The sequence below is a fragment of the Nilaparvata lugens genome, chromosome 7 (genome assembly GCF_014356525.2).
Source record: "Nilaparvata lugens isolate BPH chromosome 7, ASM1435652v1, whole genome shotgun sequence".
NCBI lineage: Eukaryota > Metazoa > Arthropoda > Insecta > Hemiptera > Delphacidae > Nilaparvata > Nilaparvata lugens.
This window is the reverse complement of record NC_052510.1, coordinates 16,698,488-16,770,576: the sequence shown is the minus strand read 5'-3', so window position 1 is coordinate 16,770,576 and position 72,089 is coordinate 16,698,488. Positions and strand designations below refer to the sequence as shown.

General features: G+C 33.1%; 4 protein-coding genes across 11 annotated transcripts in view; 2 read left to right on the top strand and 2 right to left on the bottom strand.

Moving 5' to 3' along the window:
* Positions 1–17,761, bottom strand: part of LOC111054427 (NADPH:adrenodoxin oxidoreductase, mitochondrial) — an 18,183-nt gene extending 422 nt beyond the window's left edge. Inside the window, exons 1-9 of one of the 2 annotated variants that reach the window (XM_039432193.1) lie at positions 16,999–17,761; positions 16,362–16,461; positions 15,101–15,319; positions 7,853–8,068; positions 4,762–4,954; positions 3,783–3,970; positions 2,106–2,244; positions 1,774–1,947; positions 1–201 (exon numbers count right to left, since the gene is read on the bottom strand). The exon at positions 1–201 is cut by the window's left edge and continues 422 nt beyond it. In XM_039432193.1, coding sequence (XP_039288127.1) covers positions 74–201; positions 1,774–1,947; positions 2,106–2,244; positions 3,783–3,970; positions 4,762–4,954; positions 7,853–8,068; positions 15,101–15,319; positions 16,362–16,436 — 1,332 coding nt within the window. In that variant the 5' untranslated portion in view covers positions 16,437–16,461; positions 16,999–17,761 and the 3' untranslated portion in view covers positions 1–73. Of the gene's footprint in view, positions 202–1,773; positions 1,948–2,105; positions 2,245–3,782; positions 3,971–4,761; positions 4,955–7,852; positions 8,069–10,623; positions 10,918–15,100; positions 15,320–16,361; positions 16,462–16,998 lie in introns of those variants that run through there. The other variant, XM_039432194.1, reaches the window with a different exon arrangement.
* Positions 17,762–31,623: 13,862 nt separating this feature from the next.
* On the top strand, positions 31,624–56,281 carry LOC111051301. The gene is made up of 10 exons (XM_039432189.1): positions 31,624–31,942; positions 35,138–35,352; positions 37,833–43,073; positions 44,689–44,811; positions 46,657–46,766; positions 47,505–47,735; positions 50,774–50,935; positions 52,261–52,368; positions 53,292–53,467; positions 54,224–56,281. Exons 2-10 carry the CDS (start codon positions 35,175–35,177, stop codon positions 54,288–54,290), a joined length of 6,396 nt encoding a protein of 2,131 aa, XP_039288123.1. The 5' UTR covers positions 31,624–31,942; positions 35,138–35,174; the 3' UTR covers positions 54,291–56,281.
* A 462-nt stretch (positions 56,282–56,743) lies between these two features.
* Positions 56,744–66,749, bottom strand: LOC111051295 (MAPK/MAK/MRK overlapping kinase). 7 transcript variants are annotated; one of them, XM_022337773.2, is made up of 12 exons: positions 66,480–66,749; positions 65,672–65,786; positions 64,939–65,028; positions 64,023–64,103; positions 63,519–63,636; positions 62,152–62,330; positions 60,851–60,955; positions 60,188–60,364; positions 59,266–59,377; positions 58,524–58,667; positions 57,970–58,115; positions 56,744–57,379 (listed from the first exon to the last, which is right to left on the bottom strand). In XM_022337773.2, exons 1-12 carry the CDS (start codon positions 66,499–66,501, stop codon positions 57,193–57,195), a joined length of 1,476 nt encoding a protein of 491 aa, XP_022193465.2. In that variant the 5' UTR covers positions 66,502–66,749; the 3' UTR covers positions 56,744–57,192. The 7 variants fall into 7 exon arrangements, 4 of the variants coding, with proteins under 4 accessions (XP_022193465.2, XP_039288124.1, XP_022193466.2 ...); XR_002606101.2 differs by having other exon boundaries at positions 56,751–57,379; positions 57,970–58,128; positions 66,480–66,748; XR_005571748.1 differs by lacking the exon at positions 66,480–66,749 and adding an exon at positions 66,274–66,423 and having other exon boundaries at positions 56,751–57,379; positions 57,970–58,128.
* A 574-nt stretch (positions 66,750–67,323) lies between these two features.
* Positions 67,324–71,887, top strand: LOC111054429 (cytochrome c oxidase assembly factor 5). Its single transcript, XM_022341467.2, has 4 exons — positions 67,324–67,607; positions 69,413–69,508; positions 70,423–70,560; positions 71,789–71,887. The coding sequence occupies exons 1-3, from the start codon at positions 67,485–67,487 to the stop codon at positions 70,462–70,464; spliced, it is 261 nt and encodes an 86-aa protein (XP_022197159.1). The 5' UTR covers positions 67,324–67,484; the 3' UTR covers positions 70,465–70,560; positions 71,789–71,887.
* Positions 71,888–72,089: the final 202 nt, after the last annotated feature.

Genomic DNA, 72,089 nt, shown 5'->3' with positions numbered 1-72,089 from the left:
TCTGTCATATTTGTAAACAATAAAGTATATGGAATTTTATGCATAAAAAGTATGCTAGTGTTCCTACTGAAAATCATGAAACAATGTCTAACATTTCCTGAACACTTGTTACTTTCTCTCTCGGTTTTCCAACCTTTGATCCTCTCTCTTTCTCTACTGTATCAATTTTCTCCCAATCGCTGAAATCCGTTGTTTGTACTCCTGGAAATAACACATTAAATATATCAATTCTACATTGAACATACATTGTATCATAAATCATTATTGACCTGGAAATACAACCTAAACATGGTGTATTTGGAAAAATACTCTGGAAACTACTATATCCTATAAAATAGAATTAATAAAAAATTGAAAGGAAATGGTTTTGAATCAAGAGCATGTTTCTTCTTTCTGTATGTTTTGTAAGTGATTGAATGATTATATAATTGAAGACTAGGGCGTTGAATCTAATTACAAATAGATGATTATAGTTACTGAACTGATAATAATGCATCAAGCATTAATGCTAAAAACAAAACATCTTTGAAATTTGAAAATATAACAGGATGAATAAAATATTCATATGATATATGATAATAATGCATCAAGCATTAATGCTAAAAACAAAACATCTTTGAAATTCGAAAATATAACAGGATGAATAAAATATTCATGAACAAAATTTGACAATTAAAATAAAATTGATGTATCAATAAAGAATCGGTTTAGTTTCAAAAAAGGAAAAAAATTTGCTATTATTAAGTTACTTGATGTTGTTTCAAACCAATATATTTTTATCTATTTATTGAACAAAAAACAAGTTACAAAGATGTTACAAAGGTGTACCAATATTACAATATTATGATAATAATGCATCAAGCATTAATGCTAAAAACAAAACATCTTTGAAATTCGAAAATATAACAGGATGAATAAAATATTCATGAACAAAATTTGACAATTAAAATAAAATTGATGTATCAATAAAGAATCGGTTTAGTTTCAAAAAAGGAAAAAAAATTGCTATTATTAAGTTACTTGATGTTGTTTCAAACCAATATATTTTTATCTATTTATTGAACAAAAAACAAGTTACAAAGATGTTACAAAGGTGTACCAATATTACAATTTGTTTTCTGTCGGTTTTCTAGGACTGCAGAACAGATTTCAAATCGCCTCAGTATGCTGCATACGTCAGTATCAACTAACGTATATTAATTTAATTTCCAACTAAAAATTATTTTTTCATTAGCACACTACAGGAATACTACAGATAAGCGACTTAGAAAATTTGTATGGATATCAAATATATATATTTTTGGTAACTTTAAAATATTTCATCAATAAAATCACTTCACTTATATGGGCTACTTCATTCTAATTAATAATTTATTTCACAATGTATACGAAATTCATATAAAGTGAATGCAAATAATAATGAATCTGAATATTTATCAACAACTATAAAAACACATATTATTTTCGTATTCAAGAATATTGCTGTATAAAGTTTCAAATCCCGAAATTCCTGTTGAATCTCAATTAAGTTAAGATTATACGATCAATGTTATTCGTATCTCAATGTTATTCCATTAATGCAAATTATACAGGTATTTGTGCCTCAATGTTAAAATCGAATTGCGAAGACGGAAAGACACAACATTCAATAGTTTTGTTGTTTTCACTGTTTTATTCCATATCGAGACAAATTTAAAACATATTTATGTGTAATACTTTTGTTCTTTCATTTTCGGATTAGTTTTCTAAAATTTAATATGTTCACATTCTCACCTGTCTCATGGAGGGATTGTAATATCAATTCTGAACCAGGTTTACTCTGGCTTGTATCAATTATTTTCTCGTTAATGTCGTTGGCAACCTTCTCTCCAACGAGAAATGACTCGGCCATAGTTGTTAGTATAACACCGGTCGGACCATTTGCAAGCCATCCAGCACAATACAATCCTGCGAAAAAATGGGCAGCAATAAATTATAGGAATAAAAAAATCCCCGGAAGACAATTGAAGAGTTTCAATTATTATAAAAAAATGGAATTTTCAACAAGTTTTACAAAAATCGACAAATAAAATAAAATTAAAGCGGAAAAATGAAGAAATACTAACCTGGTTGCTGTAAAGCTACACAATTTTTTGTATCGAAAGGAACAGATTCATCAACTTGTCGACTACGGTATCCAATACTACGCAAAACCATTCCACAGTTTATACTTTCATATTCACCAGTTGGAACAGCGTGTTGACTCTAGAATAAACCAACAACACTCATATCAAAGGTAGGGGATTTGCGATTCTAAATTTCAATCATAGTGAAGAAGGCTGGAATAATTGGTAATTCATTTATTGATGTACAATAGCCTACATACACTTCTGGCAAAGGCAAAAATAACAGGCATTTGCCTAAAACTGCTTTGAACCTTAATTATTTAGAATAGATAGGCTAGAGGTTTTAGGTAGAAATGATCAGTTGAGTATTTCTACATAACCTCTAAGTCTAAACTGTGTGTAATGGTGGTTGATAATTTTTTTTGCATTCTCATAATTGACCGAGCGAAGTGAGGTCTCAGATTCAAGTAGACGGTTTTGCATTTCGCTTTATATTTATATGTTCGGCATTTACGGCGAAACGCAGCAATAGATTTTCATGGAATTTTACAGGTAAGCTATTTTTCTTTTTGAATTTCGCGTCGAAGTTTATACAAAATTTGTATTTTAAGGATAATTCGAGAGGAAAAGGATTCTCCTTGGAACGCCAACATTACCGTAAAAATCTGACTTTAGAATTATTCATCATAAATCAGCTGTCGAGTGGATTATTGATTGCATGCAATGGCGCATTCAATATTAATATCTCAATGTAACTTGGTAAAAAATCAGCTGTCGTGTGGAGTATCAATTGCATGCAATTGATTACTCGAACTAGCATAGTATTTTCTCCCGACTTTTCTCTGCTTTCAAATCTGTAAGCTTTTGATGATAGTAGCATAATTGTTTACAACAAATTATTAGCATGTTTATATTTTCCGCATTTACGGCGAATAGAATTCCGTAATATTCTTTCAAATCTGTAAGCTTTTGATGATAGTAGCATAATTGTTTACAACAAATTATTAGCATGTTTATATTTTCCGCATTTACGGCGAATAGAATTCCGTAATATTCGACAGGTATATTCCTTTTTAAATTTCGCGTCGACGTATAAAAAAGGTTTTTTGAAATTTTGAATTTTAAGGATAATACAAAAGGAAAAGGAGTCTCCTTCGAACGCCAATATTACCGTAAAAATCAGCCTATAGAACACTATTCATCATTAATCAGCTGTTGAGTGGATTATTAACTGCATGCAATGCAATTGATATCTCAATGTAACTTGGTAAAAAATCAGCTGTCGTGTGGAGTATCAATTGCATGCAATTGATTACTCGAACTAGCATAGTATTTTCTCCCGACTTTTCTCTGCTTTCAAATCGGTAAGCTTTTGATGATAGTAGCATAATTGTTTACAACAAATTATTAGCATTGTCGATACAACAACCCAAACAGCCATTAGTTGTTTACACACCGATATCTCGCCGACACGAGAGGACAGGACATAATTTACTCTGATGGGCAGTATTAGAGGATGCTAATTGGTTTATACTCGTAGCTGCGCGAGGTCTACTGTTTACAGGCTTACTAGTATAAATTCTATTAAATTATTTGAAACCTACAAATCTAATGAGCCTATTCAAATTTTGAACATAATGCTGGAATAGGAAGTGAATAAGATAGATTCCTTCTTACATTTATGTCAGATCCTTCAAGTTTGTTGACAGAGAGCTTGACACCAGACACACAGCTATCGCCAAGTATTTCAAGAGGTGATCTTAAGAATATTACTTTGAAAAGCTTGTCACAATCTACTGTAGTCAAATTATTGCGGCCTGTATCAGCTATCAGCTGCATTAAACGGACTCGTTGACGTTTTAGACCTATGAATCAAAGACATATTATAAGACTTTATAATATAAGTAATACAGCAATTTTCCATTTCAAGAGCTTTAAAATAAATTTAAATGATCAATTTATTATATTATGCCATCGAATTCAATTTGCTAAACAAGATAATGGAGTTTGTTTATAAAAGCACATTTTCGGATGCAGTAAAGACGAAGCTGATCACTAATCAAAACATTTAGAGAATTCATAGCCGAAAGCTAGAACAAAATTTGTATTGTTCATCAGAGTAACTTAGTTGAAGATGAACGAGTCAACAATATCAAGTAAAAGGATGATACAAACCAAATTCAAATCAACTAAATTTTAGTACAACGATTAACTTTTTACTTGCATTGATTAGGGATCATATTTTTTGAATTTGACTATTTTCTACTAAGTTTAATTTCAACATGTTGATTGCAATATTCAACTAGACAACAATATCAACATTTTATTATTTATCAAAATTTGGGAATAGAATAGTTTTGGGCTATGCCTGTTTTTCTTTCCCGATCATATTAATATGATTTGTATTTGTACCAACAAATAAATGAATATTCATGCCATACTGTAGATAATTCAATTTGACACATTACGTCATATGAACAGAATAATACCATAGAGAAAATATAACATAAGATGAGATAGTATGAGATGATAACATACAGAGATATAACATACTTTCGCTATCTCTTCTCTATGATAATACATTCCCAACGATGAGAATGTCAGTCATAAAACAATCAGGATAAAATAAAAAACAATAATAGATATCTATACCTACTAGGGATGACGCTTTCCAGTCCCACCAATTGCTCCGGTCTGAACAAAGTAGTGGCATTGGGCAACTTCACCATTTCCCTGAATTCTTTGATTGTGAATGCTACTTGCAGGGGACCTCTTCGTCCAACCAGATGAACCCGTTTCACTCGGCTTTTCGAAAGTATTTCCAATGCGTTTTCTGTTATATCTGACGTCTAAAACAGACAGTGGATAAGTAAATGACACAAATTCATTTTTTAAAACTGTCATAGTGACCAATGACATGTCAATTGATTTTATAAGAGTATAACTCTACACTTTAATAATTATAACACTTTATTGAAACATTTTACTTTTGTAAATTTATCAACAACTTTTTTCAGAGATAAAGAACTATTCTACAGTATAATGGCATACAATTTTTTGGGTGTAAATTTCAAACAGAAATTCTATATTTGGATTGTTTTTATGTGATAAATTACAATTTTGAACATTTGTAATGATGAAGATGATTTTGAAAAAAAATTTCTGTGAAAATTGAGTTTCAACCTTCTTTAACCTCAAAATTGTTCCAGCAATAAGATTTTTAACTTAATTATGTGTAACTTGAATAATGGCGGTCGGACAGACTTTTGTTCTCCTACATAACATCTTAAAGAATTTGGAAATATACAGTGTATATCTAGGCATTTGAGACTCATGAGCTATATAGGCTTTGTTGTGTATCTGCCATACACTTAATAAATAAATAAATAAATGACATGAAATAATAGCATCTGTTCATAGTATAGGGTATCTTGATCTGAAAGGACGGTATTATTTACACAAATATCAAGTTACAAAGCTCATGCATGATAATCAGTCTTATTGAAATCTTCATCAAATTTTGACATTTCTATTGACTATACAAAATAAGGTTTTGTAGAAATAAAATTATACAATCCTTATTATTATCATAGTAAAGGTAAATGAATTGTGTTCTGATAGAATTTATTTCTGTAGGTGAGTTGTTGAAAATTGAAATATTCTTCATTAGGCAGGGTTGGGACTTGGTTTGAAGGAGTAGAAAATTCAAGCTGAATGGCCTACCACCAATCACGTCCAATATAACATACCTCTGGTGAGGTCCACGTTATAATGGCAGTGGATAACAGCGTTATCCGATTAGGAGAACGTTATTAGGAGAACAGCGTTACCGATAGTCTACCTTAATGTATTATACGTCTACATTGTAAAAACGGATTTGGCAACGTTGCGAAAGAAGGGTAGCGATATCTGTTTTGTCGAATGATAGACAAGGATAGCAACACCAATGTTGATCGAATACTGCCATTATAACGTGGACCTCACTATAGTTTAAAATTATATACAATACCAGAATACAAACAGTATTTGAAGAGACTTATTCTTAGAGTACTCCTAATTGGTAGTATTTGATACTGTACAAATGCTACAATGAAACGTGAGTGAATAATACATTTTGCATTGAAAAGACATGTTGCAACAAAATAGTTCAAGGACACCCTCGCTATTTTCGAATATAGATTCATCTCAGTATAAAAATAACATCATTTGCGTTTAAAATATGAATAACCAATTGAAAATTACTATAGCGAGGTCCACGTTATAATGGCAGTGGATAACAGCGTTATCCGATTAGGAGAACGTTATTAGGAGAACAGCGTTACCGATAGTCTACCTTAATTATTATACGGCTACATTGTGAAAACGGATTTGGCAACGTTGCGAAAGAAGGGTAGCGATATCTGTTTTGTCGAATGATAGACAAGGATAGCAACACCAATGTTGATCGAATACTGCCATTATAACATGGACCTCACTATACTGTAGTTTAAAATTATATACAATACCAGAATACAAACAGTATTTGAAGAGACTTATTCTTAGAGTACTCCTAATTGGTAGTATTTGATACTGTACAAATGCTACAATGAAACGTGAGTGAATAATACATTTTGCATTGAAAAGACATGTTGCCAACAAAATAGTTCAAGGACACCCTCGCTATTCTCGAATATAGATTCATCTCGGTATAAAAATAACATAATTTGCGTTTAAAATATGAATAACCAATTGAAAATTACTATAGGTTCACATTATAATGGCAGTGTGGGATTGACAATACTGTTGCTGTCCTTTTCTATCATACAACAAAACAGATAGCGCTATCTCTCTTTAGCTTTGCAATGTTGTCTGTTTGCCAGGACGCTTTATTTTTACTTTTGTCAGTGACTGTACAAAAGTAAACAAACAATTCTCAGCCTCCATTTTTTTTCTTTATTCTATCAAAATACTTTAGTGCACAAGTCGTATAATTGATTTAAAATGTATTTTTAAAACAATGAAATAATTTTTAGACATTACCGTATGGGAAACACAAATTAAAATACCTGAAATGATTTTAAAAGTTGATAACTAACCATCCTAGACTTCATCCATGCTTCAGTTAGCCAACACGTATAGTTAGACCTACTCGTACCGGTATAAATAATATTGAAAGGTTATTTCAGAATTATTTCCATTAAATTTACTTATTTTAGATAGGATTTCTATTTTTCTATTATTTTTAAAATAAATTGAAATAGAATACCTACAAATAACTTAATTTCTGTTGTTTTGAAATCAGATTGGTGTATCACAGCTTTTTAAATTAGCCGCCATTTCAGGTTTGTATGAAAATAAAATCTGATCTCAGTTATGGAAGCAAATTGTTGAATCAAATAATGAAAAAATATATATTCATGATTAATTTGACATTAAATTGATTTTTTTATCAAAGAAATGATTAATTATTAGATCAAATTTAATGGGATGAATTGAGTAACAGCTGTGTACACTCAGTGGCAAAATGGAGAGACTTGGCAACGTTTTTCTATTTTTTCACTGCCATTATAACGTGGACCTCACTATAACAATTCGCGAATTTACAGCACAAAGAAACTGAAAATAATGATGACGTTCATCATAATGCTTTATATTCACATTTTTATTAATATTATTGTAGACAATATTCAATTGCATTTCACATGTATTTCATAGTAAAATATGTATTTTCTTATCAGATAGAACTTTTAAATTAGGCGCCTACTAACCTTGAGTACATCAACTGATTTGAGCAGAACACGAGACACATCGATGGCAACATTCCCCTGTCCGAGCACGACTACATCCTCACAGCTCAGGTCAGGCACAAGTCCCTGGTCTTCCGGCAGGCCATTGTACCAACCAACAAACGATCTGGCCGATATCACGTTCCGCAAACTCTCACCGGGTATGCCAAATTCCTTATCACTGTCAGCTCCGTAAGCCTGCAAAACAAGTTGAAAATCAATGCAAATTTGAAAACGCATCCTAATTCTTCCTTCTACATCCATGACCAGTTTACTGGTTGATGGCGTCAAAAAAGCAGGATAGCAGGTCAACAATACTGTCCTTGGGCGCATCAAAATATTCCTTCACTGAGTAGAATAAATTTCTTTCCAGCCAGATCTCAACTCGGTTTCTAAAAGCAATACCCTGCAGGTTCTTCACATTAACAGTATAGGCGCAGTGCAAAGGTAGGAAAGGAGTCCTTTCTCTTGTAAGTTGTGTAGCGTGGCAAGTCAATTTCAAGTATCCTTTTTATGATATGTGTATGAAGATCAGTTCATAAAAAGAACACATAGTCGAGATATTTCATCTGTAGAACAGCTGTTTTGACGACTTTTAAGAAATATCGAATTTCACAATATTTACACAAAAGAAAAAGTACTCTGAAAACAACTATACACATAATTATACAGAAGTCTGATCGTAGTTTCAAATATGTTGCCGCCAATCGTCATTATGTTATTCCCCTAAATCATTCTCGTTTAAGAATGAGGCTTATAGTTCAATGAGCAAGGAAAGTTGTGTGAGTGTACAACACCAGATTTTACTTTCCTTGCCCTACTACCATAGGTAAGGAAAGTATTGCTTTCCAAAAAAAATTAAGGTACCCTAGTTTCAAGTTTTCTATACGTTTCAAGGTCCCTGAGTTCAAAAACATGATTTTTGGGTATTAGTCTGTGTGTGTGTGTGTGTATGTGTGTGTGTGTGTGTGTGTGTGTATGTGTGTGTGTGTGTGTATGTCTGTGAACACGATAACTCCATTCCTAATTAACGATCGACTTGAAATTTTAAACTTAGGTCCTTATACCATGAGGACCGACAATAAGAAATTCAATAAAATTCAATTCAAGATGGCGGAAAAAATGGCGGATAATTACTAAAAAACCATGTTTATCACGTTTTTCTCGAAAATGGCTCTAACGATTTTCTTCAAATTTATATCATGGATAGCTTTTTATAAGCCCTATCAACTGGCATAAGTCTCATTTCAGGGAAAATTTCAGGAGCTCCGTAATATTCTTGAGAAAAATGGCGGATTATGACTAAAAAACCATGTTTTTCACGGTTTTCTCGAAAACGGCTCCAACGATTCTCTTCAAATTTATACCATGGATAGCTATTCTAAGCCCTATCAACTGGCATGAGTCTTATTTCTGGAAAAATTCCAGGAGCTCCGTAATATTCTTGAGAAAAATGGCGGATAATGACTAAAAAACCATGTTTTTCACGGTTTTCTCGAAAACGGCTCTAACGATCTTCTTCAATTTTTACCATGGATAGCTATTTATAAGCCCTATCAACTGGCATGAGTCTTATTTCTGGGAAAATTCAGGAGCTCCGTAATATTCTTGAGAAAAATGGCGGATAATGACTAAAAAACCATGTTTTTCACGGTTTTCTCGAAAACGGCTCTAACGATTTTCTTCAATTTTTACCATGGATAGCTATTTATAAGCCCTATCAACTGACATGAGTCTCATTTCTGGGAAAATTCCAGGAGCTCCGTAATATTCTTGAGAAAAATGGCGGATTATGACTAAAAAACCATGTTTTTCACGATTTTCTCAAAACGGCTCTAACGATTTTTTCAAATCCATACCCTGTAAAGTTATTTATTAGCTCTATCAACTGACATGAGTCTTTTTCCGGTACTAATGGGGGGTCCACCCATCCTTGAGAAATGGACTTTGTAACCTCCTCCTCGTACATGAGATAGGTACGTACACGGTTTTTACTTTTTCTTCTTCCATAAACCGTGGTTACGGTAGGTAGAGCAGTTATAAAAAAGAACACAGTCATAGTCAAGATATTTCATCTGTAGAACAGCTGTTTTGACGAATTTCAAAAAAATCATCGATTTCACAATTACATAAAGGAAAAAGTACTCTGAAAACAATTGTATATACACATAATTATACAGTAGTCTGATCGTAGTTGCAAATATGTTGCCGCCAATCGTCATTATGTTATTCCCCTAAATTATTCTCGTTTGATAATGAGGCTTATAGTTCAATGAGCAAGGAAAGTTGTGTGAGTGTACCACACAGATTTTAAATTAGCCGCCATCTCAGGTTGTATAAAAATCAAATCTGATCTCAGTTATGGAAGCAAAATTTTGAATCAAATAATGAAAAAATATATTCTTGATTAATTGACATTAAATTGATTTTTTTTATCGAAGAAATGATTATTATTAGATCAAATTTAATGGGATTAATTGAGTAACAGCTTGTACACTCAGTGGCAAATGGAGAGACTTGATAACGATTTTCTATTTTTTTTCACTGCCATTATAACGTGGACCTCACTAAAACAATTCACGAATTTACAGCACAAAGAAACTAAAAATAATGATGACGTTCATCATAATGCTTTATATTCACATTTTTATTAATTTTATTGTAGAAAATATTCAATTGCATTTCACATTGTATTTCATAGTGAAATATGTATTTTCTTATCAGATAGAACTTTTAAATTAGGGCCTACTAACCTTGAGTACATCAACTGATTTGAGCAGAACACGAGACACATCGATGGCAACATTCCCCTGTCCGAGCACGACTACATCCTCACAGCTCAGGTCAGGCACAAGTCCCTGGTCTTCCGGCAGGCCATTGTACCAGCCAACAAACGATCTGGCCGATATCACGTTCCGCAAACTCTCACCGGGTATGCCAAAATTCCTTATCACTGTCAGCTCCGTAAGCCTGCAAAACAAGTTAAAAATCAATGCAAAATTGAAAACGTATCTTAATTCTTCCTTCCACATCCATGACCAGTTTACTGGTTGATGGCGTCAAAAAAGCAGGATGACAGGTCAAACTATACTGTCCTTGTGCGCATCAAAATATTCCTTCACTGAGATAAATGAATTTCTTTCCAGCCAGATCTCAACTCGGTTTCTAAAAGCAATACCCTGCAGGTTCTTCACACTAACAGTATAGGCGCAATGCAAAGGTAGGGAAGGAGTCCTTTCTCTTGTTAGTTGTGTAGCGTGGCAAGTCAATTTCAAGTCTCCTCTTTGTGATATGTGTATGAAGATCAGCTCTCAGCATATGGCTGTCCTCCGTGTTCTTGACATGCAGCAGACTGGACAGTATATATTGGTTGAAGACAGTAAGGATGCCCAACTCAACAAAGGTTGGCCTACATTGCTCACAATGCCCCACTGAGTTGATCACTCGAGGTGCTTTCTTCTGGAGCATCAGCATACTCTTGCAGCTCGCTGCATGCCCCCAAAGCAGGAGTCCATGCAAAAGATGGAAATGGAAACGGGCGAAGTACACCATCACCAAATCTTTTCTACAACGAAAAATAGAGAAACATCAGGGGCAGTTTGAAAAGTTTCCGACCTAATCATGGAGATAACAACTCTCATGAACAAATATGAGACGTTAGATTTAATCAACATTAATCTCCAGTTTATTTACACATAAGAAATAATGGTATAACAAGCGAAACTAGTTTCTTATTAACTTAATGCCAGTAGTTATGACAAATTCATCGAGTCATTCATTCGATATGGAGATCTACCACATTATCATCTTCGCTTACACCAAAACCTTTTGGTGATACATATATCAGGGGAAGTTTGGAAAGATTTCAATTAATAGCATCAATATGCAACGAAAAATATAAAAACTTCAATACGAGGGCAGTTTAAAAAAGTTTCCGACCAAATAATAAAGATAACAGCTGTCGTGAACAAGATTTAGTGTATTTCTTTGGTCATATTTTCGTGATTGCTCACTGAAATTTCAGCCATTTTGGACGCGCAGTATTCATGTGTCAGTCGTTTGGGTAAGTCGATGACGGGTGATGTGTCTGCTGTCATCAAACCACAACTTGTTCAATTCCAACTCTGTAGACGCAAATAAGCTGAGTTATGGCACCAGATTATATTTAGATGTATGACTGACCATTCAAAACTGGAAATCAGTGGACTGTTGAGGAGTTAGGATGGAACAAGTTTTGGTCGGATGTGATCAGCCGCGGCACCTGACAACGACTCACTCAAACAACTGTAACATAAATACTAATAAAATAAATACTAGAGTATTTATCTTTTATTCATTGGGATGATAAGGAGCTAGTTTCACCTGTTACATAATAAATTATGTGTAAATGAACTGAAAATTGATGTTCGCAAAACCTGAAGTCTCTTAATTTCTCTTAATAAAGTGGCTGAGGTAAATTGGAGCTCGGAGTCTTCCTATCATAAACAGGAATAAAATATTTTGTACTGTACAAATTATTAGAAGAGGAGAAAGGTCAAAAATTCCATATGGATCTTCAAGTGTATTCTAATGTCCAGATTATTTCAAGAGTAGCCAAAAATTTGGTAAAATGTTATGAGTAGAGTGATGTCATCTAAAATTATACATCCAAATAAATGGTAGAAATTATACATCCAAATGATTTGGGAGGAAGTGGCCTAACTAACGTAATCGCCATAATCCATTCAGTGCACTAGATCCGTGATTTAACCTTTGACACGCATTCGTAAAGCTGTAGAGAAAACTTCTTACGTATAATAATGATAAGAAAATTGCTGTTAGATATAGTAACTAATATAGTCTAGCAAAGAATATCAATTCTGACTAAACAATTTTAAAACACTGCAATGATATGGTAGTGTAGGAATAATAAAGGTTGATATTAGAAAATGTAATGGAAGAAAAAATACTACTAGTTAGTTTTTGTTTTTAAAAATAGAGTTATTCATTTTTTAATTAATGAATAAAATCAATGATGACTTCATTCATAATAAATTAACTTAGTGCAGACAATAATTGAATAACTTTGTTCAATTGGATCATTTTGAAACATTCAATGCACCAGCCCTAATCAGTATTTGATTTACAATTATTAAGCATTGCAATTATCAAGAATCTTGATTGGGCCTATTTATTTTTCTATTTCTAGATTAAATTCTCTTATCAAGGCTGCGAATACAATTCAATTAAAGGATGACTGCCCTAAATCATTATAATAATAATTAATGTTCCGCAAATTGAATAGATGTTCATTTAATTGAAAAAAAAAAACAATCCTAGTATGCATAAAAGCTTGTTAATGGCCTACCTATTCTTTCTATATTATAAGAATTAATCTTTCTACTATTATTGTGGTAAGAACCTCAATTTTTAAATGTTAATGTTTAATTAACATTATTCTTTTCGGATCTTCCAGTCAAGTTTTGTTCTAATTAATTAGAATATTTGAACAAAGTAGTATTTACTTACCAGAACAACGAATGATAAGCATCTTTCAACTGTTTGAGACTTACGTCTCTTCCCAACTGAACGTTTCCGATGAATCGCACATTTGGATTTTTGGCAGTTTTGGTGAACTGATTTATACAGTTTTTGACGTCTTGATGGTCTGGGGCAACTCCGTATCTCACCAACCAAAAGGCACATGCTCTTGAACCAAACTTATCAGCTTTCATTGTCCATAGTTAAAACTTTATAAAACAGAACAAGTTCAAAAAACAAAAACAGACAAGACTGTGAAACAATTTGAGGTTAGGATGATGTTGTCTCAGCTCGACTTCGGCCGGATAGAGCACGAAAATCCATTCAATTCGGATCGAAAACTTGATCTGCCGGAGACGGCCGTGCACGGACGTATGAACCTGTTGCAAAGGACGAACATCTAAAGCTTTCTTTGTTGGGGGATTGTTCGGAAGAGTTCGGTAGTTTTCGGCCGATGCTAGTTCGGACGAAATCGGTTCCATAAATACTACTATACTACTAAAAGAAATACTAGAGTAATTTATCATGGCCACTGATTCATTGGGATGATAAGGAGCTAGTTTCACCTGTTACATAATCAATTATGTGTAAATGAACTGAAAATTGATGGTCGCAAAACCTGAAGTCTCTCAATTTCAATAAAGCAGTGACTGAGGTAAATTGGAGCTCGGAGTCTTCCTATCATAAACAGGAATAAAATATTTTGTACAGTACAAATTATTAGAAGAGGAGAAAAGGTCAAAAATTCCATATGGATCTTCAAGTGTATTCTAATGTCCAGATTATTTCAAGAGTAGCCCAAAATTTGATAAAATGTTATGAGTAGAGTAATATCATCTAAAATTATACATCCAAATGGTAGAAATTATACATCCAGATGATTTGGGAGAAAGTGACCTAACTAACGTAATCACCATAAGTCCATTCAGTGCACTAGATCCGTGATTTAACCTTTGACACGCATTCGTAAAGCTGTAGAGAAAACTCCTTACATATAATAATGATAAGAAAATTTCTTGTTAGATAATAGTAAATAATATAGTCTAGCAAAGAATATTCAATTCTGACTAAACAATTTTAAAATACTGCAATAAATATGGTAGTGTAGAAATAAAGAAAGGTTGAATATTAGAAAATGTAATGGAAAAAATACTACTATAGTTAGTTTTGTTTTTAAAAATAGAGTTATTCATTTTTTAATTAATGAATTAAATCAATGATGACTTCATTCAATATGATAAATTAACTTAGTGCAAACAAATAATTGAATAAGTTTTTTCAATTGGATCATTTTGAAACATTCAATGCACCAGCCCTAATCAGGATTTGATTTACAATATTATTAAGCATTGCAATTATCAAGAATCTTGATTGGGCCTATCTTTTTTTTCTATTTCTAATTCTCGTATCAAGCCCTGCGAATACAGTTCAATTGAAGGATGATTGCCCTAAATCGTTATAATAATTAATGTTCCGCAAATTGAATAGATGTTCATTTAATTGAAAAAAATCAATCCTGCTTATGCATAAAAGCTTGTTAATGGCCTATCTATTCTTTCTATATATAAGAATTAATCTTTCTACTATTATTGTGGTAAGAACCTCAATTTTTAAATGTTAATGTTTAATTAACATTATTCTTTTTGGATCTTCCAGTCAAGTTTTGTTCTAATAAATTAGAATATTTGAACAAAGTAGTTTATTACTTACCAGAACAACAGAATGATAAGCATCTTTCAACTGTTTGAGACTTACGTCTCTTCCCAACTGAACGTTTCCGATGAATCGCACGTTTGGATTTTTAGCAGTTTTGGTGAACTGATTTATACAGTTTTTGACGTCTTGATGGTCTGGGGCAACTCCGTATCTCACCAAACCAAAAGGCACAGGTAGTCTGTCGTATAAATCGACTTTTGCTTCTTTGCTACGCTGAAAAAAGGTTGAAAGATTTGAGATAAGCTTCTGGTTGACAACTACTATTTATCGATGGATTTCAATCACAAAATATAAACAATGTCAATGTCGTTACATTGTTTAATGAATTACATCAATAACCAGTTGTGATCACCGGAAGATTTTGATTTCTATAAGATACCTTGTAGACGGAGCCAGGAATGGCAGGACAGTGGACCTGCACAAGGGAATACTACCTACTTTCGAAGCGTCAAGTAACCATCACACATATACAATAGGTGAAAAATACGCATATTTCATCAGTTGGATACCAATTATCCGAGCAAGTCACGATGCGTTCGTTATATCTAAAACCAATTAAGACACCAGGTTGGGTCACCAGTGAGACACCAGCCGGTTGCCAAAATCTTGTGTCCCTAATGTAATGCCCAGCGACTCGCTCGAGCACTTGGTGTCCTACTTGTATCCCAGCCTGATGTTCGAATATGATACTAGTCTCATTGGGTTCATTACATTAGCGTCACCATCCACTAAGTTTTTGAGTCCCACTGAAATCCTAGCTCCATTTAGGCTCGTAGGTCGCCAAGAGTCCGAGTAAATCGCTGGGCATTCTTATTACGTCGTTACACTAGGTCAACAGCTGAAACACTAGATTCTAGCAGCCGGCTGCTGTCTTGCTCAAGTCGGCAACCCAGCAGCCAATCTTGGTTTCCCAGCGTGCTTTACATACGGCAATGTTTGCTCTGTGGAGACCCACTGCTGGCCGAATGTGATATGAGCCTTATGTTGGCCCAGTATCTGGCACAGTAAGCTGGCTCAGCCTGGTAATTCAACGTGGGTAAATGGAGGCCAGTGAAGGCCAGCGCTGGCAAATAGCCCATCCACACATTGGCGCTGGCCGAAATTGGCCTTCGTTGGGCCAACATGTAGATGCGGCATTATTACACTACTCTATCCCCCAAATTTTTAAAAGTTGTGAGGGATTGCATGAAGAATAAATCATGTATTCTCAATATATAAACTACGTTGTTGAATATTATGAAAAATGTTAACTAACCTTCAAAATCTGTTGAGTAACATAGAATCCTGCTGGTCCACTTCCAACCACTGCGATTCTTGGAAGGGTAACCATTATTTCAGCAGCAAAATTATAAATACTGCAAAAAAATCGAATTCAGGAGTGATGTAGGACCAGAAAAGTGGAGTAAATGACTGAAACTCTTAACTTTTCGGCATTAATAGCCGTAAGTAATTTACACGAAGATTGGAGAATTTGCATGATTGACTCTAAGGAGAATTAAGATTACTCTTATGAAAACTTGTCAGTATTCTAGGTTAGAGAAAAGTTGGGGGATTGGCCTACTCTACATTAAGTGTACCAGTATTATAGTTATTAAAATATTGATACTAGGCTATCGAATTTTTGCATTGATAGGCTAGTAAAAACAAGAGAATAAAAGAACAATTAAACAAGTTAACTAATAACTGAAACTAGAAAAATACTGATAATTTTAGTAGTGAGCATAATTTATCTTTATGAGAAATACAAAGTAATGTATTTATAATGTTACTTTTTGACAATCTTGAAATCACTATGACAATCCTTTTTTCTCATTATAATGCTTATTACAAACTTATTTAGTAGCCTATAAGAAGTATTATTTAGCAAAACTCTAGAGCAATATTTTACTCACCTTATTTTCTATTTAAACTTGCTTTCAATGGTTATCAGTAGAGAATTCTAGAAATGTTTATTAAGAAAAAGTGTTCAATGAATGAAAGTGCGTCTCATGAATCACACACAAATACAATTTGATTTTTATTACCATGTAAAACAAGTTATATCATATAATAATATAAACTTTGACCGTTTTTCAAACATGAAGTATGAATATAATCATTATAATCTAATCAGAGGTTTCATTTGTAATAATTATTTCCTGTAAATGTTGATTGAAAGTCATAACTAAATCAGTTAACATAAATTTGAATTGCTTTCAACCAGAGAACTATTATTTTATAACAATTATGTAGTTTATTAAAAAATTTAAACTGTTAAGATCTAGGAAATGTGATAACTAATCATTTAAAAGTATATTCTTAATAATCAACTTCAACCTACAAACAGTTTGAGGTTAAATAAAACAGTAACAACATCAACACAAAAATGAACGTCGCTTTCATGAAAGTTGAAAAGATAATGGGGTCGGTGACCCGGGTTGGAGTTCAGGTCGGCTAGTTTTCATTTTGTATGTAATTGAAAAATTGATTCAACATGACATAACCTTCTACTTGGAAGGTACCATTATTTATAGTTAGAGTTATTGTTTTTCTTTCAAATTTCAAATGTTGATATCGTCGAAATTGGACCGATAATTTTAAGTAATGAACAAAAATTGCAAAAAGCTATTCTATCAACTGTTTATAGCACATTTGTAATTTGGACAAAATGAATGTAACCCGGTGATGCCGGTGACCCCTGCCATGACCTCCAGCCATAGACCAGTTATAGAATAGACACGTGGGAAGTCTAGCCTCTGAAGCCAAAATCTACTGCCAAATTCGCCCAACTTGACGTCACAACAGTGACGTCACGCATCGTATTGAAAACTTCCAGATTGTGTCTATTTCAGATTCATGGTGTTTTACTTTCTTTGCCCTATTACCATAGGTAAGGAAAGTATTGCTTTCCAAAAAAAATTAAGGTACCACAATTTCAAGTTTTCTATACGTTTCAAGATCCTCTGACTCCAAAAACATGATTTTTGGGTATTGGTCTGTGTGTGTGTATGTGTGTGTGTGTGTATGTGTGTGTGTGTGTGTATGTCTGTGAACACGATAACTCCATTCCTAATTAACCGATTGACTTGAAATTTTAAACTTAAGGTCCTTATACCATGAGGACCCGACAATAAGAAATTCAATAAAATTCAATTCAAGATGGCGGAAAAAATGGCGGATAATTACTAAAAAACCATGTTTTTCACGTTTTTCTCGAAAATGGCTCCAACGATTTTCTTCAAATTATACCATGGATAGCTATTCATAAGCCCTATCAACTGACATGAGTCTCATTTCTAGGAAAATTTCAGGAGCTCCGTAATATTATTGAGAAAAATGATGGATAATCACTAAAAAACCATGTGTTTCACGGTTTTCTCGAAAACGGCTCCAACGAATTTCTCCAAATTTATACCATGGATAGCTATTTATAAGCCCTATCAACTGACATAAGTCTCATTTTTGGGAAAGTTCCAGGAGCTCCGTAATATTATTGAGAAAAATTGAGGATAATCACTAAAAAACCATGTTTTTCACGGTTTTCTTGAAAACGGCTCGAACGATTTTCTTAAAATTCATACCATGAATATTCATAAGCCCTATCAACTGACATGAGTCTCATTTCTGGGAAAATTTCAGGAGCTCCGTAATATTATTGAGAAAAATGGTGGATAATCACTAAAAAACCATGTTTTTCACGGTTTTCTCGGAAACGGCTCTAACGATTTTCTTCAAATTCATACCATGGATAGCTATTTATCAGCCCTATCAACTGTCATGAGTCTCATTCTGGGAAAATTTCAGGAGCTCCGTAATATATTGAGAAAAATGGCGGATAATCACTAAAAAAACATGTGTTTCACGATTTTCTCAAAATGACTTGATCGATTTTTTTCAAATTCATACCCTGTATAGTTATTTATCGGCTCTATTAATGGAATGAGTCTCCTTTCTGAGAGAACTAATGGGGGGTCCACCCATCCTTGAGAAAGGATCCTAATTAACCGATTGACTTAAAATTTAAACTTAAGGTCCTTATACCATGAGGAACGACAATAAAGAATTCAATAAATTCAATTCAAGATGGCGGAAAAAATGGAGAAAATTACTAAAAAAACCTGTTTTCTCAAAACGGCTCTAACGATTGTCTTCAAATTTATACCATTGATAACTATCATAAGCCCTATCAATGGCATGAGTCTCATTTCTGGGAAAATTTCAGAAGCTCCATAATATTCATGAGAAAAATGGCGGATAAGACTGAAAAACCATGTTTTCACGATTTTCTCAAAAATGGCTCTAACGATTTTCTTCAAATTCATACCCTGTATAGTTATTTATTAGCTCTATCAACTGGCATGAGTCTTTTTCCTGGGAAACTGATGGGGGTCCACCATCCTTGAGAAATGGACTTTGTAACTTCCTTCTCGTGCATGAGGTAGGTAGGTAGAGCAGTTCATAAAAGAACACATAGTCGAGATATTTCATATGAAGAACAGCTGTTATGACGACTTTTAAAAAATATCGAATTTCACAATTTACACAAAGGAAAAAGTACTCTGAAAACAACTATACACATATTATACAGAAGTCTGATCGTAGTTTCAAATATGTTGCCGCCAATCGTCATTATGTTATTCCCCTAAATCAATCTCGTTTAAGAATGAGGCTTATAGTTCAATGAGCAAGGAAAGTTGTGTGAGTGTACCACACCAGATTTTTAGGTTATTTCTAGCTACGAGCAAAAACGATATAATGTTAATTTATAATGTGTTATGTGATATCGACTTCAAAGTTATAATGTGTTTTGAAAATAATAAGGTACGGTAGCCTACAAAACTAATTTATTGTCATGCTGCAATGAGTTCACTTACATCATAACCGAGGATAATATAACAGTTACAACTTACAATATTTATGTGTATAAATTTCAACTTACATATGAAAAGATATTCCACTTTTTTTCCTAAAAATTTCAGTGCAATATAATTATATGCTGCGCAGGAGACTACCATTTCCATAAATAATAATTACATAAATAAATGATAATCTGCTATGGAAAACAAGTTATGTTTAACAACAATGTCTATACGATGCGTGACGTCACTGCTGTGACGTCAAGGTGGGCGAATTTGGCAGTAGATGTTGGCTTCATCGACTTTTAGTATGAATATACAATTGGCCGTGTCTATTCTATAACTGGTCTAAGCTCAGCCGACGTGTCAACACCACTGAACTGTATACTAACAGTTATAGAAATGTACTATATACTGTTAGTATAGAGTTCACTGCTCACTTCGACCATTAATATTATAATGTAATATAATATAATTAATATAATATTATATTAATGGTCGAAGACTGGTCAACACAAGATTTGGGTCTTTTCAAAGACTGTCTTCTCAGTGTTTCCTGTTTAGACATATGACATTTCGAGGAGCCGAAATTTCTTGAATCAAGAGTAGAAAGCTTTAAAGTTGTACTTCAAGTGAAAACTATAATATCAATAGATTTGTTACATTCCTTGTTCAATTTGGGTATTATTATAAATTGAACCCACTTATTTACATGACACTAGTAGTTCTGTGAACAGTAGACCTCACACAGTTTTCTCATTCACAAGTATCTGATGTCACCTGTTCTAGTTGATTCAGTTGAATCACAATTCATAGTTTCATCATAATTTACTCTAATAATAATATCGTGTGACCTGGCTGGCTCAGGTCTGGTGTAAAAGTTTTCAGGTTGCAACTGATCAATTTCAGGGCCTCTGACATGACCTAACAACCTTGATAGGATGTTCTTAAAAACTGTCATTTGTTTTCTCCAAGATCAGAAACTCACTTTCACATTTGAATTAGTATCCCATATCATGATTTATCCAGTTTCGTAATAATCTTTCCATCTAAATAAAAATATTTCTCAACTACCGAATTTTGAAATTAATTTTTTCAATCAAGAATATTATAATTTCTTCAGCATTATTCAATTCATTTAATCAATTTTTATTTTATTTTCAATCATTATTTGTTTCTAAAATGTGAAAATATTGATACTGATGGGCATGCATCATAAAAAATATTGAAACCCTCCCTTAAAGGAATTGACACAGCCAGACATCTGTGTAATGCATGTAATGAATAATCCACATGTCAGATGATTGATTATGGATAATTCCATAGTCTGATTGATCCTATCTTCAAAGTGGATGATATATATATATATATGTATCATCCACTTTGATATCAGAGTATAGAGGAATTTCCTTTCTTTTCATATTATCCTTAAAATGAAAAATTTCAAAAAACCTTGTGTATATACATCATCAACGCGCAGTTGAAAAAGGAATATTCCTGCCAAATTTCATTGAATTCTATCAACGCGTTTGGCCGTAATCGCGTTACATACAGAGACAAAAGCAAATCGAGTTAAAACATAGACCTTTTACTACGTTCGGTCAATGATCTTTGATCATCAGGACTAGATTGATTGCGTCATAGGTGGGTCCAGAAAATGTGATGGCTACTACACAACATCTTCCCTTGAAAGGAAGAAGTTGATTCTACAGCTGAGAAATTTTTTTCTCTATAGAATAAAAGCTCCTTCCAATGAGCCACCTTCATAGGGTGTTCTTGAACGTGATAGTGAGCGCCCCTTCACTGAGTGTGGCCGGTAGTTAAACATCTTGATTGCCAGCACTGGAAAACAATCCCTGATCTTAGACAGTCGACGGCATGGAACATCCAAGTTGGTCCTTCCCCGAGTGTTTTGTAGGTGTGTACTTCCTCTCTTCTTGAGAACATGAACTGGTGTTTTTTGACATGCAAGAGTGATGCTAGTATGTAAAGTCCGTACACAGTTGCCTATGGATGCCCAGATATTGAATTGAAATATGGTCTTGCAGTGAGCAAGAAACTTGCTATAAGTCATCACACGAAGTGACTTTTTTTGAAGCAGGAAAATGTCCTTAGCATGAGCAGAATGACCCCACACAAGTATTCCATACTCGATATGTCAGCTGAACACAGCATGAAACAGCATCAGCAGTACATGGGCACTCAGAAGTCCTCTCATTTAACGGATAAGATAGACCACTCTATAAAGTTTTCCACCGACTCTGATGATGTAAGGTTCCCGTGACAATTTGGTGTCCTTGCTGAAACCAAGCAAAGTGACAGGAGCAGCACTGACAACCGCTGTTCTGGCCAGTGTACACAGTACACAGCATCTATTAGGTTTTGCTTTCATTCAACTTGAGCTTATTTGTGCAAAACCAACTCTTTGCCTCTTCAAAAAGGTTGTTAGCCTTCAGCTTAGCTTCCTCTGGCCCCTTTCCCTGTCCCAAGATGGTTGTTTCATCCCCAAAAGGAGGAGCTCTGCAGATACAGGTCATTCATCATGATCAGGAATAATAGTGGTTCAAGCACTGAGCCCTGGGGTACTTCGTGTGGTACTCCTGCTCTTCCTGAAGTTGCACCCATGATGGATACGATCTGCTGTCTGTTACCAAGATATTCAGCAACCATACCCCATGCTCTGTCCTGAAAACCATACCTTTTTAACTTCCTGAGCCGGACTTCATGGGAGACACAGTCGAATGCCTTTGATAAGTCACATAGAACAAGGTCAATTGATCCCTGTTCTTCAAAAGCATTGTTAATCCTCTTTACAAGACTAATCACAGCTGATGAGATCGACCTCCCCCTTCTGAATCCGTGCTGCATGTCTCCAAGCAGATTTTGCATCTGAGGAACTTGGTTATCTCTCTCAACATGGCAGTCTCAATGATCTTCTCATCAAGTGTTGGCACAATGGAGGCTGGACGAAAATTACCAATATCATCAGGATAGCCCTTCTTGAAAACTGGCACCGTTTTAGACACTTTGAGACAGTCCGGAGAAACACCCTCAGACAGACTGAGACTGATTAGAGTGCCGTATAGGTGATGAAGTCAACCCACCAGCCCAGATCCAGAAATCAACCACAGACGCTGTTGGAGGTGCACCAAACCACACACACAGATGAGAGAGACAGTGTACTTATTATTGGAGACTCTTTGTTGAGGAAAGTGAATCTGGCACTGAGCAAGGATGAGGAATGTAGGACTGCAGTCGAAAAACTCCCTGGTGGTGGAATACAGGACATGAGTATTAGATGCATACCTTAAAACACAGACTGTCCTGCCAGACAAGGTAATTATGAATATTGGTACAAGTAATATGAGAACTGTGTGAACACCTAACCATGTCATGAGACCATTGTGGCTCACCATCGAAGCAAACCAGAGGAAATTTCTGGGCACCAAGTAGTATGTCTGCTCTATACCCGACAGAGAGGAATGCAACATGAGGATTATTGAGGAAACAAACATGGTGCTTCATTTCATGGCAGATCAGCTGAAAATTATAACTTCTTGGACTACACTTATGAACTGAAAAGGCAACACCTTGACTGGGACGGTGTGCATTTCAATAAAGAGGGAGCTAACATATTGAAGCCGGCATTTGTAGAATGATACAAACTGAAAGGGAGAAGAATCTTGGAGCCACTACTGAGTGCATCTCATAGCAACCATCACTTCCTGCGCAAATCAGAAATGACCATGAAATAGGAAAAAGCAATATTATTAAAAACAACCACAATGACAATGTGTGAAAATGCTAGGATCATGTCTATGAATATAAGATCATTGACAGGTAAAATTGAATTGCTGGAATCTATTTTGTGTGACAATGGATGCACCATTGTTTGTTCAGCTGAGACTTGGATCAATGAGTTGAAATACAAGTCTGTAAAAATTGAGAACTATACTATCGCTTCTAATTTTCATAAAGAAAACAAACCGTGGGTGGAGTTACTATTTTACACTCAATCCATGACTCTAGTAAATTAATTCAAGTAGCCAATTGGAAGAAGTACAGTATGTGTCGAGGAAATATTTGAATGTTGTGGTGTAATTGTAAAAAACGGTAAGCACAACTTTATATTAATAAATGAATACAGACCACTTTATCAAACTAATTTCCTACAACTCATGGACATTATTGAAAATACTTTATAATGGTCAAAAACTCATACTTTAATCATCAAATTGTCTTATGTGGCGACCTTAATATTGAGAACCTTGTGGATAGCTCTGAAAAAGATATTCTCTATGACTTAATTGGATCTTATAACCTGCATGTGACCTTCGAGCAGCACACTAGAGTGGACCCAACATACCGTCATAGTTCTACTATTTTTATACTGATATAGGCTACCTAATCACACCAAAGAACAGGAGTACTGCCTCCACTCCTATCTGACCACAATATTATAATATTTAACTTGAATTTAAAGTCTCTTAGTATCTTGAACAGAAGAACAGAAAAAAAGTTTAACCACAACCGTATAAGGCCTGTTTAATCCTTGGTCAAACCAGGATTGGAATATTGCCATATCTACAATGCAGGCAAAAGCTTAAAGTTCTTCTACAACAATTTTCTAACATATTTTGAAGTCTGCTTCCCAAGATGATTTACAGAGAAAGGGGACTCACTCGATGTTGGATGGATGAAGAGTGAAATTGTTGAAGCAAGAGATGAGTTGTAAGAATAATACTGGCATACCACAAGTACGGAGGACAAAATCTAGAATTGAGTACAATTAAGAAGCTAGGAAACATTACTCCTACCTGCAAGTGTTTTCTCTAAAATAAACGAAATTGCTTTTCTTGGAGACTTATAGCCTACCTAGAAAAAAGGAAATCGTTCAATGATACCAATAATATGGCTTTAGAGAAAAACAGGAGCACAACCGATGCCATCTTCGATCTGATAACGAAAATATTGAGAATCTTGATGAAATTGGAGAACAATTTGTATATTATTTCATGATATGACAAAGCCTTTGACCTTCTCTCTCATAACATACTCCTGCAGAAAATTGTCAAACCTAGGAATAAAGAATCAGACATGCATTCACCTGCAGTAGAAGTGGGCCAGCCAGTATATCGGCCATTTTTTTCAGGATGTATGTGGATGGGCCATAGAAATCCGACTGTAGTAGTCTTGAAGTTCTTGATGCTATTGAACAGCTCACTCCCACTCAAAAAAAAAAAATTCTCGATTTATGAGGCGTCTCAGGGGGAACTGGATCAATAGTTTGAAGCCGGAATCTCCTCCACTATCTCAGCCACAGACCCCGAATGCCCCATTGACCTCATCAGGACTTTTTTTACACCTTACTAATGGTTTTGGACTAGTAGGAGTCATTGATGAGATTCCACGCTGCATTTGTAGGATTATCAGATCTCTTAATGTAACTTAAATTAGACTCTCTTTTTGCCCTGTCAATCTCTTCTTTGTAGATCTGCTTGGCTCTAAGGTGGTTCCTGTATTCCACACACTGCAAGATGGATTACACCAAACCCATTTAAATCACCCCCCCCCCTTTAAAACCAAATAGAAAAAATATCACACTAGTAGTGCAGTTACAATATGATTCAGTTACAGTGTTGATTTTAATAGTAATATACTCTATATATACCTAAGTGAGGTTCACAGTCAATGTTTAATGGCATACTTCGATTAGCATTGGTTGTCATCCATGTATATCAATCAACACAGCAGATAGCGCTATCCTTTTCTCGCTCTGCAAAGTTGTCAGATCGTTCTCTAACAATGTAGGAATTGATAAATCAACAAAATATTCTTTCTCAAATAAAACATTTATTATATTACCATTTAAAATTTAGGAATCATAGATAGGGCATTAAATTATATATATATATATATATTGTGGGTATAGAAAACTTGAAACTTGGATACCTTAATTTTTTGGAAAGCAATACTTTTTCTACCTATTGTAGTTCGTGGGGCACGGAATGAGAAAATATAAAATGACAATGCTTACCAGTATAAAATAAGTTGTGTGTACACCTTATTTCAGAAACATCTCACAACGGCTAAGTTTCAATTGTAGAATTAATCGATCCAGTTTGCTGCGTTCAGACAAACTGCGCTAGGATAGCTTCTTTAAGCTAGAAAACAGCTGAGACACCGATTGTTGCTCAGTCTACAAAATCTAGCAGCTTCTCTTTGTCTCAGAAACAGAGTAACGGCCAGCAACAGTCACAGTTATACATAGTTATTCAAAGTATTCTTTGAGTATCTATAGTGAGGTACACGTTATAATGGTAGTGTATGATTTGCAATGTTGTTGCTATCCTTGTCTATCGTTCAACAAATGTGAAAGAGTTGGGGGTTGTTTTCATTAGGTTATATTTAATATGTTTTATTAGGATAGGTTAGGTTTTTGCTTTAAAATTGCAATATGCTAGAAGGGGCTAGGGCAGGGGTGCCCACAAGGGGGGGGGGCATGGCGCAATTTGCCCCATCAACATTTTTGGGGGGGGGCATGATTTTTTTTTATATTTTATGTCAACATTTTGACCCATGGTTAAGAAATCAAAGTATTAAATAGAGATATCCTAATGTAGTTAATTTTTCCCACCTTTACAATCTTATATTTTGCTAAGTGTAACTCAATATAAAGCATAAGCACAATTGATGATATTTTGTATGCAGGAATTTTAGTAATTTTAAGCTTATGAGTTTGAAGGTAAATCTTTGACAAAAATAAATTACAACTTCATCATCCACTATTATTCTGATTACCTTTGCTTAATTAAAATTTTTAATGGTCCTGTGTTTTAGTTCCCTTGCTGTTGTAACCTAATTTTCTTAAAAGCACAATGATAAGTTGAATTGTAATGTACATTTTGATCTAATAATTATTTTAATTTCGAAGGCGTTTCATGATGATATTAATGTGTCTGAAATGGGAATGCAATTATAAACAACATCGCAAACTCTAGTGAATTTGACAGAAGAAAAAACTTCTCTTGTCAAAAATTTGTGAAAAATATCAAATGAAACCAATTTCAATCTTTCAAATTTACACCCTATTTACCACACAGTAATCAAGTAATTATTGTAAACCTTCATTATTTTTTTCTGTTTTGTATAATAGTCCAGTCAAATGGTCGTTTTTCAGGAAACAACCTGAAAGAACTTTTCGCGACGGTTCTATATGTATTTTGGGGCGCTGAATTCTAATCTGAAATTTGCTGATATGCCAGAGGGCGGCTTCACCCCCAAAACTCCAAAAAAAACCCAATATTTCGGATTTTTTTAAAGTTTTCCATTTAATCTTGAGAACCTTTAACTTTTCGAGAAAAAGCATGCTCTAAAATATTGAAGATAATAAAATTTCCAATAAATTGAGTGGTCGCGCAGGACTTTGCGATTTTTGATTCCGGAGCTAAGAGTTTTCAAAAAAGGGGTATTTTTTAAGGGGTTTTCAAAATTATGCAAACCTACCACTTCTACCCTATACAACTAGGATCTTTTTCTAGTAATGACAGAAAGCCACACATCTCGTGAATTAACAATATTAATTCTGAACAGAATTCCTTAGGTACCTGTTTTTGAATTTAGTAGTGGTGGGAGGGGGAATACACCCAAAAATAGAAAATCATATCCTACAGCCAAAATTCAAATTATCATTATAATACCTTTTCATGGCCTTCCTAACAAAAAAGAAACATATTTCGGCTGAAATATCCTTACGAGAGTTATGTTCTATGAGAATCACTCCTTAGATTTCAGTATTTCCTAGTGGGGGACACACATAAGGATACGTCCAGGATCAAAACTTTAATCACTTATAACTTTTGACTGAATGATCACATCTCCTCGTACTACAGCTCGTTCATATCAGCTCGTCAAGGCGGTTGAAAATCATGTATCATCTCACTAAAATTTGTTTAGAAAATAGGAAATTCCTCCTTTAGTGTATTTTAGCCCATATTTCAATGCATAGAAAAATGACCGATTTCTATATTCAAAACTGTGTGTCTCGGTAACTCAAAATGATACTTGGTCTTGATTTAAAGAAAAGAATCTCTTCATTTGAGGTGAATAATTTTTGTAAAAATAAAATCGTGAAGTAAGATAGTTACGTTTGTTTCAAAAAATCAAGAAATATGCGATATTTTTCTCATTTTCACAGTCTCGACAGTTTTTCGATATAAAAAGTAATGCAAGTTCAATTTAAGGCAACTCAGCTTATAGAACATGAAATTTTCTCTCATTTAAGAACAATCGCAAGTTTCTATCATGTATTGTACTCATTTTAGAGACTCTTTAATAACAGTAAAATCGCTAGAAAAATGAGAAAATAAAGATCATTATTCAATTGGCTGTAACTTTTGAACGGTATTCAAAACAGAAGTATATATTTTCATGAGAGTGAAAAGAGGAGAAAATTCATCACAACCTCGACCACTTTTTGGATTTTTTATCTGAAGTGTTCCACAAGATATGCAACGTTGCATATGCGAGACTGTGAAAACGGGGGAAATATCACAAATTTCTCGCACATTCAAAGTTGCGTATCTTGTGGAACACTTCAGATATAAAATTCAAAAAGTAGTCCTGCGCGACCACTCAATTCATTGGAAATTTTATTATCTTCAATATTATAATTATAGAGAATGCTTTTTCTCGAAAAATTCAAGGTTCTCGAGATTAAATGGAAAACATAAAAAAATTCAAACTTTTGGGGGTGAAGTCGCCCTCTGGCGTGTCAGCAAATTCAGATTAGAATTCAGCGCCCCAAAATATATATAGAACCATCGAAATAAATTCTTTCAGAGCTGTTTCCTGAAAAACGACCATTTGACTGGACTATAAGTTGTTATCCTATTATATTAAGCGAGCAATTTATGTATATCTGTTTATATTTTTCTTTTTTATATCTGGTTATCTGGTTATTTATGTTCAATGGATCTCGGAAACGGCTCTAACGATTTTCACGAAATTCAGAATATAGTAGGTTTATGATATCAAAATTCGATTGCATTAGGTCTCATCCCTGAGAAAACTCCCTGAAGGACATGAAAAGGATAATTCATCCTCGGAAAAACAGATGATGATTTCATCGTCTGTCGATAACAGAAGATGCGTGTGCCTGTGTGGGAGATGAGCTGTGTAATCAATTAGCTTAGGTACCGTATCTTGCGAGAAATCTAGAAATTTTAATTGACTTGATCAAAATACAGTTTTCTGATTTGTTTACATGAGATGGTATATATCATAATATTTGAAGTTAATCATTATTTTACAGTTCCAAGGGATTAGTGAGTGTTATTTTGTTATTCAATTTGGTATGTAAAACAATCTAAATTAGAACTTTTATGTTTTCGAATATTTGGACTGAAAATTTCACTTGAATTCAAGTGTTTGAAACATAACCTACTTTTCGGAATATTAAATATTCCAACTATAAATTTTATAGTGAATAAATCAAAATTTGGGGAAGAAACAGTTTTGGGCTGTGCCTGTTAGTCCTTCCCCAATCATTTTAAAGAATTGAGTTCTGTTTATCAATGAATAAATAACGAGCAAAGCTCGGTGCCCCGATATTTGGTATTAGTAGATAGAATTCATAAAATGTACTTGTTCAGATGATATCTTTATTCCAAAAACCAAACCATTTGAAGATACATTTTGTTCGACTTGTGTTATTTACTTCTGTAATGTTAAAAAGTGAATACTACCAACAACACAACATCAGTGACAACCTATTCCAATTTATGATAAATATCGGGGCACCGAGCTCCGCTCTGGAGTACCTACAAAAGCATATAAAAATTATCACGAAAGAAGAAATTATAATAAATATTCATAGTTCATACAGAAAGGTTCTATCTAATCACAGTGAATTGAGATTAATTCGCAGAGGAGTGCAAAAATTTCTCTCACAAAAGCATGTTAAATTTTAATACTGACTAATGTCACGTGAACCAAATCACAGAAGACCATCTCAAAAAGATAGCTTATCTGATTGGTTCTACTGGAATTAATCAGGATTAAAATTTAACCGGCTTTTGTACTACTGCCACTAAGTACCTGATTGAATTAGGTACAAAAGTTCAACAGCTGAGTCATAATTTTGTCTCAGTCCCACACACAGCACTCGCTCACTCACTTCCATCATCAACAGACGACGAAATTATCAGCTGTTTTTCCAAGGATGAATAAATTCTTTTAATGCCCTCCAGCGAGTTTCCCCAGGGATGAGACCCAGTGCAATCGAATTTTTATATTATAAACCTACTATGTTGTGAATTTTTTGAGAATCGTTAGAGCCGTTTTTGAGATCCGGTGAAATACAAACATATAAACATCTTAAAATTTAAACATCTAAAGAAAAATTGCTCGTTTAATAGTATAGGATTTAGAATACCTAAACTTGCCGACATTATATATTGTATGAATACAATCGGTCCAAATTTGTATGAATGTTTACCAAAATTGCTATGTAATATTCTTTTGCAATAAAGAATTATTAATGATATTATTATTCAACTTTTTATAAGTAACCTTAACATTTAAAAAGCAATGCCTCCCTTACTTATATTTTAATATCCTATTCAAATATGTGTAATGTAGTTTTTCCTGATGTAATGTAGTCCTTTCTAGTCCTCCCGAACAAGAACGGGTGCACTGCTAGTCTCAAAAATAATATCAAAAAGATACTTTATTTCTATTTTAAAAGAGATAAGAAACGATGGTATATATTTTTACAATATTATAAAAACAGAAAGAAGTCCTCACAAGACCAAAGGTAAATAATGTCCTTTGTAAGTTTAGAATGTAGAGGTGTGTACATATATACGCGCCGCGAACATGAGCAATTCACTTTTAATCAGCTGATTATATCTGTATTTTCACAGAAACGGTAGAATACAGATATAAAAAGCTTGGCATCAGCTGATTAAAAGTGAAGTGCTCATGTTCGCGGCGCGTATATCTGTACGCACCTTAAGATGTGAATTTTTTTGTCATACTCTGACCAATGTTAAAAACTAAAGGGTTGGGAATTGGGGTACTTTGGGGGGGGAGGCATTACACTTGGATTGGGGGGGGGGCATGCGACATTGCCCTTGGGGGGGCTGGGCACCCCTGGGCTAGGGTGCAGTTAGAGTTATGTTTTTTGATGTTTCAAATGTGAAAAGATAGGTTAGGATTTTGCTTTGAAATTGCAATATGCTGGAAGGGATTAGAGGTTTTTCAAATAGTTATGTTTATTGATGTTTTAAATGTAAAAGGGAAGGTTGAGGGTTCGGTTTTTGTTTTGAAATGACAATATGCTGACTTATTTATAGTGTTTTTTAACATCAGTTAAATAACAACTGTTATATTTTATTAATTATATTTTTCAAAAGTACTCTTCCTTTTATTAAATAAAATGATAATATATTGATTATTATATTGAATTTAATGATAAATCATCATTGGATAATAATATCTTCATCAAATAGAATGACGATTGGCTCCAGTTACAGTGCTCGGTAACCATCATCACAAAGAACGTTACATTCAAAGATCTGACTGAATGGAACGGGAAAAACCCGTTGCTAACGCATGCGCGATACGGTGCTGTCTAAGACAGAGAGTGGTTTGTCAAAATCTTGCTCAAATTTCACTTTTCCCCTCTTGTGTTGCAAGTTGCAAGCAAGAGAGCTCGAGCATGCAAGTGCAAGAGTAGTTTTGCAAAATGGTGTGATGGTGAATGGTGATCTCTTCATCTCATGTTGTTTTGCAGTGTAGGTTATGATCATGTCTTTGTTGAATGAATTCAAAAAGTATCAAAATTTCTGTAGGCCCATTAGTGAAATGATTTACATAGTTAAATGGTTTTCTCAGTGTTTTGGTGATTAAACATTCAAGGGCGCTGTTGTTTGAGTTTGAATACTAGTAGACCTACTTATCTCATCTTGAGTTATTACGCATTACAAAATTGTTAGAGGTATGATTTTCATATGTATTTATTTACAGTTAGCCTTATTTTACAATACCTAAAGCATGACATGGATTTGAGCAAGTTTTTATAATTTTCCAATAAGCTTCTCGTATCTATTCCATTTTACATCTTTGATATTGCTATGCATTCTTCAAGCTTATGGCTTTTTCAAGGTATCTCAAGCTGCTTTTATCATATATTATTAGTTTTTTACCACATTATTTCAATGTTTCTTTTTGTGTTTTCTTTAAAATCTCTTCTAAATGAATGGATTTGAATCACCGATCTGTTGCTTCCACACATTTTCTTATGTATAAATAAATATTGTTTTCGGTAAAACTTATTTTATGTTTATTAAATGGAAAATAAATACATTTTTACCTCACAGCTAACTCTATACTACTTACACACTTACTCACTGGCATATAAGAACCTCCCAACAATACTTTTATTATATCTTCCGCCGTATTCAGTTCAAAGTTTCCTTGCACTAAACAAATCTGTAAATAATGTGCATAGGTCTATAGATACAGGCTACTTTTCCTCAACTGTTACTAATCTACAGAGATCACAGACTGCACTCTGTTTGCAATCATATAAAAAACATTTATTCCATTCATAACGATGGAAACTTGCTTTGAATAGGTACTCGACAATCTTTAATATTTACGCTATAGCATTTTGGATAATTTTATATTATTGTAGGTATTCAACTTCAATTTCCATTACTATAATCTATTTTAATATTATGAATTAATATATAAGTAACTTATAAATATGTGCATTTATTTTCACAATATATTCTGTACAAAAATGATAATACAAAACTTCATTATTACGATTTACAGTAATGTAAATTATAAGATAATCTTGAATACCATTGACAATTATGTCATCCGTATTAGTCATAGGGATAATTATATATTCCATTTCAAATGCACTGGTCAGGGAACAGTAGAAACTTTCTCTTCCATTGTAAGAGAAAGGACTTGGCTATTTTTGGCTATCACATTCTAGGAAACCCCTACCTTTGAACAAAGAGTGAGTTGAAGAAGAGTGTGATGGATATAACGGGACAATGACAGAGACCCTATTCAAACCTTCCACCATTTATACAGTAGACGAGTTAACTTGCCTTTTCCATACCTCCTTAGTCCTTATAATATATTATATTGTAGGTTGCAGGAAACACCATTCTTCTCCAACGTCAGCCATTACTCTAACAATGGCTGAACATCGTAAACCTTTTTATTGAGAAATAAATATTATAATTTTTTGGGGAAATTCATGAATACATTCAATCTTAATTGACCGAACTTAGTGAGGTCTATGATTTAACTCGTATTTTCTTTGGTTTGTGTGTATGTAACGCATTTACGGCCAAACGCGTTGATAGAACTCAATGAGATTTGGAAGGAATATTCCTTTTTCTACTACGTGTCGATGTTTACGGTTTTTATGAAATTTTGCATTTTAAGGATAATATGAAAAGAAAAGGAATTCCTCCATACTCCGATATCACTATATTATATCATCTACTCAGAATAGGTATAGGATTAATCAGACTATAGAATTATTCATAATCAATCAGCTGACAAGTGGATTATTCATTGCATGCATTACACAGATGACTCGAGAAGCCGTGTCTATTTCTATATGGTTTCAATATTTTGTTTTGCAGTCATTGTATTATTATGCGTGTCATCAGTATCAATCTCACATTTGAAAAATACAAATTTAATAGATGATTAAAAATAATTAATAAATGAACTAAATAATGCTGAAGAAATTAGCCTAGGCATATAATATTTTTGGCTAAAAAAATTAATTATCAAATATTTGAGGAATATTTTCATGAGATGGAAAGGTTATCACGGAACTGGATGAATTATCATACGGAATACAAATTCAAACGTGAACTGAGCTTGTTAACATTTCAAACAGGTGACATCAGATACTTGTGGATGAGAAAACTGCATGAGGTCAACTGTTTACAGAACTACTAGTATATATTTCAATGAGAATAATAATTTTCTCAAATTAATGATTCAGAAGCGTTCATTTAGTATGAGAGTTCATGGCTTGTAATTTATTTTATTTATTATTATGCGTACATAGTTCAAATTATTGAAAGTCGTTCCTATTCTAGTGTGAAATGTGAATTGTAATGTGATCTTGTGACGTCATTTACCGAATTCATGTTTGTTTTAATGGCTATTGTCTCAAGCAACAACCCAAATCTATTGTTGAATCTCCAAGCATGGTAATATAAGAAAGTTTACCCAATAACTTAGCTTATAAGTCATGTCATCAAGTCAAGCCTACAAGGTCCACCTTTATTAAAATAGGATATGCAATCAACGTAGAAGTAATAATAGAAGTTGTTACCTGTACCTCTCCGATCTCCTGTCTCACTCATGGGAAGAAGTAGCTCTTGGATACATGTTGTTTTTTGGGTGTCAAAAGCATTACATTTTTTCATCCATAGAGCCCTAATATTTTTTTCAAGCCACCATCACTCGTACGGGGTGAATATGGCTCTAGTTATTTTTGCAATGCACTGCTCTATCAGTTGGTAACAAAAACTCGGGTGTCTCAGGGCTTTCAGTTTCTTCTAATAGAACAAACAAGCTTCCTCTTGACTACTGGGTTTCTTGTGATAAATTGTTCTTGTCATATTTACTTCTCGCAAGTGTGACAGAAATCACACAGAATTAATTGCGTAAAGAAGGATCCTTGAGTACATATGTATTTTATAACAACTATAAGTTAATATGAGTTAGTAAGTTACTGCCCAACTATCACACACTGGTTACCTAGAAGAAGCAAAACTACTGATTAAGAAGCTGATTAGATGGGCGCACACCCTGAAATCGAGACAGAAAAATTAATTTTTTTGTAGCATATTTCAATTCATTTTTTGGAGAGTTTAAAAGTTTTTCTAACTAAATTTCCATGTAGTTTCACCTCATGCTTAATCTGAGTATACATTGACTCGTGCTAATATCAATCCTAAACAAATGCCACATTGCAGGGATGAGGACAGACGGTAAATTAGTTTGGAAAAAGAAAGCGACAGGCAAAGTTGAGAATATGAATTACAAGTTCATTACGGTTGTTTTGAAATAGATATAGAATTCATGAATTTTCAATTTTCAGTTGCAAATCGAATAAAATTAATCCTGTTTAAACTTTTTCCAGGGTTTTAAATTATATTTTACTATCAACTGCACTTGAAATGTCGCAACCCGGCAATCGGAGGCGTCGACGCAAACATGGAAAAAACAAAAATGAGGGGCCATCATCCAAAGATGATAATTCAAGAGACGAGTTGTACGACGACTTCCTATTAATGTTTGGTGAATCAATCGACCCCATTGAAATTTACAACGTCCTGAAAAAAAATGATTGGAAACGTAAGTATAAAGAAACGTTATTTTTAAATTAAAAATAATATCGTTCAAATATTTTTATTGGGCTACTTGAAGTTCAAATATGAAGTATCATTAGCACCTCTATCTCATTTTTTATTTCCGAAATGACTATGTAACCGTCCCCAGATGGGGGTAGAATTAAGATCTCTAAAATACTAAAGAGCGAGTCATGTGACTGGACAAACCACAAACTTTTGCGGTCTATTAAACTTCTAAATTTTATTGAATTAATCAATCTAATTTAAATTTGGACAAAAAATAATCTACATAGTTTCATTGCACATTGTATAAAACAGCCTGTAAGATTTTTGTAACTGTTGTTCGTTGTTTGCAATTCTAACTGTTTGCAAAGGTAGTGTGATCTTTATTCATTCAACTACTACAATGAATAATTGGGGATTCGATCAATTTGGGTTTCTAAAACATGAGCAAGACAATATAATGGCACTCGCTATCTTTAGAACTATTAATCTCATCACGACTGAAACTTTGCACTACACTACGTTGTTGATGTTTATTCCACTGTCATTCATAATAAACAATAAAATACATACACAATTCAAACTACTTTAAATAACTTCACGAAATCGGACGAAACAAACATTTTGAAAATTTATACACTTCTTACACACCGTGTCCCACAAAGACTTTTACACGTTTGCTTTTATATTACGTGACCATTCATGCACCGAACCTTTTTTATAATTTTACACAGTTTACAAAGTAGGTTCTAGAAATATTCTGGGAAAATTTCAGCTCCCTAAACTTCGTAGAAAGAAAATGGTAGTATAAACGATAAACGATACTTTAAGAACATTGAAATGTGTTTTTGGTTTTATGTAACATTACCCTTCAAGTAACCCCATAAAAAGAAGTCACAAACAGTTAAATCTGGTGATCGGGGTGGCCAATCCAAAAAATCACTTCCACGACCAATCCAACGGCCATGAATTTTGTCATTTAGTAATTGGACATATTTTGCGAAATGGTGGAGCACCATCTTGTTGGAAGATTGCTTGATCCATTTCTGGTACCATCAAATGAGTCAAGACTACCGCAACGTAGTAAACAAAGAAAATAACTCATGAAAATAGTTCTTATAGCAAGCGAATTAGTAAAATTTTCAATATGCCGCCATTTTGTTTTTACGAAGGTTGGGGAGCTGAAATTTTCCAAGAATATTTTCAGGACCTACTTTGTGAACTATGTAAAATTTTAAAAAGTTCGGTACATGAATGGGTCCGTATTATAAAATTAAACATGTAAACAAGCTCTTCGTGGGACACGGTGTATTTCACCACATCTAATACGTTCAATTAGGGCCTTCGAGGCCCGAGGCTACCTCTAGATTTTAATCTGATTCCGGCCGAGCCGGAGACTAGCATAATTCCGTGGAAAAGGAAAATAATGAAAGTTTGAAATATTCCCAAATACTCGTGTATTTTCCATCGCTAATGGAAATACAGTTCCGTGAGAATACCTCAACCCTGCATAAAATTGGAGTCTTCCCGGATGCAAGTTGGCAGAACCTGACTTTTGCGAGAAAATTATTTTTCAACACAAAAATAAATTTCTCACGATGAAAATTTACACACAAAATTCAGCTACAAGATCACTAAAGTCTCATTGTTGAAGTCCTAATTCTACACCTTTTTAAATGAACCCAATCAAAATTTCACTCTATGAATACACAACCCATAATTAATTTATTTCAATATCACCATTACAATTACTAGTTTCGGGTATTTTTCTTCCATTCTCAAGTGTCAAAATGCTTTATTATTTATTCATTTATACAATAAGTACATTATCGAAATGATAGGGAGAGGAAAAAATAAGGTAACCTTGTGCTATTCCTCTCTATTATTATAAATAATAAAATGAATTATTCATTTTGACACTCGAGAATGGGATAAATTAATACAGATTCCAAAATATAAATTTCTAAGAAAAGTATTCAATTTTCAAAAAAATCATTCTTAGCCATTGTGAGTCATTGTTTTGGATGGACATGTCAAGTCGTCGGTTACAGCTAGCTACTTAGAAACAATTTATTGTCAGGTCATATCAGAATCAGAGGCTCTGAAAATGATCAGGTGGGACCTGATATCTCGACACCAGATCACACGATATTATCATTTTATTTTGCTAAATTGATAGTTTCCAAACTGAAAACAATACCGGGGTAAAATTTCCCCTGACGCTTAGCCTCAATTTTCATCAAAAAAGCGTTTCATCCTGAATTTTTCCTGCTTACCGACTATTTATATAATACTAAATATTTTCGACTTGAGAATTTATAAATTTTTTTTAGTACCGGTATCACATCCTTATAAAAGCCAACATAAATATTTCGGCTTTGATTGTAATACATTCTTCATTTTACTCGATTAAATTTTGATATATGATTTTTTCAACAATTTTCGATACCTTCTCATATTTCTATTTTTCTCGTTTTCCAGCTGAACCTTCAGTTGACGACCTGATGGCGATGTCAGTGAGTGCCGATTCCAAAAAGCCACCCAAAAAGTTTGACGCATCCGTGTTCGAAGACGATTTTGAGTATGCAACAAGAGCATCGACGTCACACCAATCTGCTCAAAATTTAAATTCATACAGTTTTTCACCAGCTAAAATTCGACAGTACGACGGGTTCCATGATGCCAAAGTAGTTTACAAGGGCGACAATTCGGAGGAAGAAGCCGACGCTGACATCATAATTGAAGAAGAGGATGTCTCTACTGATAATGGTTTGAGAGTGTTGCAGGAATTCTCTACTCCCTTCCATAAGAACGTTTTCATGAATGCCTGTGCAGCTAATATACCGTCCAGCTTTGATCATGTCAAACAAAAAGAAAATCAACCGAAAACACTGAACAGAGATTTTGAGATATTGAATATCGAGAATAATTCTGCATTTCAAAAGAATTCGATCACTCAAATGTATGCTTCCGGTGCTTCTAATATTACTGAAGCATATCCTCCTGTTGAAAGTGTTACAACTTCAATCAAAGTCATTTACGAAGGGTGTTTGGAAATAACTGATACCGTTGACAGAATCTGTAGTCTTGTGTTGAACTCTATCAAAGTGATTGTTTTATTGAGAGGGTGTCCTGGTAGTGGTAAATCGTACATGGCTGAGAAAATTATTTCGAATGTCAATAAAATCCGCCCAGAGATTGAACTGCAGCTTAAAAATCATGTTTTCAGCACCGATGACTACTTTATGACGCCCAGATATGGTTACCGGTTTGATCCGAAAATGCTACCGAGCGCACATACCTGGAATCAGACTCGAGCCGGTAAAGCGTTGATGCAAAATGTGAACCCGGTAATAATCGACAATACAAACACTCAGACCTGGGAGATGGCTCCTTACGTACAGGCTGGTGTTCAGTATGGCTATGTTGTCGAAATTTTAGAACCTGAAACGAAATGGAAGTTCAATGAGTATGAGCTGTTTCGTCGAAATATACACGGGGTACCGCGAGTGAACATCAAGAACATGTTGGAGAGATATGAGCACGGTATCACAAGAAACAACATTTTTCCAATATTTCAATACAAGTACGACCCTTCAAAACAGCCTCCTCAGATTGTTCCCGATGGAGAAAAAAATTCTCGTAAAATTGGTTCGAAAGTTGATACAGTACAATCCAACTCATATATCAGGCCAGCTAATTTCCCTCAGACTTCCAATCTACCTAACAGTTTTCCATTGGCTCCACAGCCTGCCAGTCATGGACAAGAAGTCGATAATAATCAACCGAAAAATAATCTCGCAACCCAAGAAACTAACTTCTCCAATTTGACTGCATCTTGTCGAACGTTCTTTGAAAAGTCACTGTTATCGTCAGCTACTGGAACTGATAGTGCCAAAGCGCTTCCAACTTTCAGCAATGAAAAATCACTGCTATCTTCGGCTACTGGAGTTGATAATTCCAAATCTTATTCTGCTCGGAACAATTTTGTTCAAAATGGAGAAGCTAGTGGTGCTAAAATTGCAAACGAGAAACTTGATCGAAATAAAGCACCTTCTAGAAATGCGTTACTAAGCAGTATGATGATGAAAGATTGTAATATGCCAGATGTTGTGGCTAAAACTCCGAGTGTACCGCAGGGTTGGTTGACTTTTAGTAACCCTGTTTTACCGAAGACAGGGTCTGACGGTGATAAAGATGTAAATAGTGTGAAGAGCAATGGTAATTTAATCGATTTCGAAAGTAGAGAGCTAGTAGGGAACTTGGATAATCGAGAATCGGGAATCGTAACAGACTTGTATGCATCTCGAAGAGAATTATTACCAAAGGAGGCAACCTTACTAAGCAAGCTTAAAGAAGCCATATCTGAACAAGCTCAGTTGAAATCTGCCTTCTCATCTGTGGCATTGACATCCGATCCATCTGGAAGTACAGGTCTGAAAGATTCACAAATCATAAATAACGATAATACGTTACCAAAAACTTTTCCCAATGTGGAGACACTTGCAAGTCCTCAACTAGAATCTGTCAATGTCAATGGGAACGCCTTCAAGAACAATTCATGTTTGATGGATGAAGCTCTTCCCACTTCTCAGAATCTAATGCCATGCATCGATTTGAACAAACCTCCATCAAATATCCAGCACAATGCAGAGCTTGCACAAGTATGTGACATCCCTTCTAGTCAATCCAAACACTTAACAGCTGTGGAACATGACAGTATTCAGAAAAATACCGAGGCTGCACATCTCTCTGATAACGTTTCTAGTCCAACTAAAGACTCAACAGATGTAGAAAATGAAAGTAAACTGAGCCCTCGTGAGGAGGATAACATCGAAAAGATGTTGAGCATGGACGCTGAAGAAAATCATCTTGATAGCTCTCAATCTTCTCAGGATGATGGTTCTAGTAATAAAATTGAAGGAGAGAAGGAAAATGACTCGAATGTTGTTAAACAACCTTGTCAAATGACTCATTCAACAACCAATGAGTATGATCATCCAGGTTCCGAGATGAATAGAGGAGACTCATGTTTGAAAAATGACGAGACACCAAATCTAGATAATTCTTCTGACGTGGCTGAGATTAATGAAGCATCCAACGTTGGTTCAGATTTAAACACTGAGAACAAACAATCGTCCAATCCAGTTTCAAATGAAAAGGTTGAAACATCACTCGAGAACGCCTTCAAAACGTTTAGATTCAAAACAACTAAAGTAGACAACAGTTCCAGTAGCAAGAAAAAAGATTTATTCTTCTCGGAACTGAAGGATGATCCTGTCGATGATTTTTTCGATGATGCTGAAATATCTGCACTCTTGCAAAGTCTTGTAGATTTGGATCTGGAATTCGAGGACGTTGATCCAACAGATGATAGTGATTCTGATGAGGAAGAACCTACTTCGAACGAAGGAATCAAAACTGTTTCAAAAGCAAATGATTCCCCCGATAAAGAGTCAACTGCTCCTACAACTGAATCCGCAAATACGAACAAAGATCCTACTAATACTCTCAAACTAACTGACTATTCAAAACAGTTGATTTCTAACAATGATTCTACCAATATTTGCCAATCATCTGACAGCTCAGAACAGACAAATATGAACAGCGATTCTACAAATATTGTCAAACCAACTGAAAGTTCAGACCCGTCAAATTCAAAAGGTGATTCAAGCAATATTTCCAAACCAATTGACAGTTTGGAGCAGCCTAATCTAGACGAATCATTGAAGACTTGTGATGATAGTGACAAATGTAGTTCAATGTCTCCCATCGCCGTTTCTCCACAATCTAAAAGTGCTGCACCACTGTCATCTGATGAAAGCGATGGTCTAAATATTAGCACGTCCACAAGAATTTTGTCTGATTCCTGTTATATGACAGTCGCTGAAGATGACAACATCTCGGACTCAGTCTACTTCGATGTCGACTCTGAAAATGATAAATCCACGAATGTCGAGCCAGGCGACACTTGTAAACGCAATCTTGATAAACAACGTACAATTGAAGAAGACAACGAAGAAAAAGATAGTTCAAATGAACCGGACAAGGGCATGGAGATCGAAGATGAGGAGAGAAGAGAAACTGATTCGCAAATGTCGTTTGTAAATGACGGAGGTAACTCTAATAAAAATAATGACTATGAATCTTTTGAAATAATAGATAGAAAGGTAGGTGAAGACGTAATTGAAGATGCATCACTACAAAGCTTTCAAGCTGTTGAAGAAAATATAAGTGATAATGATGAGAAAGAAAGTGATCTTGCTAATCAAATATCAAACATTACTTTGCAAGAAGAAGAAAGTGCTAAAGCGAATAGTTCTTCAGTTGAAGAGCCTGCCGTTCAAAAGCCATCCAATATTAGTTTTGATGGAGTGAAAGCTCTCATCAAAGGAGGTGTGCCTGTTAAAACGTTTGATGTTATGTCGTGGTTGAAAAGTAGTTTAATCAAAGAAAGTAGTGAGGAAGATAGTGGTGTCAAAAATATTTTGTTGGAACCTGAAGAAAAACAGTCTGAAAAAAATGCGGCAACTAATGAATCAATGATGATTGACGAAAGTGGAAATGTGAATTGTAAATTTTTAGAACAAATTTCCAAAATATCACAAGAAGACGTTGACAATATCGCTACAAAACCTGCTGATAATGTGGAAAGAACAGTAGGCCTACCAGCTGTACAAAACTGTTCCCTTATTGGCTCCAACCAATCAAACATACAAGCAAATAGAAGAAAAAATAAATTCCTGAATTGGGATAGTGTTGAAGACTCTGAAAATAGTTGGGCGGAGAAAATGAAGAATACTTTGGGGGGAAGTAATGGAATAGAAGATGACGGAAAAGTTACTAAACCTCGGAGAGAAAACAATCTACTAGGGAGATTAGCAGGTTTGGATGAGAAGTGTGTTAACAACGAACCAAGTGATGCGGCTGCTGCTACTAGCAAGGTTATTAAGGAGGAGGAGGAGGAGGAGCCCTCCAGTTGTATTGAGCCGTCTGGTGAACAAGCAAATTCGGAAACATCCAATGACAGTGAGTCTTTTAGTCAGAAACTGTCAGCTTTGGTCAAAATTTTCCCCGAATCACAGGCTCTCTACTTGGGGGAAGTACTAAGGCAGTGTCATGGAGATGTGAACTGGGCAGCTGGGATCCTCCTTGAAGGAGGTTGTGAGCGGTCAGCCGAAGCATACTGCGCCAAAGACACAGCTGCCGAACTGGTCGAAATCAATAGGAAATCCAGTGACGAGGACCAACATCAGGCTAGTTGCTCGAAAAGCAGTCTGAAGCAAAAACAGAAGAAAGAGAAGAAGAACGCCAACAATAACATGTGTGAGGCACGTTTGGAGCTGAAGAAAATCATGGAGCAGAACTTCGTTTTGAGTGAGAATAGTTATTCCGATCACTTGTTGAAGTTGTTGAAATTCAGGAGAGGTGAAATTGATCCTGAAGAAATGATGGCGGACGATCAAGCAGAAGCCGAGATGACTGATGCTTGTGATCCAGATTTTGATCCCAGTCATCCTGCGGAACAGCTTGGAGCAGCCGGACTTCCTAGTCAACCTAGAGAGTTGGATGGTATGGATTTTCTTGACCAGGATCCGCAGACCGCATCTGCAGAGGGAATTCCTGAAGATGAGCAAATGCTCGAATTTGTTTTCAACAAAGATGTTATCACCACTCTCAGCTACCATTTTGGAAGTTCTGGATTTCCACTTGACATGACTGGTGAGTTTTTGTTTTGATCAGCTATCAACAATAATGTTAATTAACAGAAGAGCTTTATTTCAGACAAGCAGGTAACCCGTGCCCCCCAAGGGGTTTTATTAAAAACTTCACAAACTGAAAATTTGACGTACTGAAATAATGAAGAATTTTAAATAGGTCTATAACCATCCTCGGTAGATTAAGAATCTATATGAAGAATTTCAAGTTAATCAGTCCAGTAGCTCAGACGTGATGATGCGTCCATTCGTGAATTTCTTATCCCGTACGTGTAGAAGCCAATTCTTTCCTTTATTATTATATATACGATTTCATGTTCTAAAACATTTGAGCTATTATTGTTAGTGAAGGCTCTGCCAACATAAATCGTTATAATAATTTATTTTCACAATATTGTTTTGTCTATCAATATTAAGTACTATAATCTTGTGTCTTAATTCTTCTAAATTCAAAATTTCCAGCATATACATTTTTGGACGAAAATTTAACTTTAAATTCTTACAGTAGAATCATAACCTATTTTTTGAACATTTCAGTATCGAAATTTGGGAATGGAATAGTTTAGGGCCAAGTCTGTTATTCCTTCCCAATCATATTTATATAATTTGTGATTGTATTCACAAATAAATAAGTATTAATGATATTTGTCCGATTATGATAATATATCGACAATGATATATTAATGTTGTTTCTTCTATCATATCAAATATAAAAGATATCTATGTTTGATGTGTTTACAAACGAAACAATAGCATCATATGGACTTGAATAATGAAACAACAACTGAACGTTACGGTACTAAATAAATCAAATATTGACGTTTCAAACATCACAGTTTCTCTTTATATATTCTCTTTAGTGCTGATTGAACTAAGCACTTCTACTGATAACGTTATCAAAATTGGAAAATTCTCTTCAAACTATGTGGAACTATTGTCTATATTACTCATTAAAGAAAGAAGAGTTTTCAATTTTCAAATAATTGAGTACTGATAGTACCTATTAATATTGGAAGAATGATGAGGGAGTAATATGTTTTCATATTTAAATACACGCTGCTTAATATCACTACAAACACCAATGAAAATAATGTATCTTCTTATAAATGCTATAATATTCAAACTATTGAATTGACTCGAGAAAGTTGTACTCCATTCAATTCAAGCACTAGTTTGACAATCGTTCTACTCATTTTTGTCTTTTAATCAATTATCTCGTGCACAACTTTTCTCTGGTCAGTTCCTTTTTGGGATCTCTTCTTCTCTGCTCCAGAGCCCGGGAGTGGGCTTTGGCATTCTCTACCACTCTCCTCCATTCTTCTCTGTCAGCAGTCTTGGACTGCCATCCTCTCACTCCCAATCCTGCCAAGTCCTTAATAACACAACCCATCTAGCGAGTTCCTTTCCTGCTGCGGTTGTCCAGCTTGTGATCAGTCGCACGAAAATCCAATTTCATTCAACCACCGTGAAAGGACGCAATAATGCAACGTCATATTTATTCATTGGATGTTATAGTGGTTTCGTTAGATGACATAGTTTCACGACTGTTGAATTTGATTGGATTTTCGAGCAACGAACGATCTGACAGCGTTAAGTTAATGGCAACAACATTTCTATAGGTGTGAGTTGTCCTGTGAAGCTACCATTGAGGCTTGCTAGAGAACTGCACAGCTATTGGATGGACTCAGTCGAAGAGTTCCTTATCAACGAGAATATCGCTATGCAAATGATGATCAAAGAAGGTATAAATCATCACATTTATTCACGCTTCAATCGTAGCTTGCATTAGAAACAGCGCTTTATAAATTTATTGCTTTCTTCTGGTAGATGGCTTGGCATAACTATCTAACATCCTTGAGATCAGTAAGCCAGTTGTAAATTAGATTTTTATTAAAAACTGTAAAATTTAATATTTCCTTGAAATACCGACTTAATGACTGATTTGATTCTATCGATGACTGCAAAAGAGTGAAAAATTGTCTAATATTGTAAATACCCAATACTACTCTTTCATAAACAAATGTCATCAACAATAGACAAGTCACCAGCGATCAATTTTGTCTTCAAATTGTCTATTTTCAAAAAGTCCACTTTCTAAGCTCTCTCATTCCATTATGTTACCAAGTCGATATGATTTTATTCTAGTCGATTGAAAAATTAATTTGAATTTATTTTGGAAATCAATTTATATTATCAATCAAACATTGAACAATTCATAAAGTAACTTATATCAGTTTTATTTATTTACTAGCAGGTAACCCGTGCTTCGCAATGGTCCAATTAAAAATTTGACAAACTGAAAACTTGACTTACTGAAATCTTGAAGAATTTTAAATAGGTCCATAACTATCCTCGGTAAATTAAAAATCTATAGCTCACGATGTCATTCGTGAATTTCCTATCCCGTACGTGTATAAGCCATTTTTTTCCTTTATTATATTAAACATACTTATATTGAATGCGGTGAATTGAAATTTACGAATATTACCTGATTTATAAATTTATATACACATTAATACTTTTTCATCATTAAATAATTATTCAATAATTTGAAACCTCTGGTTTTATATGAAATCTTAAGCAAATAAAAAAATAACTCATTACAACACTTGTAATGTAATATAACACTTCGTAAACAATAAGAAAATACCGCATTCCTAAGATTTGAAAATATTGAGATAGTAATTTAGTACCATGTGCTCTAAGCAATCAATCCATTCAGTTTATTGATAGATAATATTGGCGTAAAATTATTTTTTCTTATTCATCCTTGTTGTGTAACAGGTTTTATGGATAAAACTGAGAAATCTTCTCTACTTCTTACTACTAATTACTAAAACTTCACTACTTCCTATCACGTATTGAATCCAAAATAATAAATAATGCACCTATCTAATAACTTCATTTTCTGCAGCTAATTTCTAATAGATTTCTATTCTATACCGTTTTCATTGTTTTTGAATGCCCTGAAGTAGGCTTTGATTTGTATCGCTTTATCAATTTTTGCATGCCGTGATGTTTTTTTTTTTTTTTGATTTGTATCAATTTTAGTTTGCTCCTCTGTAACTAATTGTAATTTTTTGTCCTGCATTAAATGGAATTTTAAATATTATCATTGTCATTGTTTTGTCATTGAAGTTTCCATGATCGAATGAAAAAATGTTATTACAATCATAAAACAATATTTCAATTTGGAAACCCTGATCGCACTTACTCTAAATAAACTTAGTGTTCAGTTTTCAAATTCATAGAATATGTTCTCATTGAATAACATTCACCCCATTGAAAATTAATATTTTTTATTCGCTTAGTGTTCAGTTTTCAAATTCATAGAATATGTTCTCATTCAAAAACATTTTTCCCATTAAAAATTGATATTTTTTATTTGCTCATGAGAATGAATCGTTATCTATTCTATTCTCATTCCTATGACTACCGTATTCTATACTATCTACGAAAATTTCGTAAACGCACCATTAAGATCATTGAATGTGAGGTGAAAGATTTGAAATATACTGAATAAAAGATTCGACGATTTTATTCAAAGAATAAAATATTAATTGGAAATATTTGTTGATTCTTTTCAGATGAAGAGCTAGCCAAGAGACTGCAACAGGAAGAAGCAAGTGCAGTGAATCCCAACCTACAAGAAGTGATTGACTATGAAACTGCTCTAATGCTGCACGAAGCCAACTTTGTAAGACTTGAATCTTTACACTTCACGTTAATACCAGGAAAAAATATCGAATATCTTGGATCGAGATTTCGATTCTTAATTTTTAAATTTTATTGGATTATTTGATCATAGTTGAAGATGTTATGCAAAATATATCACCTTATTCCGTTTATCAACTTATTAATAGCAATACAGTACTGCGGATTAGGGTAACCAAATGATAATAAACTAATATGCTCTATTATCTATTGCTCTATTATATTTTTGATTGAAAACAAGCTCATTTTTATCACCATATTCTTTTATCAGATCATATAAGTTGAAGTTATATACAAAACTACTTTTTTTTCTCAATACATATATATTTTTTATACTACAGAAATGTAGGGTTAACAGCTTTAAGTGCTCTCCTCATCCTTTAAAGAAGCTTTTTCATTTTATTTACTCTACAGTACCTTATACTTATTCTTTTGTTTTATTTTTTATTGTAAATCTTCAACTGTTATTGTTACTATAATGCAGTTCACAGAACTCATTCCCCACACCCAGACTTGTCTTTGTGGTGAATATTCACTATGGATAAATTGTCTTTGCTGCTTTATTTACTTTTTTGTGAATAAAGATTATTTGAATTTGAGTTGAATTCTTCAATGCCAATGCAATTTATACTTCATTGATTTTGGTTTTTTCTCTTATAAAATCGTTGTTATTATCTTTCTTCAACTAAATCTTGGAAACATTTATTCTTTCAATTTTCAGAAAAAGACAAGGGAGGCCAATGATTCGACAGTAGCTGCAAAATTATCGTTGAGCATTCTGGCCGAGAAGTATCCGAATGAGAAGGAAGAATTCTTGAGCCAATTGCTGAGCTCCAACAATAATTCGTTGCACAATACGCTCGAACTTCTCAAAATTACCAGAGAAGAACAGCACCAAAGCCATGAACAACAAATTGCCGATCACAATAAACATGAGTTTGATAATTGCGACGTAAGTACTTAACAGAAATAGTCCAATAGTTATGTTCGTATGAATAACTAATTGACCTAGCGAAGTGAAGTTTAAGATTGAAGTCGACGGTTTGGCATTTCTCTTAATGTTTAAATGTTTATATGTTGCGCATTTACGGCGAAACGCGGTAATAGATTTTCATGAAATTTGACAGGTATGTTCCTTTTTAAATTGCGCGTCGACGTATATACAAGGTTTTTGGTAATTTTGCATCTCAAGGATAATATAAAAGGAAAAAGGAGCCTCCTTCATACGCCAATATTAGAGTAAAAATCAGATCATAGAATTATTCATCATAAATCAGCTGCCAAGTGATTACACAGATGTGTGGAGAAGCTAGTCTATTACTGAATTTGTATAAGGTCTATAGTTTCAATCAAAGACCTTAAAGAGGTATGCATCTTTAAGCTGGGTTTACACCAAAGTTATTAACAAAATGTTAATAACTTAATCCTTATGGATTCTATTACATTGAACGGAAGTTGACAAACACACTTCTTCATCATGTGTATGATAAGTTATGTTCAATCTAATATAATCTATAAGGATTGAATTATTAACATTTTGTTAATAACTTTGGTCTAATCGCAGCTTTAAGGTCTTTGGTTTTAATATTTTGTTTTGCAGTCATGGTATGATTATGCGTGCCCATTAGTATCAATATTCTCACATTCGAAAAAACTAAATCAATAGGTGATTGAAAATAAACAAATGAACTAAATAATGCTGGAGAAATTATAATATTTTTGATTGTAAAAAATCAATTTTCATCAGATAGAAAGATTATCACGGAACTGGATGAATTATATCATATGGAATACAAATTCAAACGTGAACTGAGTTTGTTAACATTTAAAACAAGTGACATCAGGTACTTGTGGATGAGGATACTGCGTGAGGTCTACTGTTCACAGAACTACTAGTATTATTGATGTGAATTTCTTGATCCATTAGAAACTACTATGTTAACAGAGTTTTACTTAGTAATGCGTGTGTGCATGTATCTCAAGTGAATATTGCAAAATATTTTCCCAATGTGATAATTGCGTTATTAATTTTTTTAAATCATACTCAATTGTCAAAAAACGTACTCGGCATTATTATTTCGTTATAACCAAATAAGCTATTAATCAAGTAGTAAGTTTAATTTCTAGTCAGAATGGAATAATACAATTTATTTTTGTTTTTATTTATTAGTTTTATTCATGAATATCAGATGGAAACAACAGGCTTAAAAGCCTAAAACTTTTATCTGTATAGTATTGAAGAACAAAATCAAAATTCAATTGTAAACTAATAAAATTTGGCATTTTTTGACCACCTCATAAAACTCTACAAAAATATTAATTTTTAATGAAAATTGATTTTTGGCAACCCTTCGCAGAAAAAGTTTGTTATCTTGTTTATGTTTAGTAAGCTTTAAGCTGCGTTTACTATATATTCTTGAGCTGCGTTTACACCTGAGTTAATAACACGAGTTATTAACAAAAAGTTATTAACTTGACTGAATCGTCAAAAATTTATCTTGACAAAAGTTGATAACTCATGTTTCTAACAGAAAATTTCTTGTTATTAACAAGATCTTGTTATCAATATAATTGACTTCCATATGACTTCATTTAACGAGACTATTCATATGATATAACAGCCGGAATAAAAAGAAAAAAAAATTCTTCAAATTTCAATTGAAACATGTGTGTGATCATTAAAATAATGATCTTCATCTGATCTAATGTAAATAAATTATAATGCGTTTACACCAGAGTTTAAAACAAAAGTTTTCAACATAAGTTAATAACATTTTCTTTTGGCTGCTAGTTTTGTTATCAACAATAACTTAATCGTGTTTTGTCTGCAGCTGTAGCTATTAGAGAACAGCTGTAGTTGCAGGGTAGGGATGCTGGGCGAGGGGGTTGCGGGGAAGATAGTAACCTGTTATTAACAAAAGTTACCGACTCTCGATGGATAACATAAATCTTGTTAATAACAAGGAATTTTCTGTTGAAAACACGAGTTATCAACTTTTTTCAAGAGAATTTTTTGTCGATTCAGTCAATTTGACAACTTTTATTAGTAACTCATGTTATCAACTCCGGTGTAAACGCAAATCAACTTGGTGTTATTAACTTTTGTAATAACCATCAGTTAATAACAAAAATGTTAAAAACTTGTGTTATTAACTCCGGTGTAAACGCTACTTTAGAATCTATAAGGATTAAGTTATTAACATTTTGTTAATAACTTTGGCGTAAACGCAGCTTAAAGCTGACTAAACATAAACAAGAAACTTTTTCTGTGAAGGGTTGCCAGGTAACGAACGTTTATGATATGATAGTCATGAAGGGGATTCCCTTCATACTTCCCCACAGTTTAAAAAAGAGTTATTGTTCCTTCGTCTCAAATTACATGGCGAGGTTCTTGTGATGGTTTGATCCCTATCCCCGGGCACATAAGATGGCACTTCCTGCTCCAGGTTGTCTTCCTGTTCATCCACAACCTCTTCCGCAGCGTGACTGGAACTTAGTCTCTCCTCATCCTTGGGTTGGATCACGTGAACGTTGATCTGGCGACCATCGGGCAAGATCACCATATAGTTCACTCGGGACATCTTCTTACTCACTTCAAATGGTCCTACCCAGGGGAGAATCGAGTAAATTCCATCAGTTATTAAAGTTAATAAAGTTTTCAAAAATCAAGATTTTTAATAAATAAGGGGTTTATCAACCTCAATTTCTTCTATTCAAGATGAAATGCAATGATGTTTCACAATTGAATATCAAATTTCGACATTGCCTAAATTTACATGTCTTTCATGAAACTTCAAAATACCATTTTAGGGTTCATATTTTCTCAAATCACATGTCCTTCATGCAACTCCAGAATACCATTTTAGGGTTTATGTAGCCTACATTTACATGTCTTTCATTAATTCAACTTCAAAGTACCATTTTTGGGTTATTATTGCTTAAATCTATTTGTCTTTCATTCAATTATATTCATTCAAAATACTATTCTAGGGTTCATCAGTGTTCGAAGAATCAGAAACATTGCAAAGCAGCTACGAACGGAGTCGAGAAGAAGCCAAGATGCACTTCTTCAAGCGCAACGAATACTTCCAAAAGGCAAAACAGGAATACACATCTGGCAGCAAAGCAGCTGCCTCATTCTTCTCGCAACTGGTAAAATTCATTTGCTAAATCTACATCAATTTAATACTTGAATCACAAATTCATTCCGTTCCTATCAATTGAACGTGAAATAGAATCGAAAAGAATTAAATTTGGTAAAAATAAAATTGCTTCTCGAAAATTATGATGAATGTGTGAGTGTGTATCATTTATTACATTATTATAATAACAGGTCATATTATTTCAACTCTTATTCACGGACAAGGGCTCTACGAAAGCTCTTTTGTGAATAGTATTTTTGTTGACATTCGGTTGTGATCCATATTGAGGTACATTTTCATATCATCCCAGGATTATAAATTTGAATATGTATATATAAGTTTGAGGTAAATTATTATGAATGTTTTCAAGATACAATATTGATTTATTATTTATGTTGAACATGTTAAGAATATAGTCTCTTTTCAATTATGTTAGTTATATCTGATGGGATGATTTGTTCTTAATGTGGAGTATTTTGTTCTAAACTGATGTAAACAATAAAATTTGATTTGATTAATGCAAATGTTTGAACAACATTTATATAATTATTAGTTTAGTTATCTTGATTTTTATGAGCAATCTTCCTAAATATCAAAGCAGTTCTTTATGTGTGTTCAATAAAGATATTCGTATTCTAGTGACGATTCATTGAAACCTACGGTTCAGGTGTCAAATTCAAATAATTTTACTGCCACAAACACTTCAGTCATATAATAAAAACACTCTTCTATTAAAAATTTATAGTTTTAATGTTTATTTTGGACTAAAATTTCATAAAAATTGTACACGTGAAATTCTAACCTTATGTTGGACTTTGTCATTTATAAATTTGGAAGAAAAATAGCACAAGGAATACCTTATTATTTCATCTTTCAATGTTATTACATTAGTGTCATTTTCATTGTAAATAATAAAAATAATAATAAAAAATAAAATAAAAACTTCTCAATTCTCTATTTGAATTCTTTGTCAGTCAAACCACGAATATTCCGTGGTGAATGGTTATAATATTTAATTGAAAAGTTCTCAAATTCATATGGCTTGCTCTATAAGAGTATTAGTTCCTCAGACTATTCATTTTTAGGTTGACCTCTTACTAAAAAGAACCGGTCATGTCTACAATTTACGTTAGTAGTGCTCAGAACATCAATTCAAAATTCATTTGAATTTCAAAAAATAATTGAATACGGTGATAATTTGAGCTTTGCTAGAAACTATAGATCAAGTCACCTGCAAGGAAAATCTTTTACAATAAATAAACAAAATCATAAGTTTAAATGGTTTGATACTGTTGTCAGTCAGTGTATTAAAATTCATTGAATTTTTATTTTTAGGCTAGCATGCATATGAAGAAAATGGAAGAAGCCAATTGCAGATCTGCAACTCTCCTTCTATGTACCTCTCGCTCTACCAAGAATACGCTTGATCTCCATTTCTACCAGGTATGCTTTCACTGGCGTCTCTCATTGATTGTTTCTAATGTTATAAATACTCTTTATTCGTGATAATTAGATAAATTTATGTTTTGCGCTATCGTCTCTTATGATGAATTTACTGTCAATTTAATAATTTGAATTATCACGAATCCTTGAATCGATCTTATTTCATATCAGATGCTAAATATATTAATTTTGAGAAATCATTTCCCTCTTTCCTGCAGTCCACACTAGTAATTTATAATATCTTCAGAAAATAATTTAAACCTGCTTACTGTATTTCACAGAACAAAAACTTCATGAGAAACCAGTCTTATATTTTACTGGAAACATTTTTAAAATGCAGCTTTAAATTGTACTGTGTTGTGAATCCATTCTTTCCCACTATTAATTTAGAAGACACTTTGAAGTGGATATAATTACTTTTTAGCACTGACGAAGTCAGACCTGTTGTGGCTTGTGGGCCATCTTCAGAAATTAAATTGAATTATCATCTAAATAATATCTTTTTCTCAGTTTGTAGAGCTCCTAATTATATCAAAATCTCATTTTGGCGAAACATGAAGTTATGCCGACGATGTGTAATGTCAAGAGTAGTGACTTCAGTAGCTTTTTTTTGTAACACCATTTTCTGCTCAGAAAATGATGGTATTACTCGATCTAAACTATAACTGGAATTGGCGAAGACCATTATATTGCAATAGATGTAGATGGTTTCATCTCAATTTGTATAATTTATTTTTTTTTCAACTTATTAAAATTCAATAATTCGCCTTCAAAATTCTAGTGACGGTATCCAAACTCAACTTATTGAAATTTTAATAATTTGCCCTCATGAAAACTCTAGTTACGGTATCCAAACAAACAATACAAAAACAAATTGATCAAATAAAACATGTTTTTGAAACAAATTGAACTGATTTTGCCAGGTGAAAGAAGCAGTCCAGGTTTTGGATTTATTCCTCGATGCCTCCATAAGTCGACTGGAAGAAAGTCGAAAGCCTAGAATGAAACTTTACATCATAACCGGACGGGGACTACACAGCGTCAACAGGAAATCTGTTATCAGACCAATGGTCATGACAAGACTCAAACAACGCAACATGTGAGTATTTGCAATGCATTCTAATATCTTCCAAAAATTATTCATGTATAAGAGTATTCTCTCTACTAAGCTTATTCTAGGATTGTTGCAATACTAGTATACATTCTAGTAGCCGATAATATTTTTGTTGGGATTGAAGTGTATTTTAAAAATATGAAAATTTTCATTCTCTCAACTCATTAAAATCTAAATTTTCCAAAGAAGATAATAATTGTATAATCCAATAGAATCTGTTGCTATGACTTCCATCTAAACACTTGGAAATTTTTTTCCATGTTGTTATAATATAGCTGTTTTCTGGTTTCTCGGGATTCAATAGATTCCTGATCTGACAATATTCAATCCACTACTAGCTCTAGATCCAATCCAGATCTTAGTTTAATCCACTATTCCAATTCTTAGTTCAATTCACTACTTTGTTTCTTCTGTCAATGAATTCCCAAATCTAATATTTATATCTCGAATCTAACTCTACAACTGCCACGATGTTCAAGTACCGCTATCCGAATGTTTTCGTCCGAGTTCGCTACTATATTGAATGGATTCTGGATAGTATGGAACCTGCCGGGTGGATTTCCGAATAAGCTGGATTCCCAGCAAATTAAATTTTATTCGATATGAAATCTATTGAATAAGAAATGTAACAAATATTAAATGTATTAAATATTATTACGTATATCTGCTGATCAAACCTGATCTTAAAAATTATGTTTATAAGATCTCAAATCTAATAATATTAATCGATTTGATTTTCAGACGGTATCGCGTAGATGATATGAATCCAGGAGCGATCATTTGCACTCTGACCCGGTGCAATACATAAACCGATGTGTTCCGCAGTCATAGATAGCAGTAGGTTTTTATTCTTATACTCCTATGTTATTTTTTAAGATTTATTTTAAAACTTTTGTAATGAAAGACATTATTTATAAGGTTCAGATTGAGGAAGAAAATTTTGCTGCTCTAAAATGAGTTGCAGTAAAAGGTTGATTGTATTTATCAACAAAAACAGGCTCAATCTATTAGAGAACTCTTGGATTTTTATTAAAAATGGGATCATGTGCTTACTATAATCATCATTCTTCTACTCAGATGATAATAATTATGAAAATTTTGAAATGAACAACTATTGTCCGCTTACCAATTATTAATAATTTTATTATGTAGATTTTATGATCTCTATTAATTATTTAAAACCGACGATGCCTTCCTATTCACAAGTATGCCTTATTAATTATTAAGTGTGAAAATGTTTTCAAGTCTGTACAAACTCGTTGTATGTTAGATGAATACCTACGATTTTATGGTTGTTGAGTGTTAATATTTTTCTAATATAATGAATATTTTTAATAATTCAGTATGAAGAATTTATATATTTCAAGTAGACAACAGCCAATGTGGAGAACAGGGTCTTTTCATCTACGTATTATGTAAACCAGAAAGAATAGTATGATTTAAAATTTGAGTATCATCTTTTGTATTTTACGAATTTGGTTCGTTTCACAAAAAATAAATTTTCCATTTGAAAATAGACTATGTACCTGAGTTAATCAAGTTTTCAAAACTCATTTGATGATCAGATAACACGAGAAGAAATTTGGTTTCGTATCGATGTTGTGTTGAATCGTTGAATTTTGAGTCAAATGTTTCAAATCGACTTGAAGTAATCTACAAGATATCAAATGAAACTCAAAGGTGAAACAAAATACACTTTCAACGAACGTTAAATAAAGTTTCACATAGAACCCGTTACCATTTTATGATTGTTACCATGATTTGGTCGACTATAATTTTAAATTTTCCATGCTAGCTCAACTAATGCTATAGGGTTAGGGTCAGGGTTCTAACTAAAAAGGGTTTGTAAATTAAGATTTCAAAATTGAGACTAAGAATTCAGCATTTAATAGTAAAAATAAATCTATTATCAATTTTCATCAGGAAGCTCTGTTTTGTGTTTGTTGTAATTTTCATATTCTCTTCATTCAAACGTAAATTAATGTATTTAAAAAACTAGTATTTTCAATAATCGATTATACATTCTCATCACTTATCATAGTTTCTCTTTTCATATTATATCAGCATGCTGATTTAAAAATCTATAAATAATTGTATTTATGATTTTCCCATTTGTATGATTAAGTTTTCCGACTTTGAGTTTAGACTTTGATAACAAAGTTTTATAACTTTTATTAAAGAGATTTCCCTCATTACTTTCATGAATTCATTTAATCTTAGACAATTATAGACAATAATTATGTATATTTTATTGTTTTTAAAGTTAGTCTATTTTTAATTTAGTCCTTCCTCAAATTGCATCCATAAATTTCTTAAATTAAAGACAAGATGGAAGCATAATATTTCAAGTGTATATAATTTAAACCAAAGAAGTAAAAATCAACTTCTTTTTTTTTCATTTAACAAAAATAAATTAAGATTATAATGTAATCGCAAAATGCAGAAAATGTAATTAATTTTAAGAGAATAGGTACTTCAGTTTTTCATATTATGTTATTATATTAATAATTATATTCAAGCCACTAGTAAATTCTATCGAACGTTATGATGGAAGTAGCCAATTTCAATCTAGTGTGGCGATTTACTGTACAAATTAAATATTAGTTGAATTGATATAAATTTCTTATTCATCAACATGTATTGAGTGAAGTTTAGTTTTTCATGTTGGTCGTGCAATTAATTCTATGATAGATGTATCTTTGGTTTATACCGTATATTGTTGATAGTCTATTTCTGTTCTTATCGAAGTCGTGTTCTAATGATTCATATAAGTAAATATATGTTATTTTGATAAATGAACGTATTCATTCAATTCTTTCTCTCTTCCATTTCCACTAAAAGTGTAGTTTTCGGGAATGTATTTTTCCCTTTCTCTTTTGTAAAGAATAGAAATTTAATTACAATAATTAGTAAAAAAAATCGAAAACTGTTTTTCATGATTCATTATATCCTCAGACTATTATTAGTCTACTGATTTTAAAATAATAATACAGATGCTAACGGGGATTTTCTATTTATTGCTAGAAAATTCTTCCAATGAAATTAATTATTTCAAGGCGTGAAGTAGAGGTCCGAGCCTGATAAGCTCTGCCTTATTGTTAGTTCGAATCCCGCAGGTAGCCATTTGATAGACATTTGATTTGAATCAAGTGATACTTATCGATTTTTCTAGTAAATCTAAAAAAATAATCATACAAAATAATGAAATGATCTAAAAGAATACTTGATTATAATATCTGCTTAAATAATTCTCAACTCTGATGTCCGGTTTCAACAAGCTCGGTCAAATATTTGAACATAGTCTAATCAGGTACGGTTTACAACGAGTGCACTGCAACGTATGATTTCCATGACAATAGCTACTATTTACGATATAGTTACAATAATTCCACTGCACACTTGTAAATTGATCCCGGTTTGACCATCTTCAAATGTCTTGACCGAGCTTGGATGTATCTAGATTTATTAGTCCCTATTAAAAATTAATATAAAATTCTAGATAATACCTAATGTATTAAGGTATCCAAGATTTAAATACCATACAATGTACACTGTATGATAGATATGTAGACAATCAGTCAGGCTTATTGTTTTTGATAATGCACAGTTTATTAAAAATACCACATTATCAAGTTTTAATTCAAATGCATTAAATTTTCCATGCATTTGGCAAATCTTGCTAGACAATTTGGCAACCAAATTTTCCATTATTAATAATTTTTCCAAGACATATGGCTTCTTGTATCAGACGCTGTAGATTTTTTCTCTTCTTCGATCGGTTCAAGATTGAGTCTTTGCAAAAGAGGCTTTTTATTTGCAATATTTGTTAAATTTTCCAATGAATTCTTTTGTGGTTTATTCCCAATTTTCCTAACTCCAGAAATAGTCGGTAGTAAACTTGAAAGAAAAGACAAAACATTTTGAAAATTAGTCTTGGTCTATCTACGAATTGAATTTTCATTGGAACAGTTTCATTAGTATTTAAAGATCGTTCATTCCTAATGGTTCTCACTCGTTCTTCCAGAATTATTATCAATAATAACTGCACCAAATAGTATGGTAAATTATTATCCATTAATGATTAATTTACTTATCTTTTCTCTACAATTGCTGTGGACAGTGGTTCTTTTATAAAAAAGAAATGTTCAATATTTAATTCTTTACTTAACAAACATTATTGACATTATCCACTCCACAATCTTCATTTAACATCGATTCTTTGGAAGACTCTTTACCCATAAGTAAATGCATCTACTAATAAGTAGCCTATACTTGTACGATATAATTCGGATGGTTCAGTCACGAGACAAAGCTTGAAATTACAGCGACCTTATGAGGACCAATTTTTAGATTTATAGATCCACTCATGACTAAAGCAACTATAATAATATACGGTAGTTTAATTCATCATGAAATGATGATTATACGCCTGAATTTATTATATCAAATACAATTTTTATATCAATAAAGTAAAGATATTCAATTACCTTGGTTTTTTAGGTATTTGGCGGTAAAAAACTTTATCCCTGGAATTATTGTTTGAACTTTTGAAAGAACTGGTGAAATTTGAACTAACGGATTTAGGACTTATTTTTCCATCATTCTTGAATGATGAGTCTGTTTTTGGCTCTTTCTGAAAATAATGTCTACTGAAATAAGTGTTTATATTGAAATGATGGAATCAATGATTATTTAAAAAATTACTGCGATTCAATTTTGTCTCTATTATTAACATGCTTCAGATTTTTTCAAATAGGCTGTATGGACTATAGGCTAGTCGGTTGCTTTATTTTTACAATAGAACTTTAATATTGACAGGTTTGATTTATCTACTGAATTCTAGTCAATACTTTTCTAGTTTTTAGCTCCAAATTAGAAAAATATTAATCTTTCTTTTATAATTTACAGCTAGTCAATACTAAATGTAATTGACTGTAAATTAGACAAAATTTTTCCAATATTTAAAATTGGATGTTTCTTCTCATTAATGCTAATTTGAATAGGCTATAAAAATAGAATACTTCCTAGAAAAGATGAATACCTTCAATAGCTTGCTTTTTGTTGATCTGATATCTCTTGACAAATGTAAATTTTGATCCAAATTGATTTTCGGCAATTTTTCTAACTTAATATTGAGTTTTTCTTTCTTTGGAACAGTGTGCTTGGAAACCATTCCGCTTGAAGGCTGGAAAATATATATTTTAAATTCACCCCATTAAAAATTAATTTCGGAACCAAATAACTAACCAAGTAAATCTGCATATGTTGCAAAATATACAATGGAAATTAGTTGAGAGCTCTTAAATATTCAACAGATTCAAATTCCAATCTCTGATATATTCCAGAATATATTTTTTATCCAATGAAAGTACTGCAAAACCTTCTTTCAAAGTTGGTATAAACTTGAATAACATGTAAACATGAATAACCCGTTATGAATGGTTGATTTCCAATAATTAAAATATAATGGACAAGATATTTTAAACGTCACTATAATTTCATCTGCAAAATTCTGCATGAAATATTTATTTTGAAAACGAATACTGTACCAAATAGAACATTAATTTTCTTCTTTGTCTATTAACAATCAAAATGCAATGTCTCAATAAATATCAGTCGAAGAGGAATTGAAAACAAAAGAAAAGAGATACATACAAAAGAGTATTATTTAATATATTTATATGAATACATAAATATTAGAAAAATCGGCTTCTGATAGTATTGTAGTACTACCTGTATATCATCATTATTATATACTTTTGTAACAATCATTTGCAACAGACCTTTGGTCTTCTTCTTTTCTCAGTTGCCATGAAACTTAGAAGAACTGGATTGCTCCTTTCCGAATGCACAGTCGAATTCGAAGTTAATCTTCTTCTTAAAATGTCAGCATCTCTGAAATTAAAGTAGAACAAGTAACAAGATGTGACTTTTATGCTCAATGTTCTCTTGCACTAATACCTACATTGTTCACTATTTTTTAGTGCAATTATTGTATTTATTTGCAAGAGGATATTGACATGTTCTCAATATTTTATAATAAAGGTTTAAGACTAATGATTTAAAAGTAAAACTATTTACAAACTGCAGTCGAACCCTAATACAAAGTATCTCAAGAGAAAAATAACAAAAGGAGCAAGAGGAAAATATTGTTCCATAGTAATTCCAGAACCGAGATCAGTTAAACATTTAGATTATTTCTTGTTTAATAAATACAAAAAACAAAAGTACATTAATGCATAAATACATTGTGCTATGGAAATAGGAGCACTCTATTCCTGTATCTTGCTCCGCTTGGATGATTTATTCATGTGCAGTGAGGGGTCAATGAGATCCAAAAAGTACTCTTATGATTATCATTAATTAACCAAAGTAAGGAGAGTATGATATAATTTATTATTATATAGGTACTTGAGAAATGAAAAATATAAAATTGAGTTATTCAAAGGAATTGAAAAAACCATGAGAGATGTTTTGTTTTATCCTTATGTAAGAGTACGTTCAAGTGTTTTTGAAATAGATAAATTAATTTAATTGGGTCTCCATTATACTAAAAAGTTTCATTGTTGAATAATGTAGCCTACTAATTCATCAATTGTTGAATCACTCAAATCATTTGAATAAGAAATGAACATCAATAAGCAATTCATTAAATTATTTATCCAAATCATTGAAATAAATCTAACTTATAATCAATTAAATCACCTTAGATCATTGAAATAGCGATTATCGAGGAGTCTAGCAGCTGATGAACGGATTCTTGGGTCATAGGTCAACATATTTTTTAAAATGTCCCTTCCGCTATCACTGACATTGGGAAGGAGGCAAGTCAGACCCGTTCCTGCCCTTTGAGGGAATATTACGTCGATGTTCTGGCTTTTGCTGGAAAAGTTCAAATAACATTTTTAAAAATTATATGTTTTTCTGGCATGATCAGGATGAAATGCTTTTCGAAGGGAATGTTCAGTTGATGACTTTGATCAATTAGCCAGTAGAATCATTCAACGATATTGATGAAAAATCATCCAAATTGATTTAATTATAAGTTACTGTTTATGGAATTATCCGGGGTTATAGTTCATCAAAAAATGAAATATCACCGTGGCCAACATTAATGGTGACCTATGAAGCTGTAAGGCATGAAAAGTAATTAATGCACAGACTTGTATGCCCAATAAAATAATGTTGACATGAACAAAAAATAATATCCTATTTCCCATATTGTATGAAGTAGACAATTCTATATTCACTTGACAGTTTGGAAAATTATTTAACTGAATCATTAAAAGCTTCCTCGTATTTATTATTTTGTGATTTCTCTCTATGGATTATTTTTACTCTGATTAAAAGAGAAGTTTAATAACTTACTGTTTCTTGAATTTATTCAGCAATAGGGGGCTGGGTGTACCCAGTATCATATGTATTCTTGATATCTGATCCAATTCGTTTGAGCCAGGAAACAGAGGTTTCAATCTGAAATTTGAGCAGAGTCAAGCGCAATTAATAGAGAATATTCTAAAATATCCCAACTGTCTATTTCATATAGAATATATTTCTACTAATATCCATTACTAATGAAGATGAGTAGATGAGAACATTACATACATTGATACTAATAAGATATGGTACCAGTATAGTAGTATAAGCTTGGGTGACCCAGAATAACGGGAAATTTTAAGAACGCCATAAAACCATTGGGAAGGGCAAAAATGATTTTATTCAAAATAATGTAAAGTTCAAGACTTGCCATTTGAGAATAATTAATAACATATATCACTTTTTGACAATTACTTCATTTAAATGGCTTCCTCTTGAAGGAGTACATTGTTCAAATCTGTGTTGACGATTCCTCATTGATCGCTGCAATATCTCATCTGGGATATTAGGGAATTCATTTTGAATTTGTTTCAATTTTCAATTAATTCAGAATTATTGATCAATTTGTGAGCGAAATCCACACTGCACGGCAGTTAATGGCAACTGTGCGAGTGAGTATTGTTTGGTAACCGTGTAATCTCACGATTAGGTTGCGTTTCCTGATCCATGATGTGTGCACCTGCGATTTTCTGTATGTGGAGCTATCTCAAATCAAACGTTTCCACAACTTGACCAATAACTGTGGTTGAATTATAACAGACAATTCAGAATGAAATTAACAATATCCCAATTGAAATGTTGCAGCAATCGTTCAGGAACGATTCAACGTTCAACACAGATTTAAAGAGTGCATTCATGCAGGAGGAAGTCATCTTAATGAAGTAATTGTCAAAAAGTGATAGATGTTATTAATTATTATCAAATGGCAAGTCTTGAACTTTACATTAGTATAAGTAAAACCATTCTTGCCCTTCCCAATTTAGTATTTTGGCGTTTTTAAAAGTTCCCGTTATAATTATAATGATTGAATCATTTCAATTTTATCTATTACGGTAAATATCGTACGTTACTGAAAATATTGAATTTTTCAGTGTGCGGTACTAATATCCAAAACTTTAGAGTGTTGTAATGAACATGATGTCTGGATGCTCTCCACCTTAAGAGTACCATAAAGTACTGTTTACGTTATTATTCTTATAAAACTACACTGCTTTGTCGTAAACAATTAATATGATGGTAATATTCCATTGGTAGTATATTCAATAGAATGAGTTTGATGGTTGAGAACTCACGTGAGGAGTTCAAAGAAGACGCATCCGACAGACCATATGTCCATTTTGGAATCATAGTAGCCACAGGTGAGCAGACACTCAGGCGAGCGATACCATCTGGTAGAGATGTACTCGGTGAAGGGACGGTGCCGAAACGTCCCGCACACCGAACCCAGGTCCGCTATCTTTATCAGGTCGCCCTTCAAACAACGTGTAAATTATTGTTAGAATGTGATCATAAATAAGTGTTATGATTATACAGTGTCATCCAATGCATAAATGTGCAAGTGCAAGTCGATGTACTTTTTTCTTTAGGGCTACTTTCAATATAAATAAAAACATAAATCTCAGTACCCTTTTGAATCATTTTGTCACAACATGTTTCGGACATTAATGCAATTTTCAAGAAATGCTTCAATACTTGAGAGCCATACACACAAAACTGAACTTTATTTATCAAGGGCAATGAAATTCGCCTGGGAGCTGTGACTGCATATGGTGTAGAATCCTTGACTAATTTTATTTTATATTCAAATTGCTGTGGAAATCTTCCTAGTCTATTAGAAAAAAAACTTCTGAAAAGTTGTTAACATCATTTTGCTCTATGGACTCAACACATGACAAAAAAGGAGGTGACTTGAAAATGGCATTAATGTCCAAAACATGTTGTGACAAAATAATTTGAAAGGGTACTGAGATTTATATTTTTATTTACATGTAGATATTTGGTGTGGCTTATGTGAGTGTTGGTTAGGTAGGTTGTATCATTTTTTCTGTGGTTGAATGACTAATTATTTAATACTGATTTTATAGATCCTTGATTCAATATGCCTTTACATACAAACCTTATTATAAAACCACAACTTCATTATTAACGAATAAAACATTTTCCTCTATAGAGTAGAGAATTATCCTTATATGTATCTCATGTGATCAAAGGGGTTCTCTTCTACTATTGTCTGGGAATTGTGTCGTATAATATAAATGGCTCTGAATAATTATTAATACCAATAGGGCAACTTTAATTTATATAAATAAAATGGGATAGGTACCCTTTTTTAGAGTTACCTTTTACTCATTTTTACAAAACAGTAAACTTTTTAAAATCATAAAAAATAAAAAACTGATAGAACACACCAATTGTATATTTCATGGTTTTATCATTTTAAAAATTTATTGTTTTTCAAAAGAAATAAAAGGTGATTCTCAAGGAGTGTACTTATTCCATGTTATTTCCATTAATATTGGTTATCTATATCTGTATAGGATAAGCTACTCGTACTTCAGTATTGAGAATTTACAAATCTTTTTGGCGTCACTAGGCTATGAAAAGAGGAGTAAGTTGGCTATGATGGAGTTATATAATCATAAGTGTTATAATTATTTACCTTGATCAGTATGTTCTCAGGCTTGATGTCTCTGTGGAATAGTCCGTTGATATGAAGATGATTAATGCCTTTCAGAATCTGGTACAAATAATTTTTCACTTTAACTTCTGGGATGTTTCTAGAAAAAACAACCTTTCATGTCTAGAGAAACATAAGCTTGCTAAATATATTAACATCAAAATTTTGAAAATTCATTAAGTCTTAAGATCACTACCGTAATTAATTAATAGAGAAGATCAAACCTTTGAAAATATATTGTACAAACGAGAAACGTACAAAACTTGATGATATTCAGTTGTCTCACAATAACTCAGTAATAAAAACTATCTGTTCGAATAAAATAAGATTATAATAGGTCTATTCTTGGGAAGAAGGTACCACTGACCACAGAAAGACCTTCTTACGATAATACAAGAATACTATCGATATTTTTTGACATGAAACTGTCACAGTAACAGATGATCAAGGGTGTGAATTAATTTAAGTTTACTCGAACAGCCTTACCTTCTATGAGTTTTCATCATATCATAAATGCTCATGTCCATTAGTTCAAAAATTAGGGTTACTCTACAATGTTCGTGCTCACTGAAAAAGAACATGAATAAACCAATATAGTTTATTAGAGATCATAATATAATGATAATCTAAATTGATACACTCCAATTGAGATGATCGATTTATCTGAATTAATTCAATAGTTTGGTTTTTAATAACGTCAAACAGAGATTTCAATTGACATAATATTTATTAATAATAATACCCCCAGGCTTCAGAAAATATGTTATAATAGATATGCATTGTCTAGGGAATTATATTGTGATAAATATGAATTAGGCCCCATAAAGGATATAGGGTGGCCACTAACGACAGGACAAGTGTGTTGAACATGTGTATACACATGCTCGTCAACCATTGTTGTGTCATCAGCCAAAAGGGTTCTAACAATATTCTTTGAGGTTAGGTTTTTGTAACTGTGATTTTTGTTGTCCATTTTTTTAGCTGCATTATTTGAGGTTTACTTATTTTTGTATCATTATAATTTTTCACTTCCCAGTGTTTTTATTATTTATTTTTATTGGTTGTCTATTTTAAGTTAGAAGCTGCTGTCAAACAGCTGTTTTGGTTTGAAGTCTTTCTCTGATGACACAACATGCATGTCGAGCATGTGTGTACACACATGTTCAACACATTTGTCCTGTCGTTTGTGGCCAACCTGAAAATATGGACGTTGGATGGTAGCACATAATTACCTTTGAAGCTTTTAATATTGTGCAAACTCTTCATAGCTCCTTCCATAGATAGCCAATAGGTTAATAGAGTCGATTCTTGTAGGTTAGGATGAAATCAAATTGCTTTAAATCTTAAAACAATTTTAATTATAGTGAAGTAGTTATAGCCTAATAGAGGAAATTAAACTTACAAATGAGTTTCTATCAAATGAAGAATGTTGGGATGATCAGACACTTTTTTCAGTGCAACAACCTCTGGTAGATCTCTTGCCTCGGACGGACTTCAAAAACATAATAGCATAGAACAAGTTGATTAAACATATACATAAAACATAATACACATTAATAAACAAATCAAATTGAATCGCATCAAAATATACAAATGCTGAAATGGTGAACATCAATCCAATAAATGAAATAGTAAGTACAGTATAGTATATTCAACACACATTGGATGGAATGAATTAAATAATATATAACTTTTCATTTCCTATCTCTTCCATTTTTGGAGCAGTAAACAATACAAATACAATCAAATCACATAGAATGAACCAAAACTGCTAACTTTGCTTTTGCGGCTTCGATTCAAATTGTGATTAATAATCTTAGGTCTAATTCTGTTTCTATTGAAGATAATAAGCTACGATATAAATGTTTGAAAATTGGAAAATACAATAATTTGCATAATTTATATTGTACTATTATATAAGTGTGTGGTGTTAACTCTAGTTCTATAAATTGGATTGCAAACTTTTCGATAAGAGAGTTTTTATATTTGGTACAGGAATCTTTCGAGAAAACATTACCATAATAAACAAATTGGATGGTTTGTCAGCACAAGATGGAAGAGCTGAATAGAAAAAATAGTAAGAATAGAATCATTGAAAATTTTCATAGAATACCATTAAATAATTATTATCTCACCTCAAAAAAGACTTCCTGAGTCGTTTTGCTGCTACCAGGTGTCCGCTCTCTCGGTTTTGACATCTTAAAACTTCAGAAAATGTGCCTTCACCAATCTTATTCAATACTCTATATTCTGAAAATTATTCAAATAAAAATAAAACTGTTTTGTCAAGTTCTTTAACATTACAATATTATTAATCGATTGAAACTTGTGACTATCTGTGACTTGTTCCTGTAACAGTATGCTAATGCTCCTGGAACACTAAAAAATATAATTTCAATGCATGATAAATTGACTTAAAAATGAGTTTTAATTTTCTTGAGAGCTGGGAATCAAATAATCCGAAGAAGAGTTAGAATGTTTCAAACTATTCAAATAAATATTTTTGTAAGTATAAGTATGTAAACTTATTGATCACAAAGATAAAAAGTTATATTAATCTAAAAAAAATATTTATTTCCAAGTGTGAACATTGAAATAAAATCAGTGTCAGTAATAAAATATATATCATATCTATAATTTATTGTGGCTACTGGAAATAGAAAAAAACATCTACAAACTTCGATTATCTATTGAAAGATGTTATTTAATTACGAAATACTATGTGAAAAATAATTACCCATATATTCGAGCATATTATTAATAGACTTATTCTCAAAAATAACTTTATAACAATGGATGGTTTAATATTGGCGTTTCCCTATTTATTTACCACTTTTAAAGTGACCTACACAAAATAATATGATAATTTTGTAAACAAACAACCTATAACTTATCTGTTGCAATTTCATCACATAGCTACTTTAAAATAAAAACAAAACATACTTGCTTGAAAGTTTGTTTGCATTTTAAGATACAGTAATAGAGGATGGCTTTTCCATAATAAGGATCATTCCTCAAATATTCATAACGTTCCATGAACTGTAAAAATCACTTTGTTTTCATTTAGAATGAATTACAAAATACTGGTTAATTTTTGTTTCTATTTGGTAACCGGTATCTCTTGTTATCTATATCTCTGTCATCGACCTTTCTCAAGCTCCTAGGCCTACTGTAACAACAGATCTGAACATGATGAAAGATTAATATCTGCAGAAATGAGTAAACTTTTTCCAAAAATCAGATGACTACTTGATCAGTTGTAAAAGAATCATAGAATTCATAATTAACAAAAGAAATGTGAATGTGGCATTTCTGATCTTCTGAAATATTATTATCAGAATTTTTTTTTATTCAACTTGCTAATTTTGCTTCATTCATCCAAAACAGTTTATAATCATGAGTTTATTAAAATAATCATGTTATTCTATAACTTAGTAAACTTTTTATGCATTTTGATTAGCATTTAATTATATCTAATGATAAATCGACAATAATCTTTTTTTTCTCTTGAAATTACATGAACAGGGAGTGAGTATGTTTCTGTATTAGAAATTAGAGTGATAAATCATCTCAAAATAAGGTAATAATTGTATTATTCTGAATAATTTATAATTTTCCAAAACTTTAAAAGAAAAGTACTGTGCTATGTTGGATCTAAACTGAGGACCTTCAATTCAAATTTTTTCATCACTATCAGTGAGAATATTGATAGTTGCACTTCAAAGTCGATACTTGATAGTATCGACTTGTAACTGTTGATTGTCGACTAGTAATGATCGATTGAATATATGATTTCAAAATATTGTCGTAACCTCAAAGCTCAAAGTGATAGCCAATCAACCAGTTTCAAAGTTAACTAGTTTTATAAACAATAATACAAAAAATTATCTTATTCTACCTGTTTATTTTTAATCAGTTGTTGAAGTTTTATCCAGGGCTTTCATCATTATGACGGAATGGAAGGGAATGGTTTACCCTGATGAAGAAGTAGAATTGAAAGACAAATCTGCCTGTTCTGCAATACGAGCTGATCTTAAAATGTGTGTTCTTCAGTCAGATTGCTGTAAAAAGGTATTTATTAAAATTTTAAATCTTCAAATTATTGCTTTAATTGTTAGTTGATACGAATTGCAAGTATTTCTTAACCATAAGTTAATTAAAAAATTATTAAAACTAACCACATTTGGTAGCCTACGTTAGACGGTTTGATCGTTTTAGTTTTCAGGCTTAGTCAAGTTTATGGATTACCTCTGGATATTAAATTTATTACTCATAAAATAAAATTTGAATCAAATTAAAAAGTTTTTAAATCTGAATTTCATTTTTCATTTTTTTTGCTTGATTAAAACATAGACCACAAATCAGAAATTACCAACCTTCTTTAAGGTTCGTATTACATTGGGACATCAGTGTTGTCCGTCTGTTGAGAAAGCTGAATAACCTGCTGGACAACAGTGAGACACAAATGATCTCCCAGCAGTGACCTGGCGACCCGATTGAGACACCACCGGTTACTAAAACCTGGAGTTCCGGCTGGTTTTCGTAGTGTAATGAAGGCAATAAAACCAATGTTCTGAAGTTTGCTCGCTTGCTGATTTTGGTTTTATAAAATGTCAAAGTACCGACAGTACAGACTCTGTAACAACTCCGACAGAAAAGTAATTATCATTCTTCAGATGATGGGAAAGGATCCTTGGATTCATCCTATGTAATAATAATGTTTTTTGCAATTTAGTGATCGCTTCTTCAAGTAGATTGCGTCAAATTATTTAAACTTGTGACAGAGTTCTGGCCGCGACGCCACATGTAACATTACACCTCCAAGTGGGCACCTGCTTTTCGCATATCCCGTGGGGTGTGACACGCGAGCTACCACCCATCGGCACAGGTAGGCGAGTATCACGTAGGAGTTAAGCCTGAATTGCAGTAGATCCACCCCAACTGACCCTGCACCTCGGTCGGTGCACTGCGCAGCTGCGGCGGTACGTGGGCATGGTCGGGGCCCGGGCGTATCCTCTAACTCGTCTACAGGCCAGGAAAAATACTCGTGGTTCCCAATTGTATACGTCTCCAATGTGGGCGCTAGCATATCCACCATACAGGCGCCTAAAAAGGGACGCGAGCGTTTCGGAAAGAAACACCTATGAGAGGGGTTTTTCGACATGCTATGATGCTACTTCCAGAGACGGAGGCGCTACCCAAGTCCCACAGTCTGGCCTATGGGAATTTCTCATGCCTGTTACTTCCAGAAACGGAGTTACCCTAATTCCCATAGTCTGGTCTCTCACTGGCCAACCCCGAAACTCCACCTGACAGCCTTCACTATGTCCAGCTACTCCCAGAGACGGAGAATTCAGGTGACTCAGTTGAACCATGAACCTCCAATAGTCTGGAGCCTTCACCCCGCCTTTACATCCATAAACCAGGCTACTTCCAGGGACGGAGTCACACACTCATCACGAGTGCTATGGTTCCCCCTGGTTGGCGGCTTTCCCTTCACTATGAGAACCAGCACTCGAGGCTAGGGGATCACGTACTTGATAAGATTTATGGTAGTCACATAGTTAGATGAACGAACTCCAAAGTAGCTCTGAAAAGAGCACCCTAGAAGCTCAAGTTACAGACTGACCCTCAGGGACCAAAGTTCCAAACTTGTGACAGAACAAGTGACGCTCAGGGATTAAACTTGTGAGAGAACAAATTCTTGCTATAGAACAATACGTTTTTGAAAAATGCTTGTTAAAGCTTGGAAACCAATCCACTGAGCGCCCATTCACGAGAACAGTAAGTATATTTCATTAATAATAGAATAATCAAAAGGCATCTAATACGTTGAAAATATAATAAAGAGTTTCAAGTTTTCTTTATGATTTCAGTTGAGGAAAACACCTCGCGAATGTTTACTTGCCAATGATGTACCCAATGAATGTCAGGCTCTTAGGAACACATTCTTCGAATGCAAAAGATCTCTGGTAAGTGATCAATATATATTTTATAACTATATTGTTAGACAATATTATATTGAATCACATAGTTACTCTGTAATTCAGTAATCTCCATCCATGAACAGTACTTGCTGGATAGATTGCGTCAAAATTTAGAACTTAATATAACCTGAGATTAACATGGGAGGTCATTCATAGATCTCAAAAAACATTGTAGCCTATTGCCCTCATCATCCAACTTATAATTGTAACTTTAAAATGTTAATCATAAATCCGATATTACTTTACTGTAAAATGTGATATAGAAGAGTATACTTTGTGTTATTTCATAATGAAAATATGATTTCTCAGTAATTTTTTGGGACTTTATGAACCTTCAATATTATTCAGGAAGATATCGAGAACATGAAACTAAATCATTCACTAACCGATATATTGTCCAAATTGAGGTCCTTAAATTCGTCGTTGGAACGTGAATGGGGTTGTTGTGGGCGGGGCTAATGCTGTTGGAAGTCTGGTGAACTGTTCAACTGACTTGGCCGACCAGGTCAGCAAGGTCAGCCGCCTATTCAGGTTCGATTTGGAACGTGAGTGGTATGTTTGACTAAACAGCCGGAGCGTGAATGGTGAAAGATCCAAAGTTGTTGGCCAAAGTAGTAAGAACAAACTGTCAGATAGTGAATGGCCCGCTTGAACCAATGAACCAGCAGTGAGAATCCAAGATGCTATTACCAAAAACTTATGTGTAGAAAGACACATAATCGTTTTTGCTGCTCGAACATGAAAAATTATTCTGTAAGCTTAGACCATGATCTTTGATTGTGTATTTTGTGGAATTAATTGATATTATCACTCTACTAGATAGTTGTAATGTGTAATCATTCATTCATTTATTATGTAAATTTTCACATAGATGTGTTATATTTTTCCTTTGTTTTCAGTTGGATAACAGAGTGAGGTTCCGTGGTAGAAAAGGCTATTAGCTGTCAACTGAACAGACTTCTTTTTACTCCTGTAATATATTTTCCTCTAGCTGTTTGTTATTAGAGAACATTTTCAACACCAGTGCTCTATAATTGGTGAGTTATAATTGAATCACTTATGTAATACTATTAAGCAATGTTTAGTAACTTATAAAATATAACTTAACATATTTATATAAACAATTTGTTTGGAATAATAATGTAGCCTAGATACTTGGAAATATTGTCATAATAATGTTTTTTTTACTATTAACTATGTTGATTTGTGGAATATTATAGTCTGTAGTCTGCCGGGGCCCAGTCAGATATGAGATTCATAGCTACAGTGAGATTCATTTTAAACCGTCAGTTTTTTTTAAAGTAACCTCAATGCTTTTAACTTGAATTGATTTTGAACAAATATAGTGGTATTGACATCAACGTCTTATTCTTTCAATCAAGGCTTTCCATTCAACTATGCTATCGGTATAGAGTGAGTCTCACTTTATCTACCTTTCACAGACTGAATCAGTCCCAGTTCTTTCTTTGATCCCCGTCTAGTGCATGGATTTTAGATCATGTCGTAATCTCTCATAACATTGCCCATGCACAACGTAATAATCATGTGGGCATCATCCAACAAATAATAATTAATCAATATTTTAGCTAAAGACAGAGTGGCCACCTACCGGGAAAACCGGGAGAACCTTGAATTCCTCATGATTTTACTAACCGGGAAAAATACCGTGAATTCCTCATTAGTTTTTCCAATTAATTATGAATTTTTCATAAATTTCAATTCATTTAGTAATGAAATGTACACTAACAATAAACTCAATTAAAAAAAAAACACTATTATGGCTATCGATAATAATTGACAATGCTTTTGAACTAGCCTACCTAACTGGGGATTTTTTTTGTTTTTTTAATTACACACTGAGTTTTGAAAATGGACACTTTCCGAAAGCACTCCACACACATGAGTTGAAAGAACGTTCTAATTCCTCACAAAAATATACTGTAGTGTAAAAAATTATCAATATATTTGGAAATTTAAATACGCTATTCGCGATTCATCATGGAATATCAAATTGAAGATTTCTTTACGATGTATCTAGTTGCTCAAATACCGCGGATACTCTACCTGGAAAATTGAAATTTTACTCAGGAAAACTGGGAATTACTCATGAATTCTTTATTTAAAAATGGGTGGCCACCCTGTAAAGAAGACGTAGCTTCTCATGCTAATCTAGTGTCTAGTTCAATATTGGAAGGAATTTTATCTCGAATCATTTAATTTTTGTATTCAAGAGTATTTCGCATCTTATTTAATTTTTGTTTTCAGATACTGGGGTTTCGTTTCTTAGAAGTATTTATATCGTGTAAATAAGTTGTAAGTATTGATTATTAATTATGTAAAATAAAATGCTTTCATATAACTTTATCTTGATTTCTTAACTACTGTTACTTGACTACTCAACTCCTTTACTAGACCAAATCCTGTATTATAGACAAAAATATCAAACTAACCATTCAAAAGTTATAAAATGTAGGTACTCAAATTATCTAAACTATGCTTCTCAAAGTAGACTAAAGAATTGTTAAAAACTATCACATTTAGGAATAGCTCAAAGGATCGAATTTCT

Excerpts from the sequence above, each read along its gene's own strand:
- LOC111051301 (XM_039432189.1), top strand. The coding sequence starts at position 35,175 with ATGTCGCAACCCGGCAATCGGAGGCGTCGACGCAAACATGGAAAAAAC. Across the intron at positions 46,767-47,504 it reads TGCTGCACGAAGCCAACTTT|AAAAAGACAAGGGAGGCCAA; the intron begins GTAAGACTTGAA and ends TTCAATTTTCAG. Across the intron at positions 50,936-52,260 it reads CCTCATTCTTCTCGCAACTG|GCTAGCATGCATATGAAGAA; the intron begins GTAAAATTCATT and ends TTTTATTTTTAG.
- LOC111051295 (XM_022337773.2), bottom strand. The coding sequence starts at position 66,501 with ATGCAAACAAACTTTCAAGCAA. Across the intron at positions 65,029-65,671 it reads CTCAGGAAGTCTTTTTTGAG|TCCGTCCGAGGCAAGAGATC; the intron begins GTGAGATAATAA and ends ATGTTTTTGAAG. Across the intron at positions 63,637-64,022 it reads ATGATGAAAACTCATAGAAG|AAACATCCCAGAAGTTAAAG; the intron begins GTAAGGCTGTTC and ends TGTTTTTTCTAG.
- LOC111054429 (XM_022341467.2), top strand. The coding sequence starts at position 67,485 with ATGACGGAATGGAAGGGAATGGTTTACCCTGATGAAGAAGTAGAATTG. Across the intron at positions 67,608-69,412 it reads AGTCAGATTGCTGTAAAAAG|TTGAGGAAAACACCTCGCGA; the intron begins GTATTTATTAAA and ends TTATGATTTCAG. Across the intron at positions 69,509-70,422 it reads TCGAATGCAAAAGATCTCTG|TTGGATAACAGAGTGAGGTT; the intron begins GTAAGTGATCAA and ends CTTTGTTTTCAG.